Source organism: Balaenoptera musculus, chromosome 8, assembly GCF_009873245.2.
Source record: "Balaenoptera musculus isolate JJ_BM4_2016_0621 chromosome 8, mBalMus1.pri.v3, whole genome shotgun sequence".
In the NCBI taxonomy this organism is placed as follows: Eukaryota; Metazoa; Chordata; class Mammalia; order Artiodactyla; family Balaenopteridae; genus Balaenoptera; species Balaenoptera musculus.
In genome coordinates, this window is record NC_045792.1 from 17807300 (window position 1) to 17879388 (window position 72089).

General features: G+C 40.7%; 2 protein-coding genes and 1 pseudogene across 2 annotated transcripts in view; 1 reads left to right on the top strand and 2 right to left on the bottom strand.

Annotated features, from left to right (window-relative positions):
- Window positions 1–34948: 34948 nt before the first annotated feature.
- REXO2 (RNA exonuclease 2) lies at window positions 34949–45487 on the bottom strand. Its single transcript, XM_036862070.1, has 7 exons — window positions 45186–45487; window positions 44139–44222; window positions 40660–40737; window positions 40031–40142; window positions 38587–38695; window positions 37309–37362; window positions 34949–35388 (listed from the first exon to the last, which is right to left on the bottom strand). The coding sequence occupies exons 1-7, from the start codon at window positions 45330–45332 to the stop codon at window positions 35259–35261; spliced, it is 714 nt and encodes a 237-aa protein (XP_036717965.1). The 5' UTR covers window positions 45333–45487; the 3' UTR covers window positions 34949–35258.
- A 21826-nt stretch (window positions 45488–67313) lies between these two features.
- LOC118899047 lies at window positions 67314–68881 on the top strand (annotated as a pseudogene).
- Window positions 68882–71327: 2446 nt separating this feature from the next.
- The window catches only part of RBM7 (RNA binding motif protein 7), a 10034-nt gene continuing 9272 nt past the window's right edge, over window positions 71328–72089 (bottom strand). The window contains exon 5 of the mRNA XM_036861583.1: window positions 71328–72089. This exon is cut by the window's right edge and continues 2354 nt beyond it. The gene's annotated coding sequence lies outside the window, so the exon portion shown is untranslated.

A 72089-nucleotide genomic window follows, 5' to 3' on the forward strand; every position in this document is an offset into this window, starting at 1 on the left:
CACTTAAAGTGTTCCAGAGTACAGAAAAAGATGGCACACTGCCCAATTCATTTTCCCAAACCAGCAATACTCTAATCCCCAAGTCCAACAAATAGAGCACAAAAAAGTAAATCACAAACTAATCTCCCTATATAACATGTTAATCCAGTAGCATGTAAAATATAGCAGTCAGTTAATTAGTCACTTCAGTACCTCAGAAGATTAAAAAATAGTTCTTTTAATAAACGCAAAGATTAAAAAATTAATGAAATATTAAAATAAATACAAACGCTTCCTGACAATAGAAGAAAACCTCCTTAATCAATTAGAGAATAGTTATTGTATAGAGATAGCCAATATTAGAGTTAATGATGAAATACTAGAGCCCATTCCCATTAAATTTAGCAACAAGAGCAGTGTGCTGGTTATTATTTAGCACTTTCCTGGAAGTTCTAGCCAATGCAATAAAGGACAGAAGAATCTTTTAATTGGTAAATTTTAGAAACATGGGGACAAATTAATCTCTATTTTCAGATCATGCTTCTTTAAATGGTAAACCTAAGTAAATCAAATGAAAATTCACTAGTAGAAGTCATTAATGTAATTAGTTTTAAAATATAAAAAAGTCGAGAGACCTTCAAGATAGCGGAGGAGTAAGATGTGGAGATCACCTTCCTCCTCACAAATACATCAGAAATACATCTACATGTGGAACAACTCCTACAGAACACCTACTGAATGCTGGCAGAAAACCTCAGACTTCCCAAAAGGCAAGAAACTCTCCACGTACCTGGCCAAGTGGCTGACAGGGTCTTGGTGCTCCGGCCAGGTGTCAGGCCTGAGCCTCCAAGGTGGGAGAGCCGAGTACAGGACACTGGTCCACAAGAGACCTCCCAGCACCATGTAATATCAAACAGCAAAAGCTCTCCCAGAGATCTCCATCTCAACGCTAAGACCCAGCTCTACTCAACAACCGGCAAGCTACAGTGCTGGACACCCTATGCCAAACAACTAGCAAGACAGGAACACAACCCCACCCATTAGCATAGAGGCTACCAAAAATCATAATAAGGTCACAAACACCCCAAAACACATCACTGGACAGGGTCCTGCCCACCAGAAAGACAAGATCCAGCCTCATCCACCAGAACACAGGCACTACTCCTCTCCATCAGGGAGCCGACACACCCCACTGAATCAACCTTAGCCACTAGGGGCAGACACCAGAAACAATGGGAACTAAGAACCTGCAGCCTGCCAAAAGGAGACCCCAAACACAGTAAGTTAAGCAAAATGAGAAGACAGAGAAACACACAGCAGATGAAGGAGCAAGGTAAAAACCCATCAGACCAAACAAATGAAGAGGCAATAGGCAGTCTACCTGAAAAAGAATTCAGAGTAATGATAGTAAAGATGATCCAAAATCTTGGAAATAGAATGGAGAAAATAAAAGAAAGGTTTAACAAGGACCTAGAAGAACTAAAGAGCAAACAAACAATGATGAACAGCACAATAAATGAAATTAAAAATTCTCCAGAAGGAATCAATAGCAGAATAACTGAGGCAGAAGAACGGATAAGTGACCTGGAAGATAAAATAGTGGAAATAACTACCACAGAGCAGAATAAAGAAAAAAGAATGAAAAGAATTGAGGACAGTCTCAGAGACCTCTGGGACAACATTAAATGCAAAAACATTTGAATTATAGGGGTCCCAGAAGAAGAAGAGAAAAAGAAAGAGACTGAGAAAATATTTGATGAGATTATAGTTGAAAACATCCCTAATATGGGAAAGGAAGTATTCACTCAAGCCCAGGAAGCACAAAGAGTCCCATACAGGATAAATCCAAGGAGAAACACACCAAGACACATATTAATCAAACTACCAAAAATTAAATTCAAAGAAAAAATATTAAAAGCAGCAAGGGAAAAGCAAAAAATAACATACAAGGGAATCCCCATAAGGTTATCAGCTGATCTTTCAGCAGAAACTCTGCAAGCCAGAAGGGAGTGGCAGGACATATTTAAAGTGATGAAAGGGAAACACCTACAACCAAGATTACTCTACCCAGCAAGGATCTCATTCAGATTCGACGGAGAAATTAAAACGTTTACAGACAAGCAAAAGCTAAGAGAATTCAGCACCACCAAACCAGCTTTACAACAAATGCTAAAGGAACTTCTCTAGGCAGGAAACACAAGACAAGGAAAAGACCTGCAATAACAAAGCCAAAACAATTAAGAAAATAGTAATAGGAACATACATATCGATAATTACCTTAAATGTAAATGGATTAAATGCTCCCACCAAACGACACATAGACTGGCTGAATGGATACAAAAACAAGACCCGTATATATGCTGTCTACAAGAGACCCACTTCAGACCTAGAGACACACACAGACTGAAAGTGAGGGGATGGAAAAAGATATTCCATGCAAATGGAAATCAAAAGAAAGCTGGAGTAGCAATTCTCATATCAGACAAAATAGACTTTAAAATAAAGACTATTATAAGAGACAAAGAAGGACACTACATACTGATCAAGGGATCAATCCAAGAAGAAGATATAACAATTGTAAATACTTATGCACCAACATAGGAGAACCTCAATACATAAGGCAAATGCTAACAGCCATAAAAGGGGAAATCGACAGTAACCCAATCATACTAGGGGACTTTAACACCCCACTTTCACCAATGGACAGATCATCCAAAATGAAAATAAATAAGGAAACACAAGCTTTAAATGATACATTAAACAAGATGGACTTAATTGATACTTATAGGACATTCCATCCAAAAACAACAGAATACACTTTCTTCTCAAGTGCTCATGCAACATTCTCCAGGATAGATCATATCTTGGGTCACAAATCAAGCCTCGGTAAATTTAAGAAAATTGAAATCGTATCAAGTATCTTTTCCGACCACAACGCTATGAGACTAGATATCGATTACAGGAAAAAATCTGTAAAAAATACAAACACATGGAGGCTAAACAATACACTACTAAATAACCAAGAGATCACTGAAGAAATCAAAGAGGAAATCAAAAAATACCTAGAAACAAATAACAATGAAAACACAACAACCCAAAACCTTTAGGATGCAGCAAAAGCAGCTCTAAGAGGGAAGTTTATAGCAATACAATCCTACCTCAAGAAAAAAGAAACATCTCAAATAAACAACCTAACCTTACACCTAAAGCAGTCAGAGAAAGAAGAACAAAAAACCCCCAAATTTAGCAGAAGGAAAGAAATCATAAAGATCAGATCAGAAATAAATGAAAAAGAAATGAAGGGAACGATAGCAAAGATCAGTAAAACTAAAACCTGGTTTTTGAGAAGATAAACAAAATTGATAAACCATTAGCCAGACTCATCAAGAAAAAAAGGGAGAGGACTCAAATCAATAGAATTAGAAATGAAAAAAGAGACCTAAGAATTGACATGGCAGAAATACAAAGGATCATGAGAGGTTACTAAAAGCAACTATATGCCAATAAAATGAAAAACCTGGAAGAAATGGACAAATTCTTAGAAAAGCACAACCTCCCAAGACCTAACCAGGAAGAAATAGAAAATATAAACAGACCTATCACAAGCACTGGAATTGAAACCGTGATTAAAAATCTTCCAGCAAACAAAAGCCCAGGACCAGATGGATTCACAGGTGAATTCTACCAAACATTTAGAGAAGAGCTAACAACTATCCTTCTCAAACTCTTCCAAAATATTGCAGAGGGAGGAACACTCCCCAACTCATTCTACGAGGCACCATCACCCTGATACCAAAACCAGACAAAGATGTCACAGAAAAAGAAAGCTACAGGCCAATATCACTGATGAATATAGATGCAAAAATCCTCAACAAAATACTAGCAAACAGAATCCAACAGCACATTAAAGGGATCATACACCATGATCAAGTGGGGTTTATCCCAGGAATGCAAGGATTATTCAATACATGCAAATCCATCAATGTGATACACCATATTAACAAACTGAAGGATAAAAACCATATGATCATCTCAATAGATGCAGAAAAAGCTTTCGACAAAATTCAACACCCTCCAGAAAGTAGGCATAGAGGGAACTTACCTCAACATAATAAAGGCCATATATGACAAACCCACAGCCAACATCGTTCTCAATGGTGAAAAAATGAAACCATTTCCACTAAGATCAGGAACAAGACAAGGTTGCCCACTCTCACCACTATTACTCAACATAGTTTTGGAAGTTTTAGCCACAGCAATCAGAGAAGAAAAAGAAATAAAAGGAGTCCAAATCAGAAAAGAAGAAGTAAAACTGTCACTGTTTGCAGATGACATGATACTATACATAGAGAATCCAAAGATGCTACCAGAAAACTACTACAGCTAATCAATGAATTTGGTAAAGTAGCAGGATACAAAATTAATGCACAGAAATCTCTTGCATTCCTATACACTAATGATGAAAAATCTGAAAGAGAAATTAAGGAAACACTCCCATTTACCACTGCAACAAAAAGAATAAAATACCTAGGAATAAACCTACCTAAGGAGACAAAAGACCTGTATGCAGAAAAGTATAACACACTGATGAAAGAAATTAAAGATGATACAAATAGATGGAGAGGTATACCATGTTCTTGGATTGGAAGAATCAACATTCTGAAAACGACTATACTACCCAAAGCAATCTACAGATTCAATGCAATCCCTATCAAACTACCACTGGCATTTTTCACAGAACTAGAACAAAAAATTTCACAATTTGTATGGAAACACAAAAGACCCCGAATAGCCAAAGCAATCTTGAGAAAGAAAAACGGAGCTGGAGGAATCAGGCTCCCTGACTTCAGACTATAATACAAAGCTACAGTAATCAAGACAGTATGATACTGGCACACAAACAGAAATATAGATCAATGGAACAGGATAGAAAGCCCAGAGATAAACCCACACACATATGGTCACCTTATCTTTGATAAAGGAGGCAAGAGTATACAATGGAGAAAAGACAGACTCTTTAATAAGTGGTGCTGGGAGAACTGGACAGCTACATGTAAAAGAATGAAATTAGAACACTCCCTAACACCATACACAAAAATAAACTCAAAATGGATTAAAGACCTAAATGTAAGGCCAGACACTATAAAACTCTTAGAGAAAAACATAGGCAGAACACTCTATGACATAAATCACAGCAAGATCCTTTTTGACCCACCTCCTAGAGTAATGGAAATAAAATCAAGAGTAAACAAATGGGACCTAATGAAACTTAAAAGCTTTTGCACAGCAAAGGAAAGCATAAACAAGACAAGAAGACAACCCTCAGAATGGGAGAAAATATTTGCAAATGAAGCAACTGACAAAGGATTAATCTCCAAAATATACAAGCAGCTCATGCAGCTCAATATCAAAAAAACAACCCAATCCAAAAATGGGCAGAAGACCTAAATAGACATTTCTCCAAAGAAGATATACAGATTGCCAACAAACACATGAAAGGATGCTCAACATCACTAATCATTAGAGAAATGCAAATCAAAACTACAATGAGATATCACCTCACACCAGTCAGAATGGCCATCATCAAAAAATCTACAAACAATAAATGCTGGAGAAGGTGTGGAGAAAAGGGAACCCTCTTGCACTGTTGGTGGGAATGTAAATTGATACAGCCACTATGGAGAACAGTATGGAGGTTCCTTAAAAAAGTAAAAATAGAACTACCATATGACCCAGCAATCCCACTACTTGGCATGTACCCTGAGAAAATCATAATTCAAAGCGTCATGTACCACAATGTTCATTGCAGCACTATTTACAATAGCCAGGACACGGAAGCAACCAAAGTGTCCATCGACAGATGAATGGATAAAGAAGATGTGGCACATATATACATGGAATATTACTCAGCCAAAGAAAGAAACGAAATTGAGTTATTTGTAGTGAGGTGGATGGACCTAGAGACAGTCATACAGAGTGAAGTAAGTCAGAAAGAGAAAAACAAATACCGTATGCTAACACATATATATGGAATCTTAAAAAAAAAAATGGTTCTGGTGAACCTAGGTGCAGGACAAGAATAAAGACACAAATGTAGAGAATGGACTTGAGGACATGGGGAGGGGGAAGGGTAAGCTGAGACGACGTGAGAGAGTGGCATGGACATGTATACACTACCAGATGTAAAATAGATAGCTAGTGGGAAGCAGCCCCATAGCACAGGGAGTTCAGCTCGGTGCTTTGTGACCACCTAGAGGGGTGGGATAGGGAGGGTAGGAGGGAGACGCAAGAGTGAGGAGAAATGGGGATATATGTATACGTATAGCTGATTCACTTTCCTTATACAGCAGAAACTAACACACTATTGTAAAGCAATTATACTCCAATAAAGATGTTAAAAATATATACATATATACAAAAGTCAACAATATTTTTTTCTATATACCACCAGTAATCAGTTAAGACATTTAACAGGAAAAACGTCCCATTTTAAACAACAATCAGAAATATAAAAGGCCTAGGAAACTTCTTAATAAGAAATGTGAAACACCTTATATGAAGAAAACTACCAAACTTTACCAAGGTCCAGAAAAGAAAATCTGTTTATTTGAATGTTTAATATCATAAACATTAAGGTAATCTTAATGAAAATACCAATAAAGTGTTTAAGAAGTTAACACAATAATTCCAATGTTCATTTAAAAGAATAAACAAGTTATAATTGGCAGAAATTATTTTAAAAGATGTGTCATAATAATAAAAGATGTATAATATTTGTTTTGCCAAGTATTAAAATGTACTATAAAGATACATAAATTACAATAATAGAGTATTACAACAGGAACAGAAAGAAAGAATCAGAACCAATTGTATATAATAATTTCCCTCTGTGAGAAAAATGCCATCTTGAATCAAAACAACCCTCTGTGGGAGGAAGAGAAGGAGTTGTTCCCATTTAGCCAAGAAGGAAGTTGAGCATCAGATAGTAAAGTAACTTGCTCTAAGTCACTCAGTTAGCACCCAGCTAGAAAACAGTATTAACTGTGATTATTTCCTGTAGATGGGATTACAAATGAATTTTTTCTACTTTGTGATGATCCCTTTCTATAACAAACAGAAATAATAAGGATGATATTTTTGAAATATTAAACTGATGTAAGTTTCATTTCCCATATGTTGTGTTATCCTGCCTAATCAACAGCATTCATTCAACATTTTGGGGAGACAGAGAAGTATTGCTCAGGTTTGATCTTCAACCCAGAATTCTAGCACATAGGAACAAGAAAAGATCTGAAAGCTAGGTCTGGTTGTTTGTTTTTTGAGGGGACAATACCTCAAAAGTGTATTTAATATCTTTCATATATCAAGAGAGTCAAATCTGGCCAACTTGATCAGAGCTTTACAAAATCCATAGAACAGGCAAGAAAGAAGATATGTATGGCATTCCCATCACATAGAGAGGAAAAGTAGAAAGCCCTTTGGCCACTGGGAAAAGAAGCTGGGAGAGGAGAGAGAGAGAAGTTATCAAGGAGAGTCCTCAATTCTGTCCCCCTGCCTCCCATATCTCCCACTGTCAAACTTTGGGTAAGGTTTGCAATAAAAATACTCCAGATGGTTTGAGGTCATGTCAAAAGCAAAGGGGAGACTTGAATTTCCTTTTCCATTTGGAACTTTGATAAAAGAATGCCTTGCAGGTACCTTGTGCCAACATATGATAGAGTGAAACTGAAAGGGGAGGGGAGAGGGGAGCAATGTTGCTGGGTCACATAAGGGCATCAGCGTCAGTAGGAGTCAAGTGGGAGCTTAGGAATCAGTGCGTCATCTTGCATTTCCCTTGACTAGAAAACACAAGCTACATCGGCCACAAAGGCATCAACAACAGCTGCAGAAAAGACAGAAGCAGACTCTCAGAGAGGAAGTGGCACAAATTACACATGGATCAGAGTTCAGTGGGAACCAGCAGAGAAAGCCCTTTCTTAGGATAGAAATCTTTCCTTCTACCAGGAGGTCATGTAAGTGTCTCTGTGCCCAGATAGAGGTAAAGGATGAGGAAGACAGGGCAATCAAGAGGAATATGGCAGGGAGAGGAATCCTCCAAGATTGTCCATTTACCAACAAAATGGGGAAATAATCTGAAAGATACCAGTTATCTGAAAGATACTAGAAGAGACATTGACCTGTGATGGGAAATTTGACTTTTGTCCCCTCAACAGCAGAAACAATATTCAGCCAGTCACAGAAAAGTTAGAAAGCTATACTATTTTACATATCTTGAGTTTTAGTTTATCAGCTTTGGCCCTGCTGGGTGTTTTTCCTAAGAATATCTAACATGTTTTTCTGCACTTAAAGTGTGCCAGGCACTGTGCTAAATGCTTTACATGCGTATCATATTCCATACAATAATCCCAAGAGGCAGGTGCTATCATTATCCTTGAACTGCAGAAAAGCACATTGTGACTTAGAAAGGTTAAGTAAATTTGACCAACATTAGACAACAAATAAGTGACAGTGAAGATTTGAACCCAATGCCAGAACCCTCTCAATACAACCTGTGTACCACTATTACACTCACTCTTTGGATGTTTAAAGAAACAGAATAAATGACTAACCCAACCAGCAAGAGGCAGAACTGGGGTTTGAACCAAGGCAGTCTGCCTCAAGATACGCCAGTTTCTATTTCTTGAATAATTTTCAAACCATTTTAACAAATCTACTTATTGAAAATGTAAACCTTACTCTTGCTTGTATTACTATGGAAAACAGGGAATATACCAATTAGGGAATACATAGATTAGGGTAGTGGGAAATGAAATAAAAAGGTAACAGAATATATAGTAAGTTCAGCAAGGTTTTATGAATAGAAACTTGGTGAAAGAAAGACAAACTATAGGAAGGAGTAAAATTACTGGTAGCTGGACATTGGGAACAGTGAGAGGAACCTAACTATTATAATCTAGCAATGCAAGATTACCACTAACAACTAGCTCAGTGAATGGGTAGGAGCCCAAGAAAGAATGCTGAAAAATCCTTGTGGATTGTACATGCTCAGTTCTCATAAGACAACCACACTTCCTACTGGAAAGAAGCTTCTTATTTATTTTTTTTATTGAAATATAGTTGATTTACAATGTTGTGTTAACTTCTGCTGTACAGCAAAGTGATTTGGTTATACATATATATACATTTTTTATATTCTTTTCCATTATGGTTTATCACAGGATATTGAATATATTAATAGTTCCTTGGGCAATACAGTAGGACCTTGTTGTTTATCCATTCTATATATAATAGTTTGCATCTGCTAATCCCAAACTCCCACTCCATCCCTTCCCCAACCCCTCCCCTCGGCAACAACAAGTCTATTGTCTATGTCTGTGAGTCTGTTTCTATTTCATAAAAGTTCATTTGTGTCATATTTTAGATTCCACATATAAGTGATATCATATGGTATTTGTCTTCTCTTTCTGACTTACTTTACTTAGTATAATAATCTCTAGTTCCATCCATGTTGCCGCAAACGGCGTTATTTCATTCATTTTTATGGCTGAGTAGTATTCCATTGTATATATGTACCACGTCTGAAAGAAGCTTCTTAAAAAATGACACACATGCAGAGGAGTGCTGGACAGCCCATGTCTAAGTGTACAAGGATTCAACGTACAAGGGTGGAAGGTATGGGAATGACAGACTGGACAACGTGAGAATATTTGGTGTGCATTATGGGGGGAAGATAGTTGTGCAAGACCTTTGTAGTTGTAGACTATTAGCTAAGGCACCTTGCACCTGCTTTCAACAGGGATGAATAACTAAAGAAATGTAATTTGCTGTTATGTAGGGAGGACGGAAGGGAGAAAGAAGATTTGTAAATGTTCGAAGTACAGTTAAAACTAATGGAAAACGCTCCAACATCCCAAATAATCAGCATGTGTTGATTCCTCTGTTTGTAAGGAGGAGATTTCCTGGGAGTTACTGTCTGAAATCTTTTCATTAGAACTTAGGTAATGTCTATACTTCAGAGACAACTCTAGTTGCTTAACTCAGTTCATTAAATCACAATATTGACAAGGCAAGTGTCTTGAGTGTCCAGGTCAGTTAACTGCCTTGTTTCAGAGCTAAAGGCTGCTCTCCTAACCTCAGAGTCAATGGTGAAGAGTCTGTATAGCATTGCCTTTCATACTTGGATTCACACTAGGCTGTAGGCTGCTTAAGCGCAGGGGATATTTTTTTCATCTCTGTGTCTCCTGAGCCTTGCAGAGCTATGCTGCAGGCACTTGATAAATGGGTGAGTAAAGAGCAGGCATGCAACCACCACTTGCCAATGAGCACAAACTGAGAGATTTTTTAATGTCTGTCAGCTGAAACCTGCACATAGCCATCCTTAACATAGTAGCTGCGCTACGTTCCTCCACGTGCCGAGGTAGGAGAAATATACGGCTGACGTTTCTGATCCTTGCAAGTGTACAGGAAGGTCTGTAACAAAAGCAGCAGGGCTGAATACTGCTTATGAGGGGTATTTGTTTTACCAGAGAGTGAAAAGATGGGGGGAAACAAAAGACTGAGATAAGTTCTCACCTCCCAGTGGTTGCCCTTTGGAAGGAGGACGGATTTCAGAAATTTGCAAACAGAAAATTAAATGTCATCAACGACTCTTTGAAAGGAAAACTGACTTATACCTCTACACCACAGGATTGACTACTTTCCAACAGTTTCTGAAAGTACGTTTCTTCTATCTTAATTTTAAAATTCAAGCATCATTTTTTGAATCTCTTTAAATGTGATCTTCCTATGCTAATGGTCTTATTTGGGCTCATCCGCCTTTTCGACTTGTGAGTTACTTTGAAAATTTCACTTCTCCTGTCACAAGGAATATTAAAAATATTCTTCCTCTTCACAAAAATTCTGTCATTGCAGTTTTAATTCATCCGAGCTAGAGTTCTGCCCTTTTTAGGCAACATGCTCAAAATTTGATTATCTTATCATGTGTTTTAAAACCTTACCAAAATCTGGGATGAGTTCCTTTTCTGTGCTGGGCTAACTTTGAAATTTGTTAAGCAATGAGATGGAAATTTCAGGACACCAATCAAAGGTCTCTGTTCACTCATTTCCAAGGCAGGACTAAGCAACATTAAATATTACTTCGCAATTTTCAGCCATCTGCCACAGTGTGACACCATCATCCCACCCCCCCTGTAAGCTGGGAACTCACTTAGTACCAAGGGTTAGACATCCAAGTTCTGTGCACACAATAGGGCGAAGTTTCTGACTATTTTTGCTTAGGCCCTGGGGTAGAAATAAGTGGTCCTTGGTGAACCCAATCATAACTCCAGAACATCGCTTGAGGCAAGTTCAGTGGGCAGAGTCCCTCTCTGATCCTCTACTTAAACATTAAAACAGCAAGCAAGCATCATTTCTAGAGAGAGATTTCTCAAAAAAATTAGCAACTACTGTATATTCTCTTCTCTTGTTGTAATAAATATCATTTATTTCCCTGAAAGGGAGAATACTGTTCTTAACTGACTTAAAATTAACAAGTCACAATTTGATGACCCCTTTTTTGTTGTTGTTATGGTAAGGATAGAGGAAGAGGGTAGTGGGCTTCAGGCCCATAAAGGATGTTTAATAAATATCTCCGAAAACATTAGAGTGAATACTTTAACCACTGGGTCACTGGATTAATTACGACTCTCTCAGTTGTTAATGACAACAGTCTACCGCCAATCAGTTTAAGTAAGAAAGGGTATTATCACCTTAAGTGGGATACAAGGATGCAAAGTGAGAGCTGGATCCACCAATCACACTGTGTCACCGGAGCTCATCTCTCAACTTTGCTTCCGGTTATGGGCTGGTTTCCTTCTTCAGAGAAGCCCTTCACCATGCAGAAAGAAAGGCGGCTGCCCAAAGACGCAGAGGCACATCCTTCTAGCTCAGCAACCGCAACAGGAACAAAGGATTTTCCTACCCTAGCATCCAGGTACCTATTCTGGGCAGAAATCTGTATGGGCCATGTGCCCACCCCTAAACCAATCACTTGGCCCAGGGGACCCCTAGCCATGTGTCCACAACCCATGTGGTGGAAAGACAGGGCACCAGGCCTGACAGGTTGACAGAATGACAGCTCACCTGGTGGGATGAGGGGGGGGACTAGTTGCTTGAGAAAGTTAGACTTGGCAGATATATGGCTACTATAGTCAAACATTTTAAAGTGACAAATTCTATTCTTTTCTTTAAAATAAAAAAAAAAAACAACTATGGTTTATTTACCATCAGTAACAGGTGTGTGTGTGTGTTTCTACCGTCATGGAAGTGGATTACTTAAGAAACATGTAGGGACTTCCCTGGTGGTGCAGTGGTTAAGAATCTGCCTGCCAATGCAGCGGACACGGGTTCGCGCCCTGGTCCGGGAAGATCCCACATGCCACAGAGCAACTAAACCTGTGCGCCACAACTACTGAGCCTGCGCTCTGGAGCCCGCAAGCCACAACTACGGAGCCCACGTGCCACAACAACTGAAGCCCACGCGCCTAGAGCCCGTGCTCCACAACGAGAAGCCACCGCAATGAGAAGCCCATGCACCGCAACGAAGAGTGGCCCCCACTCACCGCAACTAGAGAAAGCCCGTGCACAGCAATGAAGACCCAACGCAGCCAAAAATAAATAAATAAATTTATTTAAAAAAATAAAAGAAGCGTGTACTTCTGATAAGGGGCTAATACCAAAATACATAAAGAACTCATACAACTCAACAGCAAAAAGAAAAAAAGAAAAAAGAAAAGAAAAAGAAAAAAAAGAAACAACCTGGTTAGAAAATGGGCAGAGAATCTGAATAGACATTTTCCCAAAGACAATTCAGAGATGGCCTACAGGTGCTGAACAGCACTAATGATCAGGAAAATGCAAATGAAAACCACCATAAGATACCACCTCACACCTATTAGAATAGCTATTATCAAGAAGACAAGAAATAACAAGCATTGGCAAGGATGTGGAGAAAAGGGAACACTTGTGCACTGTTGGTGGGAATGTAACTGGAGGTTCCTCAAAAAATTAAAAATGGGGAATTCCCTGGCAGTCCAGTGGTTAGGACTCTGCTCTTTCACTGTCGAGGCCACGGGTTCAATCCCTGGTAGGGGAACTAAGATCCCACAAGCCGTGCAACGTGGCCAAAAAAAAAAAAAATTAAAAATAGAACTACAGGGACTTCCCTGGTGGTCCAGCTGTTAAGACTCTGTACTTCCACTGCAGGGGGCCTGGGTTCGATCCCTGTTCAATCCCTGGTCAGGGAACTAAGATCCTACATGCCGCATGGTGCGGCCAAAAAAAAAAAAACCAGTAGAACTACCATATCATCCAGCAATTCCACTTCTGGGTATTTATCCAAAGAAAACAAAAACACTAATTCGAGGAGATGTATGGACCTCTATGTTCACTGCAGCATTATTTACAATAGCCAAGACATGGAAACAACCTAAGTGTCCACCAACAAATGAATGGATAAAGAAGATGTGGTATATATATATATATAGGAATATTTTTCAGCCATAAAAAAGAATGAAATCTTGCCATTTGTGACAATATAGATGGACCTTGAGGGTATTATGCTAAGTGAAATAAGTGAGACAGAGAAAGACAAATACTGTATGATCTCACTTACATGTATAATCCAAAAGCAAAACAAGAAAAAAAAAAAAAAACCTGAGCTCATTTATAGATACAGAGAGCAGATTGGTAGTTGCCAGAAGTGGGGGGAGGGGGGAGGGGTTGGGAAAAATGGGTGAAGGGGGTCAAAAGGTACAAACTTCCAGTTATACAGTAAATAAGTCATGGGGGTATAATGCATACCACAGTGACTATAGTTAATAGTAATATTATTGATATATTGCATATTTGAAAGTTGCTAAGAGAATAGATCTTAAAATTTCTCATCATAAGAAAAAAAATTTTGTAACTGTGTATCGGCACAGATGTTAACTAGACTTATTGCAGTGATCATTTTGCCATATATACAAATATCAAATCATTATATTGCACACCTAAAACTAATATAATGTTATATGTCAAATATAACACAATTAAAAAATCAATTTAAAAAAGAAAGAAAGAAATGCCATTTCTCTGGTCCCACTCCAGACACTGGGGATGGAGCCCAGCAATCTGTACTGGAACAAGCCTTCCAGGTGATTCTGACCTATGCTAAAGTTTAAGAACCACTGGCCTAGTTGCCTTTCCCATTTGAGTGAAAAGATTTTTTTTCAGTCTTTGGTAGTTAAGATCAGGGATTGCAAAATGTTTCCATAAAAGGCTAAATAGTTAACATTTTAGGTTTTGTGGGCCAAGAGGCAAAATCAAGGTTATGTAGGTATTTATGTAATCCCCTAAAACAAAACAATTCAAAAATATAAAAACCATTCCTGGCTGGTGGGCTGTACCAGAGCAAGTGGTGGGCCTGGTTGAGAGCTTTGGGTCAGGCAGACTTATAAAAAATATTTTTTTAAAAAAAGAAGAGAAACATGTACTTCTAGATGCAGAAAAAACATTCACATTCAGTGGAAAAGATAAGGACTTTATCACCCTGAATTTTTTCTCAGTGAAAGATAAACACATCACCCAGAAACTGACCTGAGGGCAGCAAACAATGCAGTCATCCTCACCCTCCTTGGCCGGAACTTCAGATCATTTCCTATCAGTGTTTTCATTCACAGGGTCAAAAAGCCATTGAGGGCTTCCCTGGTGGCACAGTGGTTAAGAATCCGCCTGCCAATGCAGGGGACACGGGTTCGAGCCCTGGTCTGGGAAGATCCCATGTGTCACGGAGCAACTAAGCCCGTGTGCCACAACTATTGAGCCTGCGTTCTAGAGCCCACGAGCCACAACTACTGAGCCCGTGTGCTGCAACTACTGAAGCCCGGGTGCCTAGAGCCTGTGCTCCGCAACAAGAGAGGCCACCGCAATGAGAAGCCCGTGCACCACAACGAAGAGTAGTCCCCACTTGCCGCAACTAGAGAAAGCCCGCACACAGCAACGAAGACTCAACACAGCCAAAAATAAATAAATTAAAAAAAAAAAAATGAACTTCTCATCCCTACCCCTCAGTCCCAATGCTCTTCCTCCAATGTTCATTATCTCAGGAAATGATATCACCATCCTGCCCATTTCTCGAATATGAAATCTGGAAGTCATCCTTGAAACCTCCCTCTCCTTCAGAATCTCCTTTCACATTTAAACAATCACAAAATCCTATTCTACCTCCTAAATGTCTCAAAACTGTCCACTTCTCTAAATGCCCACTAATCCAAGCCACCATCATTCTTTCCTTGATTACTGCAGTAGCCACCTAACTATCCTACCATTCTTGTCCCCTCCCTCCACCAATCCATTCAAATCCAATTATGTCAATCTCTGCCTTTTAAAATTTTCAAAGGCAATAAAGTCCAGAGACTCTCAAAGGGATATGTTGGGACTAACTGCCCCAGAGTCCTACAGAAGAGCTCCTTAAAACCATTGGCTCTTGAATTGCACCAAACCCAAAGAATCAAAATCTCTAGGGATAGGCCCAAGACACTGAATTCTTAATCCCAAATCCTCACTAAAGTTTACAGGACCTCCATAATCTGACTTCTTGAGATCCCGGGCTAAGGCAGGCACTTTATTCACTATCCACCCTGTAGTTCCCCTGGAGTTGTACTCACTCAGGGCATTGATTCCTACGTGTTAAACTGATTCCCTGCCAGAGAGTAAGATCCAGGAGGGAAAGCACCGCAGCCGCCGTGTTTACCGTTTATCCCTAGTGCGCAGGGCAGTGGGGCACAACACCTGCTGTTTAATATTCATTGCCACTCAAAATCAAAGAGAATTTAATGTAAAGGACTTTCTCTTTAGCATGGTTAGTTGAACATGCCTGAAAACCTCTTCATTTGTTGATATAGTTCACAGGCCAAGAAAAGAAAGGGCTCAGATAACAATGACTGGAGTAATTAATTAGTGGCCTAAAGGAGAGAGTATAATCTTCAAAATCAAAGTAATTATTTGGAGGCTGACAACAAGCTCTTCTCCTGTCTCCAATGAGATCAAACGAACAGAAATAAGCTTTGGACTATGTTCAAAGACTTTCTGATCCTAAGTACTGTAATGGCACATAGGGAAAGACACCTCCCCCCTCCATTTCCCTTTAGAAAACTTGTAATTATAAATTCTTTCTCTGTCCTTTTGAGAGGTATGTCAATCTTTTTAAAAGCTAAATAAGCTTCTTGCCAGTTTTACAACTCCAGAAGGTCTTTCTCAAGGACCCAGGAGCCACCTCTTTGAAATGTAAACATCAAGGGAAAGAACAGCCCAGTCTCCCAGTCTCCATGAGAGTTTAACTTAGTCCTCTGGCTCCAAATTCTAACTACCTACTGTCATAGAGAGAAGAGAAGCTTCATTATTCTTCCAGATGAAGACAGTTAACAAACACAGATGGTCACCCCAATTACCAAGTGAATCTATGAGGGACTATTTGTGACGAATGGTGCTGTCACGTCCTCTTACCTGAGGACTGGTTACCATTTATCTTGAGAACATGGTGTAGAGGTACGTTTTATCTGCCTGGCTGTATGAGAGGGTGAGATTTCCTTCTGCCTTTACATTCTCTTTAGCTGACTGCCTGTGACGTGCATCCCATTCTGCTCAAACCCTCATTCAATAATAAAACTGTTTCGTCTTCAACCTTTACGGAGCAGTTTCCTGCAGTGGCAAGAGATGCTGTTTTCAATTCTATTTCCCCAACAGCACCGATCACCAGCAAGACTGACCAAATGAAGGTGGGGAATGTGTGTCCAAGAAGTTGTTTACCAGCAGAGAAAGCAAGCTAAAGCTGCTTGAACATTTCATCAGATCCTATGCACCTGGAGGGCCCTGCACAGCTGAGTGTGGGTGAGATATCCTGCCCTTAAAACCAGTCTTCTCGGGCTTCCCTGGTGGCGCAGTGGGCGAGAATCCGCCTGCCAATGCAGGGGACACAGGTTCAAGCCCTGGGCCTGGAAGATCCCACATGCCATGGAGCAAATAAGCCCGTGCACCACAACTACTGAGCCTGCACTCTAGAGCCTATGAGCCACAGCGACTGAGCCCACATGCCACAACTACCGAAACCCGCGTGCCTAGAGTCCATGCTCCGCAACAAGAGAAGCCACCGCAATGAGAAGCCCACGCACTGCAACGAAGAGCAGCCCCCGCTCGCCGCAGCTAGAGAAAGCCTACACGCAGCAACGAAGACCCAACACAGCCAAAAATAAATAAATAAATAAATAAATAAAATTAGAAAAAAAAAACCAAAACAGTCTTTTCCACTTGTACGATACTTGCCCACTGTACTCCTGTCTCCACTGACTTCTCCCTCCTGGTCTCAGTATACTTTTTTTTTTTTTTTTTTAACTTTGGCATATTAGCAGTAGAAAGCTCGGGCAGGGCACACTCAGACCAAACCCACAGAGGGGCAGATATGCAGCCTGAGGGACTTAGCGAAGAAGGATTTATAAACATAAATGAGGAAGTGGTTATGATGAAAAGGATGAGACATCCCAGAGGAAGTAATACCCACAAAAACTTCACATTAAATTGACTCTCGGAAATATTTCACGACACTGAAAGAGGAAAAGCTAAAATGTTGGAGGCTGATTTACAAACACAGATGAGAAGGCAAGCACTGCTCAAACTAATCTCGGTATGTGACAGTGAAACAAACACTTTCGTCTTTAATGTTTTTAATGTTTCAAATTGCAATGTACTATAAATATTAGTTTTACTAATTTTTTTCATTTCCCAATACATTAATAAACAACAGTTAGAGCTAGTTAAAATACAGAATGTTTTGACGAAAATGTTAAAGGTCACATCTTAATCTTTCTCACTGATTTTCAAGATTGTTTTGCATGGTTTTAGTGCATGGGGTCTTACACTATCATGCAAACCAAGGACCAGCTGTATTTCTTATTCCTCATTAAACAAGTTAATACAAGTGCCTAAAACAGTGTCTGTCACACAGTAAGTGCTCAATAAACGTCACCTATTATTTCAAAGACGTTACATACTGTTTATCACTTTTAATGTAAAACTTAATTTTTTTAATGTCTATACTTCTTGCTATTTCTCTCCTTCCATTCTCTCTTGAAACCATTCCAATCAAGCTTTTGTCCACACTCCTCCACCAAAACTGCTCTCCTCAAAGTCACCAATCACTGCTGAAGGGCTAAATCCAACAGTAGCTGTAAATCTTACTTAATATACTAGACAGCAGAATTTAATTCAGTTAATCACAAACTAGTTTGGTTTCTAAAGACACTTTCCTGGTTTCCTCCTACCATGTAGGCTGACCCTTTTCAATTTCCTTTGCTAGTGTTTTCTCTCCCTCTCTCTCTCTCTCTCTCTCTCTCTCACACACACACACACACACACACACACACACTCCTTAACAAAGTCATCAGCATATTCTGTCAACCTGGTACCTTCTAGTCATTAGAATTATCCCTATTTTATAGATGAAGAAACTGAGCCACAGAAAATTATGCACTTGTCCAAAGTCATGCAATTAATTAGTTGCAGAAATGGGATTTGTACCCAGGTAGACCAGCTTTAAGAGTTTTTAAATGGGAAATTTCCTCAATTCTAGACATCAAGGTTTCCCAAAAAACTGAGGTCTAATTTCAAGAGTGCTTTCGATAAAGACGAAAATAATCATTTTCTAACAGTTTCATCCAACTAGACAATTCAGAAAGGAAATGTACACCTAACACAAAACAAAGCTTTGTAAACCAAAACATAGCTCTAACAGTCTGTAATGAAATTTCCTTCAGTTTTCTAACCTTTGTGTTTGTATATACAATTTTTTAAAATTGGAATATCTTTTTGTTTTTTTAATTTTTTTTTTAATTCAAATGTATCATAATGTCTTACCCACTGTAATAGAGTGCCCTCAATAAAATTAAACTTCAATTTTTTAGGGAACCTTAAGGACTAGGAATAAGAAAATCTGCCATTTTAAAACTGTAAGAACTTTTTCCATTTCTCCAGAAATAGAGGATTACTTCTCTTTTAACACACTGACTGTTTTGACAAAAACACTCTTTGGTTTTGCAAAGATGGGACAAAGACCCTACTCTGGAAAAGGAAATATTGAGAAAATGAAAAGCTAAAATTGCTCAGTAAGGAGGCAAGAAAACTAGAAACACCTGATCTAATCTAATCTGATTTAATCACTGTCCCATTATTTCTGGGTGTCCCTAGATGAGATTAGCATTGGAATTGGCAGCCTGAGTAAAGCAAGTTGCCCTCTCCAATGTGGGCAGGCGTCATCCAATCCATTGAGGACCTGAATAAAATGAAAAGTCATAGGAAGATACAATTGGCTCTCTGCCTGACTGTTGAGCTGGGACATTGGTCTTCTCTGCACTCAGAACTTACTGGGACTTACACCATCACTTCCCTGGTTCTTGGGCCTACAAACTGACTGGGACTTAACAACACTGGCTCCCTGGTTCTCAAGCCTGTGGGTCTGGACTGGATCTACACCATAGGCTTTCCTGGGTCTCCAGCTTTCACTCACAGGATTTCTCATTCTCCATAATTGCTTGAGCCAGTTCCTTATATCAATCTCAGTCTCTCATACATATCATCAACAAAAGATCTGAACAGACATTTCATAAAAGAAGATATATGGATGATAAATAAGCACGGGGAAAGATATTCAATATCATTAATTACTTACATTAGAGAATACAAGATACCACTACTGCTATGCTCTGAATGTTTGTGTCCCCTCAATATTCATATATTGAAATCCTAACCCCCAGGTGATGGTATTAGAAGGTAGGGCCTTTGGGAGATGCTCAGGTCATGAGGGTAAAGTTTTCATGAATGGAAATAGGGCTCTGAGACCCCAGAGAACTCCCTCGCCCCTTCCACCAGGTGAAATTACAGTGAAAATACTGTCATCTATGAACCAGGAAGCAAGTCCTCACTGGAGCCCAACCTTGCTGGAGACTTGATCTTAGACTTTCCAGCCTCCAGAACTGTGAGAAGTAAGTTTCTTTTGTTTATAAGCTACCCCGTCTATGGTATTTTGTATAGCAGCCCAAACACACGTATTAGAATGTCTAAAATTATAAAGACTCACCATAACAAATATTGGAGAGGATGTGGAGCAACTGGTACCCTCTTACACAGCTGGTAGGAATGTGATATGGAACGATAACTTAGAAAAACAGCTTGGCAGTTTCTTGAAATATTAAACATATCCTTACCATATGATCCAGCCATTTCACTCCCAGATATTTACCCAAGAGAAACAAAAGCATCTGTCCATACAAAGACTTGTTCATGAATGTTTATAGCAACTTTATTTGTAATAGCCAAAAACTGGAAACAACCAAATGTCCATCAAAAGGTGAATGGGATAAACAAATTGTATTATAGCCACACAATGGAATACCATCTATCAGTAAAAAGAATGAACTGTTGATACATGCAATGACATGGATAAGTCATGAAATAAACATCCTGAGTGAAAGAAAACCCCCAAAAAAGTATATATTGTATGAGTTCATTTACATAAAACTCCAGAATATGCAAACTATAGTGAGAGAAAGCAGATCAAAGGTAGACAAGGATTGGAGGAAGGACCAGAAAGTGAGTGGAAGGAAGGATTACACATTATAAAGGAAGGAGAAAACTTGGAGTGATAGACATGTTCATTATCTTGATTGTGATAAAGATTTCACAGGTAGAGACATATATCAAAATTTATGAAATTATATGCTTTAAATTTGTTTAGTTTACTGTATGTCAATTATACTTCAATAAGGCTGTTTACAAAAAAAAATAAACCTACTACTATATTTCAATTACTTCCTACATGTCCAGCAGTTTTTGCTTTATATATTTCAGTGTCATATTATTTAGTGTTCAAAGTTGCATGACTAAAATATTTTCATTGGGAATTATACCTTTCCTTTAAAAAAAAATTATCCTCTCTATAAATCATCTTAGCTTAAATTTTATTTAGGCTAGTACTAATATAGTTGCTCCTCTCTTTAATGCTTGCATTTATCTCCCTTTGGCCTGGTCTCTCCATTAGATAGATGACATTGGGCAAGTTACTTATCTGCCTTAACGGTTGCCATGAGGGTTAAATGAGTTAACATTTGTTAAATTATTTAAAATTTTCCAGGATTTTTCAATCTTGGCACTATCGACATTTTGGTCCTGATAATTTTCTGCTGTGAGGGCTTGTCCTGTGCATTTTAGCATGTTGGGCAGAATCCTTGGTGTCTACCACTAGATGCTAGTAGCAGCCTCTTCCCAGCTGTGACAACCAAAAATATCTCAGGAGATTTCCAAATGTCCCCTGGGGGACAAAATCACCCCCAGCTGAGAACCACTAATTTAAAACAATGCCTGGAATATAATAAAGGCTATGTAAGTATTTGTTACATAATTGTTCTGTGGCTTTGGCTGTGGCCTTCCTCCTTTCTAAGGCCACGGGCCACTACACTATGGAAAAGTCCAGCTGTATCAATAAGCAGCCCATTGCCCACATACTACTATGTTGATGTTGCCACGTTTATCCTGGGGCCCCTTGGTTTAACTGCTTTACATGCTGTTGATTCACATCACAGTGTTTACTTTTTGTCCCACAGCCCTCACCTCTAGCTCTCACCCCTCTAAATGAGGGCTCTCAGTAGTGTTCTCCCATAATCTCCCTTCATTTCACGTGATACTGATGATTTTTTAAAAAGCAATATTGCAGGCCAGTTCTAATGTTTTCTTTCAACATAGTTCCTCCTGTATTACAGTAGATGGTCTCTAGTATCGGGGCATGTGGCTTTCTTCCTTACTTCCAGGGCTCTCTCGGATTTCTCCTCTTTTGGGGTCATCTTAAGTCAGTTTTGGGAATGTGGGGAAGCCTGTGGCAGAGTTTACATATTTCCTAGACCTCTATCCTACATAGATCTCCCAAAAAAAAAAAAAAAAAAAAAAAAGCCTCTTTTTTATTTTCCAAAGAGAAAAGATTTAGCTTTTCTCAGTCAAAAATGTGGAACAGGGCTTCCCTGGTGGCGCAGTGGTTGAGAGTCTGCCTGCCAATGCAGGGGACACGGGTTCGAGGCCTGGTCTGGGAAGATCCCACATGCCATGGAGCAACTAAGGCCCGTGAGCCACAACTACTGAGCCTGCGCGTCTGGAGCCTGTGCTCCGCAACAAGAGAGGCCGCGATAGTGAGAGGCCCGCGCACCGCGATGAAGAGTGGCCCCCGCTTGCCACAACTGGAGAAAGCCCTCGCGCAGAAACGAAGACCCAACACAGCCAAAAATAAATAAATAAATAAATAAAATTTAAAAAAAAAAAAATGTGGAACAGATTGGATTTTAGTAGAAAAACAATGTGCTTAGAAACTCTTGGTAGGAATTAAACATGTTTAAAAAAAATCCTGCAGTTTTCTTTTACAACAATATAAAAATACTAGCAGTTCACAGATTTATTAATAAGTTAAATTTCTGAAGCTCTGACCTTTGCCAAATGTCAATGTTATTCTTTCACTATAGATAGCAGAGATGTTTTCCCTGGGATTGTTTGATAAAGTGTGCACAGTGTATTTATGAAGTCACCTGAGATAAAATTTTGTCAAGGAGTCAGAAGGTCATATTTTTCTTGACATGCTTAAATTTGAGGTCACTACTGTATCATAAGGAAGATTATATTTCAGTTATCTATTATCTGGAAGCTGTCTGAATAGATGTGATATTCATTGACTTACAGAATTGGAGAGGATCAGTGCTCACATTTTTTAACCTTCAACTCAATTCTGCAATCTGGGCTACATTATCTCTGCCAAATGATCATCTTCTCCCTGCAATAAAAGACTAAACTGCTCTACATGAAATAAGATGAAAAACGTGGGGATATTTTTTCCTGAAGAAGAGGAAGAAAAGAAAGGTAAAAAGAATAAGTTGAAATTAAAAAGCAAATAGCAAATGGGGTGGGGGGGATTGCAACAAGGGATGATATCATCCTAAATACATAAATAGGTTTTTAAAATTAATTAAAAGAAAAACATTGCTTCTACAATATAAAATTACATGAACAATTCACACAGAATGACAACTGGACAATGTAGGGATAAAAAAGTTAAACCTTAATTATAAAGAATAAAATATAAGTGAAAAATATATAAAGAATAAAATACAAGTGAAAGATATATATAATTCAAATTGCCAAAAATTATTTTTGAAAGATATTATTCAATACCACTCACCAATGGACAAGGAAATGGGCACTCCCATACATTGCTGAAGGTAGTCTAAATTGACACTAAACAATACGTTAAAACACAAAATATCATAGTCTATTCTGTAATATCATTATGGTTACGGTACTAAGAAACCTCAGCTTAACAAAAATAGAGATATTAAAATCAAGGCTATAATGGGGAAAGAGGGGAATGGACTAGAGAGTTTCAGAACTGCAATACCAAAATTATTTTCACTGCATGAAACTTCAAAAGATATTTTTATTCACCCAAGTACAATTTGTTATTTCAAGCTACAAATAAATTTATTCAATAAATGTCAAAAAATAAAATAAAAACTACCTTCATAGACTGTTTTCTATAATGCAGCACTGAGAGACTGAACAATCCAATGTACCCAAAAACTATAGTCTACTAAATAATATTTGTTTTAAAGAGAACATTATGAGCGAATTTTAAAAAGACTTTAAGCTAGATAAAAGCACTACATGAAAAATTTGTGAGATGCAGCTACAGCTATATTTAGAAGGAAACATTTTGATATTAATAACTAATAAAGCAATAATAAATTAAAAATGTAGAGTACTTTCTATATGTGATGCATTTGTTAAAGTTTTCCTATTTAACTTTCTAACTGTATTTTTATTGTAAAATATATACTGGTGAAAATAAAACATACATATTTTTCAAAGAATATTCATTTTTAGAAAGCAAACACCTAGGCAAAAAACACATCTTATAGAAAGAAAATATTGCCAAAACCTTAGAAGCTTCCTGTGTGCCCCTCTTCCAATCACATCCTCTCCCTCCCCTGTGAAAGTAGCCCACTGTCTTGATTCCGACTTCATAGTTGTTCCACGTATGTATATATTACACTGCTTAATTTTGGCTGTTCCTTTAACTTTACCTAAATGGAATCATATTGCATGTATTCTTTTGTAGCCTGATTATTTTGCTCATCACTGTCTTTCAGCCCATCCATATTGCTGCATGTAGCTATAGATCTTATATTCACTGCAGTATCATATAAACACACCGCAATTAATTATACAGTCTACTGATGATAAATATTTGGATCGTTTCCACTTTAGGGCTTTTATGAACACCACTTATACTTGTCTTCTGGTGCATACGTGCAAGATTTTCTCTAGGTTAAAAATCTAGAAGTAGAACCACTGGATTTTAGGATTTGCACATACTTAAATTTACGAAGTAATGCCAAATTAGTCTCCAAAGTAGTTGAACCAATTTACATTCTCACCAGTAGTGCTTGAGAGTTCCTGTTGCACCATATTCTTTTTTCCCCAGTTTTATTTATTTAAAATGCATTTTTGGGACTTCCCTGGTGGTCCAGTGGTTAAGACTCCATGCTTCCACTGCAGGTGGCACGGGTTCAATCCCGTCCAGGAAGTTCCGAATGCCATGCAGTGCAGCCAAAAAATAAAATTAAATTTTAAAAAATAATAAAATGCATTTTTATTGGGGTAACATTGGTTTATAACATTATATGTTTCATGTATACATCCTTACAGCTGTACCACATTCTTAATCCCAGGTATTATCAGACTTTATAATACTACCAATCTCATAGGAATGTTTTTTATTGTACTTTAAATTTGAATTTCCTAATTAATAAGGAAGTTGAACATATTATCATGTTTACTGACATTCAGATTTCCTCTTTTGTGAAGTACCTTTTCTCATGTTTTTCTCATTTTTCTATTAGATTCTTTCATTTTTGTTTATTTGGTAGGAATTCTCTGTATATACTTGATATCAGTTTTTGTCAATTACATGATTTGTAATTATCTTCACCCAGTTTGCGACTTGTGTCTTTACTGTCTTTATGGTAGCTTTCACGAAAAGAAATTCATTTTAACAATCTTTTCTTTTACGCTATGTGTATGTGTGTTTCTGCACACAAACACACATGACTGCACTTTATTTTATTTTGCTTTTGGCATGCATGCGTGAGGGTAGTCTTATTTAGGAAATTCTTCCTTATGTGGAAAATACAAAGATATTTTTTCTGGAATTCATTTGTGTATGGTATAAAGTAGGGGTCCTGTTCCATTTATTAGAATATAGGTACCCAACTGTCCCATTAATATTTATTGAAGGACAAAAACTATCCTTTCAAACTGATTTGAAAACCATCTTGTTATATACCAAAGGTCTTTTAAAGTGTGGTTCTGCTCCTGGATTCTCAATTCGGCTCTTTTGGTCTATTTGTCTATCCCTGCAACAATACCACACTCAACTAAATTCAGTAGCTTTATCAGTCATTATATCTAAGAGGGCTAACTCCCCCACCTTACCATTCTTCTTCAAGAGTGGGCCAGTACTTAGGCCTTTGAACCTCAGCATAAATTTGAGAATCATTTTATCAAAGGTCTACAAAATAATAAGGTTGGGAGGCTTCCCTGGTGGCGCAGTGGTTAAGAATCCGCCTGCCAATGCAGGGGACACGGGTTCGAGCCCTGGCCCGGGAAGATCCCACATGCCGCGGAGCAACTAAGCCCATGCACCACAACTACTGAGCCTGCACTCTAGAGCCTGCGAGCCACCACTACTGAGCCCACGTGCCACAACTACTGAAGCCCGCGCGCCGAGAGCCCGTGCTCCACAACAAGAGAAGCCACCGCAATGAGAAGCCCACGCACCACAACGAAGAGCAGCCCCCCCTCGCCATCAACTAGAGAAAGCCTGCGCACAGCAACGAAGACCCAACGCAGCCAAAAATAAATAAATAAATAAAAATTAAATTAAATTAAAATTTAAGAAAATAAATAAATAAAATAAAGTTCTATTACTATTGGCCTTGAACTAGCAATTTTGGTAGCAATTCACTGCCACTAAGAATAAGCAAAAGAAGAATAAAAAATTTAATTTAATTTAAAAAAACCTAAGTGGCCAGCCATTCAAATAAACAGTAGTGTGTTCCTATGAGTTACTCAACAGCTATTTTCCTATTAGGCTCTATGTTATATCCAAAACGTTACCACTTTGTAACAAAGAGAGGTCCATGTAATAAGACTTTCACACTGTAATCCCTAATCAATTCATCATGTTATATCCATTTTGCTTTATGAAAACATACATGTATCATGAGTAACCTTCTAGTCTTCTGGGGTCATATTTTCCTTAAGATCTAATGAAAGGAAATCAATCCCCTTCTTTTATGATAGGAAATTCAAGTCCCTCCTGTATGTTTGAGGATTCCCATGAGGGACTTCTATGTTTTGGTTACTGTCACGTGTCACCTTTCACTGGTGACTGCTGTTCTACAGCTGCTCTCTGAGAACCACCGACCAGCTTATTGCTACAGCTTTACCTGCTCACTTCTCTCAATTTTCCTTTGCTAACTAATGTTCATGCCAGACAGTAGGCATTTAACAAATTTCACGGAAAGTATAAATTACAACACACAAAAAGAAAACCTAAAATTATAGATTCATCATCAGAGCTCCTTCAGTTCATCAGCCAAGGGAGCTCCCTTTGGCCATTTTTTTTTCCCTTACATTCTCCTGGAATATCTATTCAGCTGAGTCCTTTCTTTTGTCTTCTACTCTTTACCAGACCCAAGGAGACTACCAGGAAAAAAAAAATTATTTGACTTCAAAATAATTCTCTGAATTCCACCCCCTTCTCCAGAAGGTACAGCTTCATCCTCTCCCTCCTGGAATGTGGGCTGCACTCAGCAACTATCTTCAAAGAATTTTGAGTATGGAAAGGGAAAGAGTAAAAAATCAAACCTAAGTCTCAGGCACCCACTAGATACAAATGCAAAATTAAATGGGAAATACAGATGGGGAAGCATACACTTGCTATATGATATTAAGAAATCACTGTTGAGATTTTTAGGTAATCATATCATGGTTATTGTTTTAATTTTTTTAATAGATACAAATGCAAATTAAATGGGAAATACAGATGGGGAAGCATACACTTGCTATATGATATTAAGAAATCACTGTTGAAATTTTTAGGTATAGTAATCATATCATGGTTATTTTAATTTTTTTAATAGATACAAATGCAAATTAAATGGGAAATACAGATGGGGAAGCATACACTTGCTATATGATATTAAGAAATCACTGTTGAAATTTTTAGATATAGTAATCATATCATAGTTATTGTTTTAATTTTTTTAAGAGTCCTTACAGAGCTACATACTGAAATATTTACAAAAGAAATGACATGCTGTTTGGGGACTACTACAGAATAATCTGTGAGGGAAGGGAACAGATGGGGGTACAGATGACATTAAGAGTAGAGCAAACTGTTCAAGCTGGATGAAAGTCTATGGGGGTTCATTATACTAGTCTTTTAACTTGTACTATGTCTTAAATTTTCTATAAAAAATTTAAGTAAATTTCTGCTGAGATGTACCCTCCCTCAATGAGAACCATTTACATGATTAAACAGATTACTTTGGATCTCCATTTGACTTATTTGCATTCTGATTGCTTTTCTCACATTATTAAAAAATACAAGAATATTATAATCGTAAAACCAAGAGGCATTTTGATGATCTTACTAAAGCCGAAGTCTGTTCAAAGATGATTTGCTGTCACCTTTGACACAATCTGCTACCAACTTTAAATATTTATGGCAGGAGAAGTACATTTCAAAGTCTGCCTCACTGAGCAGCCTGCTACATATATAAATAAAAAAGAAAAAAGGGCAGGCATCAATATACCAGTGGTGGTCTTCTCTTTACAGTGTGGTTATTTTCTACAATATTCACTTGTTATTTTATAATCAGAAAAAAAACTGACATACAAAACAAACAAACAAAAAATACATACAAAACGATAAAGCAAGATTGTGCAAAACAAGATAATGAGAAAGGAAGCCTAGAGGAAGCAAATCAGTGACCCAAAAATTACACAGAAATCCAGTGCAATTCTAGAAAGATCTAAAAAGTGTTCTTCGTTGTGAAGCAAAGATATTTCATGATCAAGCCTCAACTGAACCCCTACAGAATATTCCTCGAGACTTTCTTGAGCCTATTCTAAATTTACTGAGTAGGCTTCTGATTACAGACTCATTTTCCCAGTGCCCTGATGCTGGAGAAAGGGCTGCCCCATACAGCACCCGTTAACATGGTATTTTAGTCATTAGAAAAGGAAACCCCCATGAAAACTGATCAGCATTCAGAATTACACATCAGTTCCTAGTGCGTTTGTTGGGAATAAGTTCCTCCTTAAGGGACTGGTATAATGCTGATGTACTGATGAAATCGAATTTCTGGGCCCGGAACACGGAACCTAAAGCTTGGGCACCCAACTGAGATCCTGCTCCAGAGTCTCTGAGTTGATCAGTTGACCATCATCCCCAGTGATATCCACCTTTCACTCATGATCACTCCTTTAGTCTGCAATAAGGGTTTGCTGTAAAAATCTTACACTCATTCACTCATTCACTCAGCACTTACTAGGGCCCTATTAAGAAGAGCCTAGAATGTCCCTTCTCCCTTAGCTCACTAAGCTCCATCGAAGTTGACTTTCAAAGACAGTTCCAAGAATACAACAAGTTCTTTGCTACCTCAAAGCCATAGTCTTGTATGCCTCCTACGGCCTCCTTCTTGTCTTTCTGGACTAGACTAAAATGTTACCTGATAAAGGCGAACTGCACCAGCCATTCTAATTAAAGTAGCCCTTGCTCCTCCTCAGTCCCTACCACCATCTGTCTTTACCACAGCACCTTTTTAATAGCACAATTAATTTCTTTCTACTTATGTATTTTCTGTCTTGCTCACTAGAACATAAACTCTATGAGGGCAGGGATATGTCTAAGCCCTGGCTGGACCCTCAATTTTTAAAACAATACACAGCACAAATCAGAATCTCCAATAAATATGTATTGAAATGACAAGTGAAAAAGTGAATTCTTATTCATAAAATTGTTATTGTCTCATTAGCAACTAAATAATACCTGATTTCTCCAGATATCTGGACATGTGCCATTACATTTAAGTAGTTTGTTTTCAGAGAAGAAATTCCCAAAGCAATGACCATCCTCCCATATAATTTTAGAACTGTTTTTATCAAGGGGCTGTAACACTCCATTCCCAAAGATCTTTCAGTGTTTAAACTCAGTGTTTCAAAGTATTTGTCATGTTTTTCTCAAGAAACAGTGTTAACCAAAGGAAACACTTAACTATATTCTTCAAACCTAAACTAGATTTAGGATTTAATTCAAATGAAATTACTTGAAAATTTTTCAGGCTGTATCTGAAACTCTAAAATAATTTAAAAACTCATTATCCGTCCCCCTCCCACTCCCCACCCATCTCCAGGAAGCCAATGTTTGAATATTGAAGACTTTATAGCTAAAGGTCACATAAAAACAATTTCAAAATGTCAAATCTGGAAAAACAAAGTTTCAAATAACAAGGAATTTGCAGCATTCCTAGAATCACTTGGAAAAGCTGTACAAGGCCAAGAGTAGCGTAAAACACACGAACAAAGCGTTTTCCTTTGATGCGCCGATCATGAGCACATCACACAATTTCATCTCAACTAGACCACCATGGGCTTTTTGGAAATCTTCGAAGTCTTTTCGTTTAATAACTTGCAAAAAGAATAATTTGGGTAGTATAGAATGTAACTTCTCTCTCTTCTACTCCTCCAGGAGAGTGTTTTGGCCACAAGTCCCAGACATACATACACCAGTGATTCTCAAACTCCAGTATGAGGACTGATACGGGCCCAGGATGAAGTATGTTTTTTAATCAATCTAAAGCACAATAAATAATAAGAAGAAGAAGGACATGATTGGATTTTACACAAAGCTAAATGTATTCCATTTAAAGTAACTGTCCTCCACGTAGCACAGGGAGATCAGCTCGGTGCTTTGTGACCACCTAGAGGGGTGGGATAGGGAGGGTGGGAGGGAGACGCAAGAGGGAGGGGACATGGGGATGTATGTATATGTATAGCTGATTCACTTTGTTATACAGCAGAAACTAACACACCACTGTAAAGCAATTATACTCCAATAAAGATGTGAAAAAAATAAATAAATAAAAAAGAAAGTAACTGTCCTTTATTCTAAAATTATGTCTTTTTATAGGTTTGAAAATGTCTTTTATGAAATGATGGTGCTAAGAGATGGTATTTTCAACATCCTTAATCGGCAAAATAAAAGTTGACAATCTCTACAGAGTATCCAGACAACGTAAAATGTTTACTATTTATAAAACCCAAAGCTGTGTAGAACGAGCACTGACCGCCTGAGGAGGGAACAAGGTTTGGCCCTGGAGCGTGTGAAGTCAACCGCCACCATTTCTGGAAGCTTGTATTTATCGTAACTCGTTCCAGCAGGAGCAATGTTTGCTCCTCTTCCACTCGAGGAAGGGCTAGGAATTTTCCTCACAGCGTTCCTAACATCTGTCCTATTTCTTAATTCTTCTGAAATTACTTTCAGAAAAAAATAATAATAAAATAAAATAAAATGAAATGAAATAGTTTTCTGCTAGTTGTTAAATGTGAACAAAAAATGACCGGGCTATTGTGTCAACCTATTTCACAGAAGACTGTAAAAGAATAAGAAGGCAGAAGGATATAACAAGGTACTTTAGAACTCCTAGAATAGTAGAGATGAGTGTATACGAAAAATAAATGAATGATTTGAACACAGAGAACACAACCAAGATGAGTGAAAATAGAAAACTATACACAGTCTCTAGCAATGAATTTCCACTGCTCAGTATGAATTGTGAGCTGGTGAGATGGAATGCAAAGTGGAAAAAGTTCCTCCACAAAAACAAAATAGGACTGGGTTCCAGGACAGCCTAGGCTGGCCATTAACCTAGATTAACCAAGAAGTACACTTAGCTCAGAATTCAGAAACATCTCTGCCCCAATCCACATGGCTAAATTTGGAGAGAAGCAGCAGGCGGCTAGACGCTCCTCAGGGATATTAATTTGTTAAATTTCCTTTGTCTGTAAACAAAACCAGCAATTCCTCATACCACTCTGACACCGACATAACAGAAAACACCACCCTAAATTACCCGCTTCCTGCTATTCCAAATCAGGGAAACAAAGGGAACTCACTCTTCCCACGGGCACAAGCAAGGGTCCCAGATTCAGCTCCTCCAAGCTGGCTCCCGTTACTCCTTCGTCCTAAGACAGAATCATTCTGAAAATGAGTCATGGTCAATTACGCGTCCTTTTTTGTAGTAAAATATACATTACATAAAACGTACCATTTTTGCCATTTTTACGTGTACAGTTCTGTGGCATTAAGTACATTCACGTCATTGTGCAACCCAAATTCTGCAGCTTATCCGGGGTCCCCAAGGATTCTGCAGGCTGTATGTTTTCATTTGCAGAAGAATATATTTTTGCTCCACACTCCACAACCTTCCCATTTTCTAGGGCTCATTCCTAATGAGAGACTCTTATTTTCCAAACAATAGACTACCAGTGAATTCCATTATAACCCAGGTGCAAAACTTAACCGATTAAATTATCCTTGAAGACCAAGTTAAGTCTCAGGCCCTATGCATTCAACTTGGCAAGCTGAAAGCAACTATTGCATCTTGCCTGCCTTCTAGTGGAATGAAGACTTATATTCCCTTCTTTTCTGCAGACTTCTTAACGTATATATTAACAACTTTATTGAGATACTGCTGACATACAGAAATGATATATTTAAGGTGTACAACTTAATGATTATACATATATATATAGTGGAAAAATCACCATCAAACTAAGTAACCTATCATAGCTATATACCTCTACATAGTTACCCTTGTGTGTATGTATGTTGATTTAAGACCTATTCTCTTAGAAAATTTCAAGTATTCCTCTACTCAATAGAAAATACTCAACTAGGGAGGAACTCTTCATTTATATCACCACCATCGCTATCGTTCTATCAGGAGCCATATAAGGCGGGGGGAGGGGGGGGTCAAAAGGTAAAAAAAAAAAAGAAGCCACATAAAATTACAGACTTCGCTCAAATAACTAAAACTCAATTAATTTTCACAGTAGATATACAGCATCTATCAATAGATATATAGCATAATAGCTTTTGCTTCATCAATAGATACAGAACGTAACAGCTTTTGCATCAACCTGCTACATACGGCTTATCCTTGCAACCACCAACTTTCCACTATCCTTGCCACTTACTAATTTTTCAAGATAGGCATTCGAGTGTACCTAGGACTTTTCATAGACTATCACAAGGCAATCAATATGTCAAAATTTATTTAATGACAAAACTGCACTTGACCACTGTAACTAGCTATTCCTTATTTTTTCATTAAGGCCTACACATGTTAAGAACACCAGTTGTGCCAAAGGAAACTATCAATTTCCCCATGAACTTGTCAGCTGGTTTATTAATAAAGGGATATATTGTTTTGTAAATGAGGAAACACAGGTTTCTCTAGTTCCATTCTTAATCTCCTATGGCTAAGCTGCCAGAAGAAAAGAGGGTCTCTCTTGCCCACAGGCTCAGTACAATGGCTAGATTACCATGAACACTCAAGGAATACTGACTGGAGATTATCATCACAGTACTGGTTCATTCACCTCCTGAGTTTAATGCAGGGGAAGTATATCTGGATGATCCTAAGAATACAGCTTGCAGGATAATTACAGCACAGACAGAACCACAGAACCACAGAACCACAGAACCACCAAATGAAGAGCCCCAGCAGCACGGGAGTGGCAAGCTCTGCTAAACAAACATACTGATCATTTTTAAGGCTGTAGTTATATTTAAACCTATTTGCATTACAGTTCATTTCACAGAAATTACTTCCTAGACTCAGGACTCCCTTGTGAAATAGTTACCAGCACTATAAATTTATATTTCTTATTCTGGAGCAGACCAATAAATAATGAACTAATCACTGAACCATCACGTCTTCATACAGACCCACATCAAACCAGACTGGCTTATCTCACAGGTTGCCAATTATTTTACTAAAAATTAACACATGCCCCATTAGGGGATAACAGAGAATTCTGCTACATAATGAAGCTACAGAACAGAGGATGAAAACAGCAAGCTGGCCATTCCTGTGACACAAGATTTAAAATGAACACCAGGAGTTAAGATTCTCAAGAAGACTAAACGGTAGGGCTCAAACAGTGAACCTGGTGAATAAACAGGCCAGCTGGGTGGGAGAAATCCCATGACATTAATAGTAGTATCTGCTTCCTCTGAACCGCTTTTTCAAGCCTAGAGTTTTCATATCTCTTCTTGCATTAGAATTGATAACATTCCTCAGAGCCAAGTAAGGACAGAGACCATCTTGTCAAATTCTAGTTAGAAGCACTAAGCCAGGTCAAAGTCACCCTGTTAGTGAGGTTTGTAACAGTCCTCAGCATCACAGTCATGGGCATTAAGTGAACACTGATTGAAGATAAAGGCCCAGGCACCATAGCTATGGACCAGAGCAGCCCTTCCCAGAGATCCTGGCCTGAGTCAATCTATCACCATCACGCATCAGCCATCGTGACAAGGTACCCACTGTGTACCAAGCACTGAGCTCAGAACTATGTGTAGTATGTAATTTAATCCTGACAATTCTTTGAGTTAGGTAGTGCCATTCTCACTTTATAGATGAGGAAAGCGAGGCTTCGAAAAGTGAACTTGCCAAAGTCACTCAGTATGTCACGGAGCTCAGATATGGACCCAGAGTTTGACTCAAGAGCCCTGTTCTTAACTACTATAAAATCCAGCCTTCCAACCCGCTGCAGTTGGTACATGAGCTAAAACCCATGCCATTCTGAGAAGTGGAAAAAGCACTGGTCAGAAAAGTCAACAGACTTAACCTTTTCATCAACTCACGCTTCCTACACTTGTGAATTTGAGCCTTCACTTACTCATTTAGAGAAGTACCACTAAAGCCTCTCTCCACTCATAGGTTGTTGTATAAGGTTAAACAACTTAGTCAACGAAATTATGAGGTAATTCTAATCTATAGTCCAGTGACTTCTGTCTGTAACTCTCACATTAGGATCACACTGCTATGTTGATTTAACGGCCATATAATCGAGTTAGGATGGAATCTGAGATCAGCACAGAAGGCTTTTAGTCCAGTGGTTCTCTAGGAGACGTGGGTCACCTGCGGGCCCTTCCTCATTCTGATTCCTTGTTTTAGGGGGCATCTCTGAAGGAGATTTGTTGTAAAGACAGATGATCCTAATGCACCCTCTGGCTGAGGACGAAACCATCTACTGTGCTCTAAAGTACATGAACTTAGGAGTCAAGATATTCAAACCAAAATCCTTTCTCAAATACTTGCTGACCATTAGACCTAGGGCAGCCAACTATTTACATTCTACAAACCTAGCACCGTGGCTGCCTTGCGCATAATATCTATTCAATAAGCCTTAGTTATTACCTACAGAATCACTGTCTGGTGGCTTACTTGAATTTCTTGAATGTAGCAAAGAGTAGCTATTCCAGAGCTCTGACAGTTCAGTAACCATAACTAACTATGAGCCCAATTTGCTTCTCTGAGCCTATCTCCAGTTATTCTATTCTTGACTTGCAAAGCAAAACAGAATAAGTTCACTTCCTATTTAACATAAGAAACTTAACCCACTCCTAATGGCATTATGAGCATTTAAACATTAGGCATACCACCTAAAAAAGAAAAAAAACCCATCATTTTCCAGTCGTTAAACTACTAAAGAATAGATGGTACAAAAAGGGTTGCATTTCAATAGAACTAGCTTTATTATTTTTTTTTTAAACAAAAGAAATGGTCTAAAAGCAAATACAGATATGTGCCAAGGGATGGATGTGACCTGGTACTTACAAAGGAGCTGCTGTGTCATAAATGAAAACAGTATGTTAGGAGAAAAATAATTTCCAGGTGCTGTGTGCTTGAATAATCAGGAGACGCAAGTGCACTGAAGGAAGGTGCTCTGCCAAAGCAGTCAGCGTGAGCCCAGGGGGAGAAAAAGAAAAACCACCAGAGGTCCTTCCAGAGAACTACGTGGTGGCAGCATGAGAACTGGCATCAACTCACAGTCTTCTCATTTTCCCCATTTTCTATAATTTTCCTCTTCTTCTCATCTGTTTTTTTCTTGAAGATGTTATTTCGGTAAAACTGAAGTTCTTTGATGCTTTCACTAATGTCATCAAGTGCCCTACAAGCAAACATACCACGCTGAGTTGAAATGTCCAAAACCCAGAGGAGATGATCACCATTTTGCAAAGCGTAACTTTTTATAAATAACTTAAGAACAACAAGGACTACTGTAAATGCAACTATCTGACATCATCAAGAAGTGGAATATTTCAGCATAGCAAATTTAAGTGCTTTGTTTTTTAAAAAATGTTTGAATAAAAAAAAAAAAAAAAAGATTTCTAAACTATAACAGATTAAAGTTTACCAAACTGTTCCATAAGATAGTGAGGTGTTCCACAGGGGGAAAAAAAAAGGAATTCCGGGGTCAAATAAATTTAGGAAAACCTAGATTAAACATTTCTTCTTTTGAAGTTTTTTGCCAAGCATTTAATGTACTGATGTGTTGTGAATTCCCCAGAGGAGGTTGTACTATATACACAGTATTTCTAAAACTTAATCGACCACCTGTGTGGAATGCATATTAACAGCTCATAGCATGTCGTTTGGGAAACACTGCACAATACTTAATGACGTCCTGCACAAAATACAATCACGTACTCGAACGTAACTCGTGACTCCATCATCATAATGAACATCGATTATCAGACAGTACCTAACCACAAAAGAGGATCTACCTCCCCTCTCGTGGTGACTTGTGCTATAATCAGGGCAGCCTGCCTCCATCTAACAGCCTTTCTTCTCCTCCAACACGCTGCTTCTCATCTGTCGTAGTCTGAGAAATCAGGTAACCAAGATTACTAGAACAGTGTGCAAGTGAATCAATCTGCTCTGATTGTCAAGGGCCTCTTCTAGAGAACAAACTGCACAAACTTTAGTGCAAGAGCTTTCAGACAGTTATTTCTGTGGTTAAGGCAACAATTTTGCTTTCTTCCCAGGTCTCGGATAACCAGTGGAGAGCTGAAGCTGTCAAAAATGCAGCCTCTGGCTAAATCAAGGTACACCACAGCTTAGCCACAATACTGAAACCCGAAACAAGATCTGAAAACCCAGAGTTCTTCTACAGCCCACTATGTGGCAAAACCTGACCAATCTTGATGCGAGGCTATTTATAGTCATTAGTTATGCCATTTGGTGTGAACATCTATACATTTCACTGTAGAAACAGCAATGTGCTTGATTATGAGGTGCTTCCTCAGGCCTTGTTAGGGGTATTACTACCTTTCTAAAACCTGAAAACTCCTGAAATCCAAAACACATCAAGCCCCAACTGTTTCACATGAGGTATCCCAGACCTGTGTTATTGTGCTGTAGTCCATGAAAGCCCAATAAAAAAACATTAATGCCAGGCTCTTTAGAGCAGGAACTTGGTCTTCCTGTTTGGCTAGAAGTGTACACGGTACACAGTACACAGTAGGGGCTCGGTACATGGATGAAACAAATGCCAGCTGCTACATCTCCCACCAAGTTTTACGTCCTTCCTCAGAGACTACAACACCAAAAAGTAAAAGAGGACTCTAGATACACAAGTTCTTTAAATTCCTTGTGTACTTCAGCCTAAGGCTGAAGACATAAAAAGAAACAATCTGAAAAACTACAAAGTGTCTAAGTTAGGCTAACTGTGTTGCACAACTGTACACAAAGTGTTCCAATTTTAAACAACTACAAATCCATATGCTTGATGGGAAGAAAATTATACTGCTCATTACTAGAAAAAAAATTAGACCGCTTCACATACCTACAAACTAAGTTATCTGCAAGTTTCAAAACAGCAATAAAGACATTAAGACCATACATATCTCACAATGGAATGTTAGAACACTGATCAGAATTCCTGATAATCTTAGCAAAAGAAGGTTATTTTTATGTAGTTGTCCTTTACTTTTCCCCCAAGGGAATAGAGACATTATTTCAAGCAGTCAGGAATTCGGGAGTTATGTGCGTGTCAGACGGCCAAGCACTTGGAAGGACCCAAACTTACCTGTGAGAAGCAGCCTTCTTTGGTGCAAATTCATATTCTTCTGGATACCAGCGTCTACATACAGCAAAAATGGAACTCTCAAAGGAAACCGTCTCAAATACACTGAATAATTACGTCCTTCAAGTAGTTTAATAACTTTGTAAAAGGCATCTGGGTTGTGACTATCGAGCTGCCTCCCTGTCTGGGACTCCACCTTCGTCCCTTTCCTCTCTTCATACTATAGATTCTCTTTGGGCAAGGTCAACAATGTATAAGATTGCTAAATCTGCGCACTCCAGCCCAGCCCTCTCCTGCGCTTCTGTCATGGATATCCAACTGCCCAATGGACATCTCCACCTAAAATCCACCAGACACTTCCAACTCCACACACACATATGGTCATACTCATCATCCTCAACATCTCCCTTCCCCCATCGGCCAAATCTACTCTTCCTCTTATTTTCCCCTTTATCTTTGATCAGTTCCATCATCCACCTAACCACCCAAACTAGAAACGCGGGGAATCACTTTATACGTCCTCCTTTTCCTCACGCCCCCATTCAAGCACTCAGTGCCATGCTACGGACCTTCTCAAATGCTCTACCTCCTGCTCTCTACCGCCCACTGCCATTTCCCTAGCTCCTCCTTCTCTCTCCAAGATGGTGAGAGAGTCTTTCTCATCTCCCTACCTCTTTTCTTACCACCTTCTAATCAGAATGATCTAATCGCATCACCTTTATCTTCCTGCTCCCGCCTATCTTCATACCTCTGCCCATTCTCGGGAAAGCTCACTCCTCACCTTAAATACCTGGAACACGGCCACTCTTCCTTAAATCTCAACTTGAAAGCTATTTTCTCCGTGAAGTTTTTGCTACCTCCCCATTCCCCTCACTCCAGCTGCCGGGTGCACCTTCTCTCGTGCCCGCAATATTCTACCCGCACTTTCCCCTAACAGACGTCATCACACAGTACACTTCTCAGGTGTGTTTTTTACACATCTGTCAATTCACTAGACTCTAAGCCCTTAAGGGCTTTTCATCTGTATGTTCCCAGCACATAGGCCAACACGTGGCACAGAAAATGGGTGCTCAATAAATTTTCCAGATTAGTGAAATTTATACGGAAGGCTTTTGATGTTCTTTCTCCCAATTCTCACCAGTTCAAGCGAGAATGGGACGAGGAAGTTATACACCCACTTGGCCCCCTCAGTTCTACACCTTTATTCAATTACTCTGTGCAAATTCTCAAGGAAAACATGCTAAATGAGGCAGTTGAATGGATCCTAAATATAGCCCTTACCTGCACAGCTCTTTAACAGTGCTCACATCAATTATTCTATAATGAAGATGTTTCATGAACTGGGGCATGTATTTGTCAAGAAACTTCTTATCTGCATGAACTGAATTTCCTAGAAAGACACGAAGCATACCGCATCTGTGTATTTCTAGTAGTATACAAAAGGATATACAAATTCACAAACTGTATTTAATTGGAGGTGTTTTTTTAAAGAATTCAAACAATTCCTCAAAGCATCTCAAAACTTCGAAATTAGGTTTGAGTGTATCTGATTAGATTACAAGTGCAGATTTCGGAGTATTTAGACAGTTTAGCTCATAATAAATTTGTAAATGGCCTCTTTATGGACAAAAGGATGAATCTATCATTCCACATACTAAAAATAACGCTCAAATCTGTAACTTCTTTAGATAATACCACATGCACAAATTTTCTCCCAGTATCACAAAATCTACACCACTAACACTAAAAGTTTAACTGTAGATAAACTCATAAGTAGATAAGCATTTATTTACATTTCAATTTTAATCAATCATATCCACATTCATGTTTCCACACAGTAATTTATATTAAAAACACTAAATTTTAAATAAGAACTTTAAAACAGACACCAGCTTCATTGGCTAGGGGGAAAATTGATACAATACATGCTATATAGTACTTAAAGTCAAAACTTTTTTATGAGTATTTAAGGGAAGTGTTAGTTACTATACCAGCTTACATATACAAATACAAACACACCACCACAGGACATTACCCTCCCTTTGACAATGGCAGTCCCTTCAAACTCCTAGCAGAACTGGCCTAGTTTCTTTAAAAAGGCAATGTCACAATGGGAAAAAAAAAAGACAGGTGCACACTTTGGATTAAGAGACTAAAGCGACATAATAACCAAATGAAATGCGTGAGTCTTGACTGAATCCTGGTTAAAAAACAAACAGACATTTCGGATGTGGACTAGTGATCAGATGATGTAACTGAATTGTTTTTAATCGTCTTAAATGTGACAATGATATTGTGGTTACTTAAGAAAATGTCCTTATGCTTAGGAAATTCTGGGTGAACTATTTAGGGATGAAGTGTCATGATGCCTGCAATTTACTTTCAAATGTCCAAAAAAATAGACAGATAAACATGGCACAAGGTGAACAACTACTAGATCCAACTTTTCTGTATATTTGAAATTTTTCCATAATAAAAATAGGTGGAAAACTTTTATTGAGTTAATCTGGGTATCCCAGATCTCATGTCAGTTTTCGGGGCATTTTCCCTGATATTCATGTATAAATTACAAAAGGAAATTTGAGCAACAAAAAGTAAGATGGATAATCCAAATCAGGGTTAAGTGGAAGGCACGATGATCCTGGCTGATCGTTCTGGAACCGCAGTCTCTTGAACCGCTACGATGGAAGACTATCTACAAGGCAGACATAGGACTGGATTTTACCTGCAAGTGGACAGAGCCCCGGAGGAGTCAGCTGTCGTACAAAGGACAGAAATTCATACTCTGCCTGCTGCAGTGTCATTGTACTCTCCTTCACTGCTTTGGTTAGACCAGACTGCAAGAGAGAATCCCCAGCCCCACCAAGACACATGAAGTCAGCGTTCAAAGGCATCCAGATATGAAACTTCACTTCTAAAATGGGCAAATATAACCACAGATGGACCATTTACAGAGCTCAAGTTCACACTGAAACTGCCATCTTGGCACCGATTTTTTTCTTAAAGAATCCAAGTCAGATAAGCTATGTTCCTGATTGTTAATAGCATTTCCACACAGTCAGAAAAGATGGCGCTCAAAGTCCAAGGATATAACCTCTGGGAAGAACCAACTTAACAGGAGAGCGGCATTCTCCCTTCTCTGAAAGTTGATCGTCTAACCTTATCCAAAAGACTGACTTGAGCAATACTTGATAATCCGCAATGTGCTCGCGACAGACTGAATGCAGGAGAGGAAAAAAGAGGACATTCAGGAGAAGATGGTCTCGAGAGGTCCCAAAGATGAAAAGTGAACAAGCAAGCAGTTTCCCAGGCTCGCCAAGCAATCTTCCTCTACCCCTTTTATGGTAATGTTACCTTCCCATGATGCTCCTTACACCAATCTGACATGCTGTCCAGTAACTCATCTGGCTGTTTTATAATCAGGTTAGGACCCTGTGGATAGGAAAAACTGTTATTCATCCAGAATCAATGGGGATAAGCTTGGTTTCTGAGTTTAACTGCTTTAGGAATTACATATATATACTAGAGAAGGGAAGAAAGATGAGGGACTTTGTTAACTCTAAAAGTGGTCCTCGTTCATTCCAGCACTATTTATGACGACAAAAAATAATGAACGAACACACACATAACACAACCGAAAACTGAAATGCCTATCAACAGAGGACACAGGTATCCACCAAAGGTCAGCAAACTATAGCCCCAGCCTGTGGCTTTTTTTTCTTTTAATTGCCAGCAAGCTACGAATGACTTTTACATTTGTAAATGGTTGTAAAACAAACAAACATGGGACAGAGAGGTACGTGGCACTCTAAGCCTAAAATACTTAATATTTGGTGTTTTTTAGAAAAGGCTTGCCAGCCCCTGACTATGAAAAGTGTCTATACTGCCAAGTGAAAAAAGCAAATTGCAGAACAGTGTACGCATGCTTATGAGTTCACTTATACTTGATTTAAAAAAACACACATTTGTATATGCATGGAAAATACTAAGAAAATACATAAAAGTTGGGGAGTGGGATGAGACAGGAGAAGAACAGCACAAAAAAACAACTTACTATACATAATATTTTGCATAAAGCTATACTGTTTACTTTTAACAGTATTTTCACATTAAAAACTTCAAAAAGTAATTGGTGACATGTGAAAGATTGAAAAAAAAAAAAAAGTGATGCTGGAATTCTCAGCTCCACTTAATAGAACATTCAACTGTGAGTCAGATAGAATCCCAGCAGTAGCAGAAGCTCAACTTGTGGCAGTAAAGCAAGTCACCTTCGGCTTAGTTTTACCTTCTGTACCATGGAGATAACAGCCCCCCCCCAACTCCTTCCCTCACAGGGATGTTAACAGGATAAAAGAAATTATAGATATGAACGTTCTTTGAACTCTCTGGGAAAGAAAGATTCTCTAAATCCAAGGTATGATTACTACTAAAGCGGTAAAAGTACTTTGCAATTAGTGAGAGGAATGGCAAGAATTTGACTAAAATATGCCTGACAGCTACAACTAACAAGGAGTTTTAGCCAAACAAGAAAACTGGTGACGGCAATCTCCATGAAGAAGCAAAAAATTTGCTCTGATAACTTTTTTTTTTTTAACTGAAGTATAGTTGATTTCCAATGTTGTGTTAATTTCTGCTATACAGCAGAGTGATTCAGTTTTACATACATATACATTCTTTTTTATATTCTTTCCCATTCTGGTTGATCTCAGGATATTGAATATAGTTACCTGTGCAATACAGTAGGACCTTGCTGTTTTGATAACATATTTTTTAAGAAACCAAAAACCTCATATTGCAAAACACAATTCTAACAAACCATGATGGAAAAAGCCAACGACTATCAACTTAAGGCTATTTAACTTACTCTAGATCCCAGTGTGGCACACTAAGCTACTTACGGAAAAATTTCCAGGTGGGATGTCTGTTCTTCTAGCGTAAAACATTTTCCTCAGACTCATATACAAGAATAAAACATATATTCCACAGAACTGACACTTCAGTGTTAATAGCCCCTAAGCAATTTTTTTTTTTTTACATCCTTATCCTCACAGGAATAAAGATGCAGACGTAGAGAATGGACTTGAGGACATGGGGAAGGGGAAGGGGAAGCTGGGATGAAGTGAGAGAGGGGCATGGACATATATACACTACCAAATGTAAAATAGATAGCTAGTGGGAAGCAGCCGCATAGCACAGGGAGATCAGCTGGGTGCTTTGTGACCACCTAGAGGGGTGGGATAGGGAGGGTGGGAGGGAGACGCAAGAGGAAGGAGATATGGGGATATATGTATATGTATAGCTGATTCACTTTGTTATAAAGCAGAAACTAACACACCATTGTAAAGCAATTATACTCCAATAAAGTTGTTAAAAAAAAAATCCTTATCCTCATCAGACTGGGTCTATTTACAAATGCCACCCTCATGTGCAGCTGTGTGACTACAGACCCAAATTTCCTCCAGGGTACATATCAACTAACTGGTCCATTAAACTGTCAGTATTTCACATTATATCAACAGTCTAAGGGAAAAACTCTTCTTCAGACAAGGGTAAGTAGGGCTGGTAAATAAACACACTTCTCTTCACTATTCATATCTAGGAAATTCCAAGTGACAGGAAAAAACAACCAAACCTAAAACTCAAGGTTCATATAAAAGATTTTTTTGTTTCTTTTGTTTTGGAAAAAAAAGAGGTAGTTGCTACAGTGAGATACAAAGTCTCATGATTCCCCTCCAGCTGATGTATCAGGAGGTACTCCAAGATATATGCCTGGTACTCCATGAAAGTAGCAATTCACCTAAAATGGTTCCTCCCCTCTCTTACCTACCCAGGAAAATAAGTAGAACTCTTAACTGTAGACTTGTGAAATTTATCCAGTGCCAGTAGCACATCAATCCGACCCTCTGGAAACTTATTTTAACCAAACTGTCTTTCCCCAAAACATCCCTACTGTGTTCCTATTCTAGAGTTTCTCACCACCTCCGAATACTGCTGACAATATGACACAGAGTTATTCAGGGCCCAGGATTTCACCCTCTACCAATCACACGTTCTCATACGCTTATTAAATGCTTTGTGAGTGGCCAAAAGGCAACAGGTGTGTTTTATTTGTTTTGCTTAATGTTTCAGTTAAAAGCAGCATGTTAAAACCTTAATCATGCCCAATATGTCAACAGGAGGATATTTTATGATTCTGTATCAACAGGAATTCTAAAATCTTAATATAGATCTAGACGAATCACATGTCCTAGCTGAAAAGGTAGAAACTGGATATATGGAGTTATAAGCTAAGCTATATATAAGCTAAGATTATAATATAAAGAAGTCAACTTTGGCATGAGTCACCAATCCTGGTGGGACCACAGTCAAGTGTCTTATTGGTTGGGAGCACTTTACTCAGACTGCTTGGGTTAAACTCCTGGCACTCCCAATAACTAGCCAGGTGGCCTTAGGCAAATTACCCAACAACTGTCTGCCAAAGCGTCTCTCTCTATATAGTGAGTATAACAGTACCTACCTTATAGTTGCTGTGAGGATTAACAGTGAATACATGTAAAGCACTTAGAACTGTGCCTGGCACACAGTAAGCTCTTAGCAAATGATAGCATTTATAGTTCCTAATTTTTGGCAGTACTATAGAAAAATCCTAGGCTCTGAGATGGATTACTTTGGTTCTCGTACCAAGCCCACCATGACCTAGAACATTATTTTGTACCTTAATCTACAGGGACCTCAATTTTCTTATCTTTTAAATAAAGAGATGGGGGGGGCACCAATCTTTAGATTTCCAAAACACTCTAAACAGTATGGTTGTATTACAAGGCATAACCTACTTCAGCCAAAATGTTGAGATCAGAGTCAGTTATCAGACAGGCCATCTCAATAATCTGGTCCTTCTCAATGTCCAATCCTGTCATCTGCAATAAAAAATACATCACACACACGAAACCGTCTTTCTGGCCTACTGTATCCAAGTTTATTTAACAGGACATCCCTCAAGCATATTCAATTTATATCCCACAGCCAGGATAAAAGAGACAAGAATGCTCCTTGAGCAAGTCCTCAAGGCACTCATTATGAGTTATTTACTCAATAAACATTTACCAAGGGCCTGCTACATGCCAGGCATCACAGTCCTACTCTGGGGCCGATGCAAAGTAAGCAAAATTGAGTGCTGACAGCATTCAATTTTGAAAGAGTTAGATAACTAACATTACTACATCTCTACAGAGTGTACAAAGTTTTTATGTTAATTACACCACTTGATCTTCATCACAATCTAGTGTTATGATCCCCATTTCATATAAGAGAAAACTGAGGCTCAAGGGAGAGGGGAGTGCTTGGCTGAGTATGGAAAACCTAAAGGGATCAGAACCGGGTTGTAGTGCTAACCCCGACCTTCACTAAATGCGCGACCTTGAATGAGCTGAGTCCTCTCTCTGGGCCTCAGTTTTCTCCTTTAGGGAACGTGGGGTAAGGCTGAGTCATCCCCGGAGTCCCGTCTAGCTCTAACAACCTAAGGTCCTGGGAGACTGGGGAACTGGGGTCTAGCACAGCCGCTGTGCGCACCCCTACCCCCGTGACCCTGAGCCCATCAGAGGGTTAGGGAGGTCCACATCTGGGCGGAACTGGGGGCTAGGGCAAGCCATATGGATGACTCCACCCTCTGGAAAAGAAACCCCACAGTCCGGCACAGTCCCCAACACCCGCAGGACTCCTGCCCCCCCCCCCGACCTGCCCCGCGCCGTCCACAGCCGGGAGGCGCTCACCTGCCACACCTGAGACCCAGACACTGCCACTCTCCCCGGACAGGCTCGGCTACTCTGTCCCACGCGCGAAACCTCACTCGTCTCCCCTCACGCCCCACCGCCCTGACTCACCTCCAGGTCTACCCAGACCATCCGCTGAGCCATGCTCTCCCCAGCCGCCATGGCTGCGCCAGCTTCACGGACACCCCACGCCCCGAACGACCCTCGAGTCCCACCCACACCTCGCAACAGCCTGGAACCCAGGGAGCCGCCTAGCATCACCCGGCACAAGCCACCACGGCCCCAGCCTTTCAGCCGGCGCTGGCGCAGGCGCGATGGTCGCTAAACGTCGCAAACCCGCGGGGAGTTGCAGGAGCAAAAACCGCAAGTCCCAGCATCCAGTGCGCCGGCTGGCCCTGAACAGTCCGGCTTAGCTGCCGAATGGGATGATGGGCCTTAGAGTCTTGTCTGGTGTTGCGCCCGATATCCCCGCCCCCGCCACGTGTTTTCGGATGTTACTGGACGCGCATGTTTTTCAGAACTAAGTTTATTCGTTTCCATGAGTTATTTCCTGAATTTGGATTAGTTGTAAATCGCCTAGTTGAGGAGGAACTCTGTTACTTTGTTAAGTCGAAAAAGACCTGGTTACCGGTTTGTTTTTTTTTTAATGTATCTTTTTTTGCTTTTTTTCCCCCTTCTTTTTACTTACTTGCAACTCCACTTCACACACTGGGGATTTTTCTCATTTACATGAAACAGCAGGGCGGTGTGCTTTTTTTCAGGCCAGAAGACCATTTCCGCTATCAACAAGTCCTTTAGAAATCCTTAAATGAGATCTTATCCGAGAGATCACTTAGCACGCTTTAGGTGCTGACTAAAAGTCCCTTTCCTTCATAGGCAAAGGGTTACCTCTTATTCCTTACTGAGGGGCTTGCCGTGGTCTGTGTTTCAGTTCAGCTGTTAGGTGTCGGTGGTAATGACTTCCTAGTCCACCCTTACAAGTTCTCAAGGTTAAATCTCGTCCTTGTATAACGAATCTATGCAGTAAATTAAATGAACTAAAAACAGCTTTGCCCGCTCTGCAATCTGCTTTGGTTTTGATCAAAGTATTTTTAATCTCCTCCACTCACAGCTATAGTTTCCATTATTTCCAAGAATAGAGATGGCCACCAACAAGATCTTTCGACCCTGGAGTATCAAATTGCATTGAGTCTCTTAAACCTTTGGCTATTCAGTGGCAAGTCAGGGTGCTGAGTGCGACATTGTTACAAATATTTGGTCTCAGCCTGGAATTCTATCCTCTGTGTATTTTTCTGAAAGCCGTATTGCCACTAATTACAGAGCTGGTGGTCCATCGTGTAGTAATTCATACCTGGTGAGCTGGTTTTGTGAGAGGGAAACTTTGTTGCCTAGTAAGAGCTGTAAGAATAATGCAGTGTCCTGGATTTCACCTTCAACTTCTCTGGTATACCCAACCCACCACCTGCCAGGTCACAGAGAAAATCTCTTCTAAGTGTCATCGAATCGTGTGCAGTTTTATGTATACACACACACACACACACACACAAAATGGTATATATTCTAACTGCACTGCCTGATGAGTCACATTGTTTTGCTTTAGCTTTTTACTCACTTGTAGCCTACTTGATAAGAAATAGTCTACAAAAAGTAAAAAATTTTTTAAATAAAAAAAGAAGTAGTCTACATTTCTTCTGTAGTTTTTTCTTTGTTTTAAACTTGATTCATAGAAAGTAGAATCAGTTGAAGTATATAAACTTTTATCAATTGTGCTTTTTATCCTCCGGAAGCACTGATATTATTTCTTTAAATTTTCAAAGAACACCTCTTGTTTTCAAAGTTACTACTGGAACATTGATCAGTTTTATTACAAATTACAACTTAGGAAATGCTATTTACATTAAAGAACTTGTATCCTGAAAACTTATGATCGTAATTTTAAAATATTGGGTAGTTAAAATTATGTGTGGACTTCTTTGAAACCAGTTTTCATAGTAATGTACTTTCATTTTAACATAAAGACACATTTTAGATGAATGGTATTATAATGTAAGGAGATTTATAGTTTATTGGATTTTGTGTATAATAACATTCGATTGGTAATCTTAAAGGTTATCAGAACAATGTACGCATCAAATTCACAAAATCGAAACCATGTAAATAAGAGGGAGGGCAGGGAGTTCCCTGGTTAGGATCCTGGGTTCTCACTGCCGTGGCCCTGTTTCAATCTCTGGTCAGGGAACTGAGATCCTGCAAGCCGCGTGGCCAAAAGGAAAAGAGGGAGGGCAGACAGAAGAACATGGGGCTCTAGAATCTGAAAGCAGCATTGTCCCACGGTGGACTCATTTCGTTCCCTTTTCCTTTCACAACAGAGTTTATCTTAAAGCCACACCACTCTGCTCAGAGACTGCTTTTTCAATTCTGTCATGAACCTGTAAGAACTGCTTTTGTTAATTAACAAGGGTAAAATGCCGATAAATCTTGTTCTCTAAAATCATAGACTATGAGAAACTTTGCTGTTTGAAGTCATTTCAGGGAGAACAGCTTCTCTTAAAGAATCTGGGCCATGTGTGTCACTTTGACACAGAGAAGCTGCCTCAATTTCCAACCCAGGGGCAGAGATTCAGATAAGAGGTTTCCAGACACAGCATTCCACATTTATCTTAAATTTATAGTTTCTAAGGAAACAGGACCTGAGTCAGATTTTCAACACTGCTGGTAGTCAGGCTGTGATGTTTCTGGTCCCTCTGGGCTTAAGGTCACAAGGGTGGAGGTGAGCACAGCAGCTCCGCTAGACCCCCACTTGCCCAGCCTCAAGGGCCCCAGGTTGTTAGAGCTAGACAGGATTCTGGGGATGATTCAGCCTTACCCCACATTCTATAAAGGAGAAAACTGAGGCCCAGGGAGAGAGAGGATTCAGCTCATTCAAGGTCATGCTGTTAGTAAGGATCTGAGTTGGGGCTACAACTCAGTTCTGATCTGTTTCTAACAAGACATGGCCGAGGCTACACAAACCCTCCCCTTATTTAAAGATCACTACTTTTTTAAGCGTTTTTTTTTTTTACTTTTTGTGTGTGTGTGGTAAAATATACATACATAAAATTTCCCATTTTAACCATTTTTAAGTCTGCAGTTCAGTGGCATTAAATGCATTCATATTGTTGTGCAACCATCACCACCATCCTTCTGCAGAACTTTTTCATCTTCCCAAACTGAAAATTCCATACCATTAAATACTAACTCCCTGTTTCCACCCGTGCCCCTCTCAGCCACAGGCCACCACCATTTCACTTTCTGCCTCTGTTAATTTGACTATTCTAGGTACCTCATATAAGTGGAATCATACAATATTTGTCCTTTTGTGTCTGGCTTATTTCACTTATCATAATGTCCTGAAAATTCATCCAAGTTGTAGCACGTGTCAGAATGTCCTTCCTTTTTAAGGTCAAATAATATTCCACTGTATATATTTACCACATCTTGTTTATCCACTCATCACTCAATGGACACTTGGGTTGCTTCCACCCTTTGACTACTGTGAATATTTACATGGATTTTAATTTTATTTTTTTATTGCTGCTTTCTTACCAGGACTTCCCCAGCCCTGCTTTGATTCTCTCACCTCCTGAGCAGAGATTACTGTGATAATCAAACCAGAGGCAACCCCTACTTCCCCTGGTTCTTCTTTAGAATCATCCAAGCCCTATTTTCATTTATTTATTGATTGATTTATTAATGTTTTATTTATTTTATTTTATTTTATTTATTTTTGGCTGTGTTGGGTCTTCATTGCTGTGCGCGGGCTTTCTTCTAGTTGCGGCGAGCGGGGGCTACTCTTCGTTGCGGTGCGCGGGCTTCTCATTGCGGGGACTTCTCTTGTTGTGGAGCACGGGCTCTAGGCGCATGGGCTTCGGTAGTTGTGGCGGTGGGCTCAGTAGTTGTGGCACATGGGCTCTAGAGCACAGTCTCAGTAGTTGTGGCACACGGGCTTACTTGCTCCGCAGCATGTGGGATCTTCCCAGACCAGGGCTCGAACCTGTGTCCCCTGCATTGGCAGGCGGATTCTTAACCACTGCGCCACCAGGGAAGCCCCCAAGCCCTATTTTTAAAAGTCCTTCCCTACTCCCTCTTAGGAGAGACCCCTGGTTCCTCATGTTAATTGTTACAGCAAGTTCATAAACCTAACGTTGTCACAACTATGTCCCCAGTGAGCTTTATCTGATATGCTTTATCACCATCCTATTAAACTTGACTTTAATTTCCAGAATACAATAATTTTTATACTTGTATAGGACTAGCACAGAGCCATATAGTAATGGTAGCAATACTAGTTAGTAGTCATTCTGCCTGTTTCTCTTTGCATCCGAGCAAAGGTTAAACAAAACCCACCATCACCGCCATTATTTCTTTTTGCCTTTCTCCTTTCCTATTTCATGTTATCAGTTTCTCCGGGTTTGGGGTTGGTTTTCTCCATGAGCTTTGTAGGCAGTGGGTCCTGGAGGCTATTGGACAACAGAGACTCTTTGGTGAGGGAAGGTCTGGTATCCTTAGGGGCAGCCCTGGCTGGTTGCCCAGCAGCAGTGCAACTGGGGACCGAAGAGGGGGCTCTGTGGTCCCCCCACCAAGGCCAGTCTCCTTAGCCTGCTCCTGAGCCAGCCCTTCCTGATTAGCATGAGTAATCTGATCCTTGCTGGTTATCTAGGGTTTCCTCACACTCCCTGAAAAGTACCTTCTGAGGTGTTTTGGCCTCATCCTCCCAAGGGCCATAAAAGTTAATAGATTTTTCTTAGATATCTTGAACTCTAAAAAAAAAAAAGAACAAACCTGTAAACTGTCCTACAGTTTTTAAATGTCCTATAAAGCATTTTTAAATAGGCAGTAAATACCTCATGAATACCTGTTTGGTGATAGTATCTCTTCTTTTCCTGCTTTGTGATACTTTGTCTTGAGAAATGTTGACATCAGGTTTACTGCTGATAACTGATAACTGTTGTTTACTTCCTTCTAGTGATCTTGGGGAGGAATAAAGGATGATAAATCTTTTGCCTTTTACACTCTATCACTGTAAAAAATTCAAGCCAAATATAATCTTCAAAATATGCCTTGTAGGTCTTCCCTGGTGGCACAGTGGTTAAGAATCCGCCTGCCAGTGCAGGGGACACAGGTTCCAGCCCTGGTCCGGGAAGATCCCACATGCCGCGGAGCAACTAAGCCCGCGAGCCACAACTACTGAAGCCTGCGTGCCTAGAGCCCATGCTCCGCAACAAGAGAAGCCACCGCAATGAGAAGCCCAAGCACCGCAACGAAGAGTAGCCCCTGCTCGCCGCAACTAGAGAAAGCCGACGCACAGCAACAAAGACCCAACGCAGCCAAAAATAAATTAATTAGTAAAAAAAAATACGCCTTGTACAAAATGGACACTATATAGGTTTTCATGAAATTTAATGTTCATCTTATCTCAGTGTAGTCCAATAAACATTTTGTGTGATACTTGATATTTAATACTGAATACTTAGTATGTATCAAACACTGTGCTAGAATGCCAAAGGAAAAATACATTTATTAAGCTGATATTATACCAGACACTAGAAGTATTTAAAATATTAATGGTTCATTTTAGGTTTAGAGTTGTATTTTTGTTGTTGTTGTTGTTTTAATAAATTTATTTATTTATTTATTTTTGGCTGCATTGGGTCTTTGTTCCTGTGCACGGGCTTTCTCTAGTTGCAGCGACCGGGGGCTACTCTTCGTTGTGGTGTGCGGGCTTCTCATTGCAGTGGCTTCTCTTGTTGCGGAGCATGGGCTCTAGGTGAGCGGGCTTCAGTAGTTGTGGCACGCGGGCTCAGTAGTTGTGGCTTGTGGGCTCTAGAGCACAGGCTCAGTAGTTGTGGTTCACGGGCTTAGTTGCTCCGCGGCATGTGGGATCTTCCTGGACCAGGGATCGAACCCGTGTCCCCTGCATTGGCAGGTGGATTCTTAACCACTGCACCACCAGGGAAGTCCCTGTTTTTTAGTTTTTGTTGTTGCTGTTTTTGCAGATAAGGAAACAGCTTTAATTTTTCCATCCGTAAAATGGATGGTATGAAGACTGAATAAACACATAGAGAATATCTAATACATTATATAGTAGGTGCTCATTTAATGTATTTTTGTACAAAAATCAGGAGATACAAAATTTAATACAAGGGAGATCATGAAAATGCTTTAAAGAATTAGAGAGTCATACTGGAATATAGGGGAAAAGGATTCATTTTGACCAAAGAGGTGCAGGATGGAAATTGGATTAGATCCTGAATGAAGAGAACTTTGACAACACATATTATGGGTAAGAAAATCCCAGAGAGATAAAACATCTTGGATCTAAGCAACTAGAATGGTTAGCCTTTATAGTGAGAGAGAACCAGTTGAAGAGAACAAATTACAGAAAGAACAAGTAAGAGTTGATGAGTTCCGTTTTGGAAAGGTTGAAGTTTCACTTTGAACAGGTTCAAGTTACGATTCAAGGGGGACAACTAAGTAGAGATATCTGGCAGGCTGCTGGGACAAGGGCAGGGATAGAGACATGCACTTGGAGGTCATCTACATAGAGGGCGTAGCTGAAGGCTAGGGGAGAGGAGATTGCAAGTTGTCTGCAAAATACCTTAGGCCCATGCCAACCTTGAGGATTTTAAGTTTTTGCAAATTTAAAAATCTAATTAGCATGTAAAGAGGATCCTCAGCCTGATTTGTATATGTTGGCACCTATTGAATAAACTGGTGAAGAACCTACCAGAAGTTTGTTTCTTGGAAGGGTAAGGAGTATCCTGGGAGAGAAATCAGCTAACAGAAAAAGCAACCAGAAACAAAGAGCACAGTGCAGCACAAAAGCTGACAAAGTAAGAGGAAGAAAAAGGAGAATTCTGACAGAACAGCAACTATCAGTAGTAGATTTGTCTCCTGACTTATTCCCTACTTGACTCATGTGTAAAGAACAGAGAGGTATTCTAAAATAGCTTTTTCAATGAAAAGCACATTTAATAATGGTATCACACAACCCTACTTGAGTTCTCTGCTAGCACACACACACACAAAAAGCAAAACTGAAGCAAGACAGTTATAGAGATGGGGAGCAGAGAGGAATGTTTCTTCTCACTCCTGATATTTCCTTCCACGTGGAGGAAGTACCACTGGCATAACAGTCCTGGCCTCTTGTACCCGGCCTCTCTTATTTCTCCATAAAAAGTAGGGTAAAATTTCAAGATTTAGGACAGATGTTAGACATGCACAACCCAGCACAACAGAGGAAGTATTTTGGGAGTGGGTGGACCTGTTTAGGAAGCCTTGAAATACCTGGGTAGGAGATTTTGCAGAGAGCTGAGGTCCTGTGTTTTTCAGGCAGAGAGCAACAGAAAGTTGTTTCCTTCCGTCAGTGTGACCTCATTTGCACCCATACAACTGTTGAGATTTAACCACCTCCCTGTGGTACCAGTTTACCTGGTGATCTCTGTCTTGATAAAAAGCTTAAATCAAGTAGTAATTGTCATTGCAGCCAAACAAACAATTCTATAATTTTGAATAGTCCAATGTCAATGCCACATTATTGGACAAAAGACTATGAATATGAATATTCAGTGTGGGCCATGTATAATGAAAAAGACAATAGGCTTTGGAACCATACTAGCTGAATTCAAACCCAACCTCAGCTCATTTCTATCCATACATCCTTAAACAAGTTGACTCTAATCTCTCTGAGATTCATTTTCCTCCTTAAAATAGTAATAGCAGGACTTCATTTGAAGAATTACTACAAAAGTTTGAGGTAATATGCATAAAGGCAGCACAATGCCTTGCCCATCGTGGGTGCTTAATAAATAGTATAAATAAATCATTGTTATTATTACTTAATAAGCCCACTCCACTCACCATTTATAAACACGGATCATTTCTGATCATGTAGGCAGTGTTGGAGAAAACAGATTGTGGCAGAGGCTGATCGTTATCTAGCAAATATGCATCTATCTTTAGAAGCATCTTCATTAATAACATGTTTCTGGGTTTTAACAGGGCACTTTGCCATCCTTGTAGCTGGGTATAGACATGTGACTAAGTTCTGGCAAATGATATTATGGAATTTCCAAAAGATTTCTTAAGGGAATTGATATAAGTTGGAGGTGTTATTTTACCCTTCCTGGTTACCTGGAATTTTGAGGTGGTGGTGAAGCCCCAGGTTCTCTCTTGGAACATGATGTGATCTTGAGCATGGAACTAGTGGTGAGGATGGTGAAATAGAAAGATGGGAGCCACCTTGGTCTCTCCATGCATGGTGACTTAAGGGAACTTCCATACTAACTAGAAACTTGATATAGGTGAAAGAAAAACCCCTATTATGTTAAGCCACTATTTTTGAACCTTTGTTTTTTTATAACCTAATGTAATCCCCAACTCTTACAGAAGAAGTGGTGGGTAAAGAAAGGAATTTAGAAAGACAGATAACTGTTGGTCAAAATGATAGGAAGAGGTTCAAGAAAATGCAGCATTACAGATGATAAAATAAAATTATTTTAAGGCAGGACCAAAAAAAAAAATTAATGTAAAATTTTCTCTGCCATTTGAGCCATTACTCCTGCCCCTTTAGTGTGCATTATGCATCTGCATTTTACATTAACCAGATCTCCTTAGAAGACACAGGAATGCCTACTAGCCAAAAAAAAAAGAAAGAAAGAAGCAATTTTCTCCTAGTGAAACCATGCACCTCAGACTGGGACTTGAACCGATGCGGCCAGGACTTGAACCTGGCCAAAACCCCATGGTCTTCCAACTGAGATCATACACTTGGTTTCAGGACTTAATGAAGCTCAGGTTCTTGATGTCTCATCGCAGAAGGAATTCAGTGAGAGACAAAGTGGTAGGTAAGAAGTGGATTTATTTAGAGAGAAACACTCCACAGACAAAGTGTAGGCCATCTCAGAAGGCAAGAGTGGCACCAGGGTATGGGGTTGTCAGTTTTCATAGGGGTGGGTAATTTCATAGGCTAATGAGTGAGAGGTGTATTCCAGCTATTTCGGGAAGGGGCGGGGAATTCCAGGAATTGAGCCACCGCCCACTTTTTGATCCTTATGGTCAGCCTTAGAACTGTCATCGCACCTGTGGGTGTGTCATTTAGCTTGCTGATGTGTTACAATGAGCAAGTACTGAGGCTCAAGGTCTAGTGGAAGTTGACTTGTCTGCCATCTTGGACCCATTTGGTTCTAAGCAGTTTATGTCATGTCCTCAGACTATGTCATTCTTTCAAAGGTTGTGCCCTGCCCCCTTCCCTCCTGTTTCATTAGTGCCAGCAAGGTAATGTTACCGAATCAAAGCTTGGTCTGCTCACTGCATGACAGGCCAGAAATCAGGAGACGAGGTGTTGAGGCAAGGAATAGCGACTTTATTCAGAAAGTTGGGCATCCAAGAAGATGGTGGAGTAGTGTCCTAGAGTACCATCCTATCAGGGTCTGGATGTTAGCTTCTTTTATAGAACAGAGATGGGGAGGAGGTGAGGAAGTAAAGTAAAAAGGCCATAAGTCTTGCAAAATATCTCCTGGTTTTAGCCAGCCTCAGGGAGAGGATGTGTTATTTCTTCTTTTCTGCAGCAATTTAGAGGTGAGCAGGGTCAGGGTGTTTCTCTGTGAGCTGAACAAAGGCACTTTAGTTTAACATTCAGGCAGAGGGGCAGGGTTCCCTGAGGAAGGCCATTATGTATGCCTATAGATATAGACAGAATAAAAGCAATGGAAAGCAAAGATCAAAGTAAAAGAAACAGATCCAACATGGAGTCAGATTTTGTTCTTCCCTGTTACAGTAACTCCTTAGGTGATAACATTCCTTCCTTAATCCTGTAAGGGATCACAATGATCACTACTCATCTTTTTGGACTATGTAAACTGTCAATATATTACTTTGATGTATAGCCCTTTGATGTATATCCGTTTGTCTCAAAAACTTATATGACTTTGCTTTGACCTCTAACAGGTGGAACAGTCCTCAGAGCTTTCTGAAAGACTGTCTCCTGGGTTATAATCCTCAGGTTGGCTCAGATGAAACTATTTCTTTCTTAGAATGACTATTGATTAATTTTTTTTCATTGACACAGAAAATAAAGGAAGAAAAAGTTTGAATGAAGGTGTGAAGTCGTTGGTATCAATCTCGGGATGAGGTCTGCAAGATGTCATTGTATTTGGTCATTAGAGCACAAAATTCTGCTGCAAACTTGAGAAACAAATAAGAGAATCTGCAAGTTGAAAAAGTAGGTAATAAAGGCCCTTTCTTGATATCTTGTATAGAATGGAAGAGAAGTAGTAAATGGGTTTGTTTAAAGAGTACAAGCTGATAGGAAAAAGCTCAAGAAGTTAAAGGGAAAGAGGTGGAGAAAGGCGTGAAGCTGAGAAAAGGATACAGGCAAAAGATTCTGGGAGAACAAAACATAAAAGCACAGCTGCTGAGATGAGCCTTAGAATGATCATTTTAACAAATGAAATCCTCTCCTTTGAATGAACACTGTTTTTCAAAATAATTCAATTGTCCTGATGAGATTTTTCAAACATAAGTTCTGACAACAGTAATTTTATTTCTACATGGTAAATTAAGTACCATCTTCAAACCCTTGCATTGAATTTTAAATAGCCATAACAACACAGTATTTAATTTTGAAAGGGGAGAAATCTTGCAACAACAATAGCAACAACAACAAAACTTCATGTGGAAACATAATTGTTGGGAATACTGTATCATTAGCTTAAATCAAATGGCCCTTCCATTTTTAAAAATTGTCATTAACAACAAATAATATATCAGAAGTATGTTCATGAAATCAGACCCTCTTCAGAGCTTATCATTTACCTTTGAATTTTAGTCATCTTGTGCCACAACTAAAAATTTTAATGACCTATTTGTTTCATCTAATTGCACACATTTGATTTTCTTTTACAAAAATAATCAAAGTGATACTGCTAAATTTAAGCATTGCTTTTGTTAGGGGAACCACTGACCGCAACCGCCCGCCCTGGCCAGGCACCACAGTAACTACTTGCATGAGTTATCTTACAACAGGAGGTCCTGGTAAGGAATGAGGAACTAACAAGCTACCACCAACCAGAAGAATACAGGAAAGGTCAAAAGGAGAGAGGAGACTCCAGTCCGTATGTCCTACCAACCTCCCAGAATCCTTCTCACTGGAATCCATCTTGGTTGAGCCATGTGCACACCACCAGGAAGGACCCTGAGGCGGAATGATTGGCCAGAGACAACCTGGAAACTAATCCCATTACCATAAAACCCGAGACTGTAAGAAATGTGGCAGAGCAGTTCTCCTGGGTTCCCTTACCGTGCTGCTCTCCGCCTGGGCGCCCCTTTCCAATAAAGCCTCTTGCTTTGTCAGCACATGTGTCTCCTTGGACAATTCATTTCTGAGTGTTAGACAAAAGCCCACTCTTGGGCTGTGGAAGGGATCCCTCTTTCTGAAACACTTTAACTGCAAACTCTACAAATTCCTCAGTACTATCTTGTTCTTGGCATTTATTGTATCTATTTTGCTTCCTATAAAAACAATAAGACATATGTACTGTATGTACTTCACATTAGAGAACACTTTGATTACTAATCCCAAATATCCTAAACAGAAAGACATCTTCCATTTCCTAGCATCTAATTTTGCACTGACCTTAAACTAGCCTTTGCATTCCATTCTAAAGGGAAAAGAAATAGACTAAAAAATTAATATACTATTTTCACTTGTATTGGCCACATCTAACCTGTTGTTTCTGTAACAGGGAAGAGCTAAATCGGACTCCATGTTTGATCTGTTTCTTTGACTTTAAACTTTGCTTTTCATTGAGAATCTGCCTGCCAATGCAGGGGACACAGGTTCGAGCCCTGGTCTGGGAAGATCCCACATGCTGCGGAGCAACTAAGCCCGTGCGCCACAACTACTGAGCCCGTGTGCTGGAACTACTGAAGCCCACGCACCTAGAGCCCATGCTGCACAACAAGAGAAGCCACCACAATGAAGAATAGCCCCCTCTCACTGCAATTAGAGAAAGCCCATGTGCAGCAACGAAGACTCAACACAGCCAAAAATAAATAAAATAAATAAATTTATTTTAAAAAAAAAGAAGTAACTCCTTAGAAAGAGAAGGGATAATACTTTAAAATATTAATGGCAATCTGAAACTAAAATCCAAGTGATTGTGATAAAGCATTGGAGTTGGTCTGTATGCTGGTGGTGAGAGAGAAGCACCAAGGAAAGTGACAGTATATTAAAGGTGTTTTCTTGGTGGGGTGCAGGGGAGTCAGAGATAATATGTTGTGGTGGTGTTGCACTGTGTCATCTAAGCTGGAACGGTGGTCCCCAGAATTCCGGTCCAGGTCTAGTTTCCATTTAGCTTTCGAATTGTATAGTCAAGAATTTGACTGGCCTTTGGTCCTGGTTTCTGGGAGGGAATCTCTAGATTCTCGGAATTTCCCAAGTGATAGGGGTGTCTTTGTTATTCATGGCTGTCGAGCCCCTGGATAGTTCCCGATGGGGCTGGCCATACCGGAAAGATCAACCATGCGGTTAGAGGGTTAGGGCTCTGAGCCAAGTGATACCAATTCAACCTCCACGGGGTGGGGGGCGAAGTCGGGGGCTGGAGATTGACTTCAGTCACATGGCCAAGAATTCAAGCAATCATGCTCGGGTAATATAATCCCAATAAAACTCTGGACTCGAAGCTTGGATAAGCCTCCTGGCTGGTAATACACATTGATAATGCCAGGAGTGTGATTCTTCCTGACTGCCTGGGGAGAGGACACAGAAACTTCCCATTTGAGACCCTCCCAAGGCCCACACTATGTGTCTCTCCGTTTTTTGTCTGGTTTTGATTTGTATCCTTTCGCTATAATAAGACTGTGACCATAAGTATAGCTCTTTCTTGAGTTCTGTGAGTCATTCTAGTGAATTGTCAAACCTGAGGGGGTAGTGGGAACCCTCAAATTTGTAGCCAGTTGTTCAGAAGTGCGGGTGGCCTGGGAATCTGGGAGCTGCAGTTCGTGTCTGGAGTGAGGGCAGTCTCACAGAGGACTAAGCCCTTAACCTGTGAAGGTTAGCCTAACTCCAAGAAGTTAGTCTCAGAATTACAATGCAGTTCACAACAAGAGAAATTTGCTTGAGATCCAGAAGTCATAAGGGAAGCGGCAGCCACATATTGCACACGGTGGAAGCTTGGTGGAGGGTGCCAGGCACTGCGGTACCTCATGCATGTCGTTGCTGATCTCCTGGCTCACCTTGTTGGTGTGGGGCAGCACCCAGCCTGCAGGCTTCAGGTCATACAAGTCATCTAACGTAGAGAATGACAGACAGATACAGGCTCCATGATTTTTCCCCCCTGCAGTTTCCAGTTTGTCCCTGCTCCTGTTCTTGTTCAGCTTTCCTTCCCGACTGCTGGGCTGGCTAACTTATAATGACTTCAGGCCAATACCAGAGGCAGGCAACAAATTGTTCCACCAGCAATCCCAATTGCGTCAACTTGAATCCCTATAATAAGTTCCTTATTCATTAATGCTCTTACTTCTGCCTCTCTGATTTTACCTGGACTGCCACAGCTGTTTCAGTCTATCCACTGATAGAAAATTATAAATTTAAATGTGATTGTTGAGAACTTAAGAAGAAGCACTACAGGAATAGAAACACTAGGGCTGTCAATCCTGACTTCATGCTACAAGCTTTAAAAACAATGCTGATACCACTCTCCTCCCCGGAGATTCTGGGGTAAAGTTTAGATGTTAAATTGTTTTTTGAAAGGTTCCTAGGTGATCCTAGTATGCATCCAGGGTTATGAAATGCTGCACTAGAAGGAAGAAAAAAAGCAAAGAAAAGGTAATCAATCTTACACACACACAAGGAAGTATTACAGAAATAAATCAAAACATATCTTAATACGAGAGTCACTCCTAAAATCAAGAAGTATTAAAAATTAATAGACAGACATAGCAGGCAAATATTAATAAAAATAAAGATGTGATATAGTAATATAAAAAACAGAATTCATAGTTAATAGCATGAAAATGGATCAAGGATATTTACATTGATAAAAGTTATAGTACGTGTGAAGAAATGTCATGTTTCTCTTTCTATCTGGCATAGCTTCAGGATACATAAAACAAATACTGGGAGACATACTCAGAGAAAATAACAAATTAAAATCATCTCTTTTAGAATTTAAAGATCAAGAAGAAAAAACACATACAAGGTTTGAAAAACATAATTAACAGGACTTACCTACCATATTAGAAGCATGTTTAACTTTAAATCCACACAACTGATGTTCTCTATTCCTCCCGTAATAAACATCAAAGTCCCTGACATGCTGAAGGCTGGAGGCTAGTAAGCTACTCCTGTATGTCCACCCATGCTTGTTCTTTTATTTTATCAGATCGTGTTACCTCCCTGCTCTCTGGTACTTCATCACCGTCTGGTATTCTTTTTTTTTTTTTGAATTTTTGAATTTTACTTTATTTATTTTTTTATACAGCAGGTTCTTATCAGTCATCAATTTTATACACATCAGTGTATACATGTCAATCCCAATCGCCCAATTCATCACACCACCACCACCACCACCACCACCCCCGCTGCTTTCCCCCCTTGGTGTACATACTTTTGTTCTCTACATCTGTGTCTCAATTTCTGCCCTGCAAACAGGTTCATCTCTACCATTTTTCTAGATTCCATATATATGTGTTAATATACGGTATTTGTTTTTCTCTTTCTGACTTACTTCACTCTGTATGACAGTCTCTAGATCCATCCACGTCTCAACAAATGACCCAATTTCGTTCCTTTTTATGGCTGAGTAATATTCCATTGTATATATGTACCATATCTTCTTTATCCATTCGCCTGTCGATGGGCATTTAGGTTGCTTCCATGATCTGGCTATTGTAAATAGTGCTGCAATGAACATTGGGGTGCATGTGTCTTTTTTTTTTTTTTTTTTTTTTTTTTTTTTTTTTTTTAATTTTATTTATTTATTTATTTATGGCTGTGTTGGGTCTTCGTTTCTGTGCGAGGGCTTTCTCCAGTTGCGGCGAGCGGGGGCCACTCTTCATCGCGGTGCGCGGGCCTCTCACTATCGCGGCCTCTGTTGTTGTGGAGCACAGGCTCCAGACGCGCAGGCTCAGTAGTTGTGGCTCACGGGCCTAGTTGCTCCGCGGCATGTGGGATCCTCCCAGACCAGGGCTCGAACCCGTGTCCCCTGCATCGTCAGGCAGACTCTCAACCACTGCGCCACCAGGGAAGCCCGCATGTGTCTTTTTGAATTATGGTTTTCTCTGGGTATATGCCCAGTAGTGGGATTGCTGGATCATATGGTAATTCTATTTTTAGTTTTCTAAGGAACCTCCATACTGTTCTCCATAGTGGCTGTATCAATTTACATTCCCACCAACAGTGCAAGAGGCTTCCCTTTTCTCCACACCCTCTCCAGCATTGAGTTGTTCCAATCTGTTGAGTTGTTCCAATCCTGCTTATGCTAGTTTTGTTTTTTTTTTTTTTTTTTGGCTGCGTTGGGTCTTCATTGCTGTGCATGGGCTTTTCTCTGGTTGCGGCGAGCGCGGGCTATTCTTCATTGCAGTGGCGGGCTCCTCATTGCAGTAGCTTCTCTTGTTGCGGAGCACGGGCTCTAGACATGTAGGCTTCAGTAGTTGTGGCTCTCGGGCTCAGTAGTTGTGGCTCACAGGCTCTAGAGCTCAGGCTCAGTAGTTGTGGCACACGGGCTTAGTTGCTCTGTGGCATGTGGGATCTTCCCGGGCGAGGGCTCGAACCCACGTCGCCTGCATTGGCAGGCGGATTCTTAACCACTGTGCCACCAGGGAAGTCCTATGCTAGCTCTTATTAATATATGTTCTTAATTTAAATATTATATAAACCAATAAAATATGAACGTGAAAAATAGTAGTTGTTTCTAGAAAACTAAGTTGAATACTTTGAAAAGATCCAGTAAGGATATATCATTATAAAAATTTGCTGTCAGATTAAGTGTGTGCAAGACAACTGTAAAAAAAAAAAAAAAAGGATGTGAATTCTAGAAAACTTGAATACTTCACAAGTGTTTTTCAAACATCTATGGAACCATTATGAGAGTTGGGAAAAGAAACATCACGCAGGCATCACTTTGAGCAGGATGAAACTCGCAGGCAGGAGGGTCAGCCGAGAATGATGGATGTGGTTTCAGATTCCCTCAGCAGCCCCTGGAGAGCTGTGCTTGGGCTGTGGGTTCAGTCCTGCTAGCTCACTGCCAGGCAACCTAGAAAAATCCTGTGATCATCCAGCTAGTGAACTGGTTTGTCTCTCTACAAGTTTTTACCACACAGGCCACATTTTCTGTTCACAAGGCTATAAAATTAGAGGTCACAATAGAAGCATGGAGAAAAAGGTCATTTAGAAATAACTAAATAGAATCTAAGTAATTCAAGTTAGAGGGGGAAAAAAAATCAAACCTAAAAATACAGACCATTTAAAATGAAGAATGGTCAGTGCACTATATATCAAATCCCATGGATTAATTTACACTTCCAGTCAAGAGGGAGTAACAAAGATTAGAATTACCTTTCTGCCTGAAACAATCAATACACAAAGACAATGGACATCAGGTACAAAGGACAGTGATCCCTGAGAAACAGGAGACGAGTGGGGTGAGCTCTGTGATGGCTGCAGCTTGCTGCCTTGAGAAAATTTTCAGGCTGCAGTGTGGTACGGGGGCAGACAGGCAGAGCTCGGCAAACTCCAAGTTGAGGAGGTAAAGTTGAGTGTTCAGGGAAACTAAGGTCACTAGAATGTCCATTACACAGTACTGAAGAGGATTAAGTTGTACTGAGAGAACACTAGAGATCTGCAGAAAGTTTCCTCCAGTATTTATGAGAGTACTGATCAGCATACAGGTTTAAAGAAAGTACCCAAGCCTGGGGAAAGAATTGTCCCACAGAATTATAAGTAATACTACCCAACACTCACATAAGACCAGGAACGGTATCTGCTATCACTGGCCAGACCGAAAAACTTCATAATTCATGAGATACCTAGTAGAGAATTAAAAAGCGTCTTGCCTCAGTAATGGGGTGAATTAACCCTAGACATGATATTTCTCAAATCCTGCCTAACAAATCTTAAAAGCAAGTCCTGAAGTGATGCAACTGTTAACAAGTAACTGTGTCCCAGAATAAAACTCAAGAATATTTATAGAAATACGACATATCAAGCATGCAATATGGTAAATTTCACCAACGCCTAGCATTCAATCAAAATTACAAGGCAAGCAAAGATGCAGGAAAATACATCCAATAAGGAGAGAGTGAATCAAAAGATATTAGAATTAGCAGACAAGAATATTAAAAATTGCTATAACTTTATTCCATATGTTGAAAATTTTAAGTAAAGGCAGTGAAGATATTAAAAAAAAAGATCCAAATCATGTGTTAACTAACTCCATGGGGGGAATCCTTTCACAATGTGTGTGTGTGTGTGTGTGTGTGTGTGTGTGTGTATAATCATGTTGTACATTTTAAATATCTTATAGTTTTATCAATTGTACCTCAATAAAGCTTACAAAAAAAATGAGAAAAATAGAGATCCAAATCAAACTTCTAGAGAGAAAAACTACAATGTCTAAGATGAAGATTATATTGGAACTAATTGCTGATTAGACACTGCAGAAAAAAAAGATTAGTGGACTTGAAGACATAGCAATAGAAACTATCCAAAATGAAACACACAGAGAAAAAATAATCTAAAAAAGAAGCAGCGTATCAGTGAGCTATGGGACTATATCAAGCAGTCTAATTAGAGTTTCCAAAGAAGAAAAAAATGGGGACAAAAATTTTTTTAAATAATGGCCAAAATTTTTCCAAATTTAATGAAAACTGTAAGCCCACAGATCTATGCAGCTCAATGAACCCCAAAGCAAAAGAAACATGAAAAAAAACTACGTTAAGGCACATTATAATCAAATGGCTCAAAACCAGCTAGAGAAAATTTCTCACATTATATATCCATTATGTATATATAATGTGTGCATGTTCACAAATGACTCCAAAAGCACCACCAGCCTTTTGATTTTGGGGTTACAAATAAAATTCAGTGAGTAGGGGAATTCACAAATAAGAAAGCCGCAAGTAATGAAAATCTAGTGTATATCAATACAATGGAATATCATTTGCCCATAAAAAGGATTGAAATGCTGTCACATGCTACAACATGGATTAATCTTGAAAACATGATAAATGTGAGAAGCCAGACACAAAAGGACAAATATGAATCTGCTTAGATGTCCAGAATAGGCAAGTCCTTTTTTGAGTGTTTTATAGATGACGTTTATCAGTTTGAGAAAGTTCCTTTTCATTATTACCTTAACTGTTTTATCATGAAGTGTGCTGAATTTTGTTAAATGCTTTGTCTATTGAGATGATTCTGAGGTTTTTATTTATCTTTTATTCTGTTGATAGGGTGTGGTATATTAATTGATTTTAGGATGCTAATCAAATCTTACATTGCTAAGATAAGTCCTTCTAGGCCATGTTATATAATCCATTTATATACCTCTGGTTGTTTTGTTTGCTATTTTATTAAGGATTTTTGTGTCTATATTTATTAGATATATTGCTCTGTGGTTTGATTTTCTTATTATACATTTTTCTGGTTCTTGTGATGAGAGTAATACTGGCCTCATAGAATGAGTTGTGAAGTGTTTCCTACTCTTCTATTTTTTGGAAGAGTTTGAGAAAAATTGGTATTCTTTATTAAATATTTGGTAGAATTTATCAGTGAAGCCAGCTGGGTCTGGGTTTTCTTTTTTGGGTAGTTTCTGAGTACTAATTCAATTTCTTTGTTATGTCTATTCAGATTTTCTATTTCCTCTTGAGTCAGTTTCAGTAGTTTGCAACTTTCTAAAAACTTGTCCCATCATCTAAGTTATCTAATTTGTTGGCATGCAGTTGTTCATAATAGTCCCTTATGAAAGAGTCCCTCTTTCATATATGATAGCCAATTTCTTATAGGAAAAAATGCAAGAGGACATTTTAAAAATATAGGCATACTTCATTCTATTGCACTGCACTTTATTGCCCTTTACAGATATTGCTTTTTTTTTTTTTTTTTTTTTTTTTTTACAAACAGAAGGTTTCTGGCAACCCTGTGTCAAGCAAGTCTATTGGCACCATTTTTCCAACAGTTGCTCACTTCATATGACTCTGTGTCAATTTTTGGTAATTCTTGCAATATTTCAAACTTTTAAATTATTATTATATTTGTTATCATGATCTGTAATTAGTGATCTTTGATGTTACTATTGTCATTGTTTTGGGGTGCCACAATTGTGCCTATATAAAATGGCAAACTTAACCGATAAGTGTGTGTATCCCAAATGTCCCCTAACCTCTCTCTCTCCCCACTCAGGCTTCCCTATTTCCCAAGACATAACAATATTGAAATTAGGTCCATTTATAACCCTACGATGGCCTCTAAGTGTTCAAGTGAAAGGAAGAGTCAAACATCTCTCACTTTAAATCAAAAGCTAGAAATGATTAAGCTTAGTGAGGAAGGCATGTCTAAAGCTGAGATAGGCTGAAAGCAAGGCCTCTTGCGCCAAACAGTTAAACAAGTTGTGAATACAAAGGAAAAGTTCTTGAAGGAAATTAAAAGTGCTCCTCCACTGAAAACATGAATGACAAGAAAGCAAAACAGCCTTATTGCTGATATGGAGAAAGTTTTAGTGGTCTGGATAGAAGATTCAAACCAGCCACAACATTCCCTTAAGTCAAAGCCTAATCCAGAGCAAGGTCCTAACTCTCTTCAAGTCTATGAAGGCTGAGAGAGGTGAGGAAGCTACAGAAGAAAAGTCTGAAGCCAGTAGAGGTTGGTTCATGTGGTTTAAGGAAAGAAGCCGTCTCCATAATATAAATTTACAAGGTGAAGCAGCAAGTGCTGATGTGGAAGCTACAGCAAGTTATCCAGAGGATCTAGCTAAGTTAATTAATAAAGGTGTCTACATGAAACAACAGACTTTCAATGTAGATGAAACAGCCTTATATTGGAAGAAGATGCCATCTAGGACTTCCATAACTAGAGAGATGTCAATGCCTGGCTTTGAAACTTCAAAACACAGGCTGACTCTCTTGTTAGGGAATAATGCAGTTGGTGACCTGAAATTGAAGCCAATGCTTATTCACCATTCTGAAAATCCTAAGCGCCTTTAGAACTATGCTAAATCTACTCTGCCTGTGCTCTATAAGTGGAACAACAAAGCCTGGATGACAGCTCACCTATTTACAACACGGCTTACTGAATATTTTAAGCCCACTGTTGAGACCTACTGTTCAGGAAAAAAAGATTTCTTTCAAAATGTTACTGCTCATTGACAATGCAACTGGTCACCCAAGAGCTCTGATGGAGATGGACAAGATTAATGTTGTTTTCATGCCTGCTAACACAACATCCATTTAACACAATATCCATTCTGCAGCCCATGGATCAAGGAGTAATTATGACTTTCAAGGCTTATTATTTAAGAAATACATTTCAGGACTTCCCTGGCGGTCCAGTGGTTAAGACTCCACGCTTCCACTGCAGGGGGCACCACTTCGATCCCTGGTGGGGGAACTAAGATCCCGCATGCCGTGGGGCGCGGCCAAAAAAACAAAAACAAAAACAAACAAACAAAAAAGAAATACATTTCATAAGGTTATAGCTGCCATAGACACCGTGATTCCTCAGATGGATCTGGGCAAAGTAAACTGAAAACCTGGAAAAGCTTCATCATTCTAGATGCCATTAAGAACATTCATGATTCAGAGGAAGAGGTCAAAATATCAACATTAACAGGAGTTTGGAAGAAGCTGATTCCAACTTGAATGAATGAGGGGTTCAAGACTTCAGTGGAGGAAGTAACTGCAGATGTGGTGGAAATAGGAAGAGAACTAGAATTAGAAGTGGAGCCTGAAGATGTGACGAAATTGCTGTAATCTCATGATAAAACTTCCACAGATCAGGAGTTGCTTCTTATGGATGAGCAAAGAAAGTGGTTTCTTGAGATGGAATTTACTCCAGGTGAAGATGCTGTGAAGATTGCTGAAATGACAACAAAGGATTTAGAATATTACATAAAATTATTTGATAAAGCAGGAGCAGGGTTTCAAAGGATTGGCTCCAATTCTGAAAGAAATTCCACCGTGGGTAAAAATGCTATCAAACAGCATTGCATGCTGCAGAAAAATCATTCGTGAAAGGAAGAGTCAATCAGTGCAGCAAAACTTCATTGTTGTCTTATTTTTATAAACTGTCACCGCCATTCCAACCTTCAGCAACCACCACCCTGATCAGTCAGCAGCCATTAGCATCGAAGCAAGACCCTCCACCTGCAAAAAGATTATAAATCGCTGAAGGCTCAGATGATTAGCATTTTTTAGCAATAAAGGATTTTTAAATTAAGGTATGCACACTGGGGTTTTTTAGACATAATGTTATTGTACACAATGGAATACAGTATAATATAAACATAACTTTTGTATGCACTGGGAAACCAAAAAATTTGTCACTCACTTACTGTGATATTCAGTTTCTAGTGGTGGCCTGGAACTGAACCCACAATATCTCCAAGGTATGCCTGTATAGAAAGGAGAAAAGAAAAAACTGTCAACTTAGAACTCTATACCCAGACAAATTGTATTTCAGAAACAAATGTGAAAGAGGCTTTTTCAGACATAGACAAACTAAAAGAGTTCATCACCAGCAAGACTGCGCTATAAGAACTATCAAAACAGGTTCTTCAAGCAGGCGAATACCAAATGGATAAATGGAGCTACACAAAAGGATGAAGAGCTCCAGAAATGGTAACTTTGGAAAAATATGTTAAGATTTTTTTCTTATTTAAATCTTCTTAAAAGAAAATCTATGTTTTAATACCAACAGTAACAACAAAAAAAACCCCCAAAGAACAAACAAAAACAATTCTGTGTGCATACACACACACACACACATAAATGTAAAGTGTATAACAGCACAGTCTCTAGCAAGCTTGAACAGGGTGTGGGAGGGAAGATAAAATATATCAGGAACTAGAACTGGACTATATATAACTCGAGAGAGAGGTTTACAAAAATTATGAGAAATACTAGGTACAACTCTATATCCATTAATTTGGAAAGACAGAGGAAATGTTGATTTTTAATAAAGATATAAATTCAGCTGGCCCACAATGAATGGCCAACGCGGCTGCCGCTGCTGCTGAAGCGGAGGCCGCGGGGGCCGTAGCTTCGGCGCAGGGGGGCGCGCCCCGGGCCCAGACCCTGCAGATGCAGATCCCGAACTTCGGCCACAGCATTCTGGAGCGCCTCAAGGAGCAGCGGCTGCAGGGCCCGTACTGTGATGTCTCGGTGGTGGTCAAGGGCCCTGCCGGCCGCCAGCAGCTCCTACTTCCGGGGCCTGTCCAACAGCAGCCGGAGCGCGGCGGTGGAGCTGCCGGCGGCTACGCAGCCCCAGTCCTTCCGGCAGAGCCTCAGCTTCCGCTACACGGGCCGGCTGAGCATGAACATGGGCGACCAGTTCCTGCTCATGTACACAGCGGGCTTCCTGCAGATCCAGGAGATCATGGAGCAGGGCACAGAGTTCTTCCTCAAGGTGAGCTCCCCCCGCTGTGACTCCCAGGGCCTGCACGCCGAGGAGGCCCCCTCGTCCGAGCCCCCGAGCCCTGTGGTGCAGACGCCGAGCTGGCCGGCCTGCGGGACCCCACTGCACCCCACTGGCCCTGGCGTCTCGCGTCAAGACGGAGCAGCAGGAGTCGGACTCTGTGCAATGCACGGCCGTGGCCAAGCGGCTGTGCGACAGCAGCCAGAAGGAGGCCGGCCGTGGCAGCAGTGGCAACGGCAGCGGCAAGATGGCCAAGTTCTCCGCGCCAGACCTGACCGCCAACCGGCCGCCCCAGCGGGCCCAGGTGGTGGCGGCGGCACAGCGCGCCGGAGTGGCGGGGCCGGGGGGGCGGGGGCGGGGCAGCCGGCGGGCGGCGTGGCAGCAGCGGCAGGCGGAGCGGTAAGTGGGCCCAGCACGTCGGAGCGGACCAGCCCGGGCATCTCAAGCGCTTACACCAGCGACAGCCGCGGCTCTTACCACGAGGAGGAGAAGGAGGACGCAGGCGAGGAGGGCACAGACGAGCAGTACCGGCAGATGTGCAATATGTCCGCCATGTACCGCATGATGAATGTCGTCCAGACCGCCGAGAAGGTGGAGGCCTTCCCTGAGCAGGTGGCCCCCGAGTCCCGGAATCGCATCCGAGTGCGGCAAGCTGGACCCCCAAGGTCAAGCTGCTTATGGCCGAGGGTGACGCCTACACCACCTTCGTCAGCTACACGAGCAAGATAGAGCCGGACATGATGGGTGTGGAGCACGGCTTCGAGACGGCCAGCCATGGTGGCGAGGCCGGCCCCTCGGCCGAGGAGGCCCTCCAGTACCCCCCACCGGACCCTCCCGCGGGGCCGTCACACTCCCCCTCCTGTCACACCCGCCCGCCATCTTGGGCACGAGCTACTGTCTGCCCTTCCCCAGGACCCGCGAGGGGCACTGTATGCTCCCGGCCCCTCTGCCTCCCCGTCCCACCCCCTGACCCCAATCCGATCGGGGATCCGGGCTGGGAGAGGACGGCAGGTGGTGCGAGGTCTGCGTTGCCTTATCTAGCACACACTCGTGCACAGTTGGGGGGCTCTTGCTCCCCCTCTCCTAACCCCTAGCAACTGTCTCCCCACTCACCAGGCCAGGCACAGGGAGGGGCTGGCCTGGGGGGCTTGTAAGACCCCCCTTCCCAGGCCCTGGGCCACCTAGCCGGAGCATTCCTCAGCCTCCGCCCCCGACTGCAGCCTCTTGGGACTCACAGGGGCCCCGGGTTCTCAGGGCCCCTCCGGCCACCACCTCCCAGTGCTTCCACATTTCCAAAAGCGCCTTCCTGTCTCCCTCGTCTGTCCCTGCGCCTGGGGGCTGGGGTAGGCGAGGCCGTGAGGATTGCCCGTTTTACAGCTGAGGAAACTGAGGCTCAGGGAAACTCCATGACCGACCTAAGGTGGCGGGCGGTGGCAGGCCCAGCGCCCTTCTCTTCCCCAACCTGTGCTCAGCCTCTCTTGCCGCCACCAGCCCCCTGGGGCCTGAGAGGGGCAGGTCCTGAGAGGGGGGCCCTTGGGGGCAGACCGAGGGTCTCTGAGGATAGAAGGAGAGGTTTCCGGGGCTCGCAGAAGCATGTGGGTGTGCATGTGTGTGTGTGCGCGCTTGCGTGTGTAGTTTTGCTTTTAAACAGATGAAGACGTGAGAGGCAGTAGGACCAGGGCTGGAGCCCAGGGGAGCAGGCTGGGGGGTGCTGCTGCCTTTCCCTCCCTTCCCCACCCCCAAGGCAGGGCTCCCAGCCCCCAGCCCCTGTACATACTTTTAAAAACATGTTTTTAGCTAATGAAATATTGAAGTATAAGATTCCTTTTGTTTTTCAAACCAGTGGGACTGTGTCTGATGCCCCATTCGGTCCTCGGGGCTGTGGAAGGCAGGACGGAGTGGGGAGCGGGGGGCAGGCTGAATGTGCGCGTGTGTGTGGAGTGGGAGCGCGCGTTGCCGGGTGCGGGGGTGGGGGGCGCCCAGGCCCCGCTCTGCCTGGGCTCCCGTGGGTGTGGCCGGCTCCCACTCAACCCCAGGGCCTCCCCCCAAGGGCTACATTGCAAGCATGTCCCTGGTTTGTCCAGTTGGCTGAGTCCAGCTCCCGGCAGGGCCGGGTCCGCTTCATGGTTAAAGATTGTTTGCCGAATCGTCTTTTACCATTCGTCGCTTTCTATCCTTGCCTAGCTCCGCGAGTGGTTTTGTGGATTTTTTGAGTTCTACGTGTAAACTTGGAGGGTTCTTTTTGTTTTTTTAACTCCCCCCCCCGCACCCCTCCCCACACACGCTGGGTGTCCATTTCTTTGCAAGTTCACATTTTTGTCTCTAGCCCTGGTTCTCACGGCCTCTGTCTCCGCGCAGTCTGACTAGCCCATTGCTCCCAGCAGCCTCTCTCTCCAAAGGCAAGGGGATTACAGGAGGTGGGGTGGGCGCCAGCTGGACCACTGGGATCTGACCTGGAGGCCTGCCCCCGCCCCAGGAGCCCCTGCCAGCCTGCGGGGAGCGGGTCCTTCCTGGTTTCTGCTTGCTGCGAGGGGGTGGGTCAGTCCAGCGGGGCCCTGGCACTCTGCTTTCCTGGCCCAGCCCCAGTACCTTAGCCCTCAGCCGGCCCGAGTGCGTGGGGGGATCGACAGCCCCAGCTAAAGCATGAGCACCTTAGTCGCACCTCCCCTGCCCCCTCATCCTGGCCTTGACACCCCACCCCAGCGTAGATCCCAAAGCACAATACGCTGGTCACTTGGCAAGCTGCCGGGCCAACTAAGGCCAAGGGGTGGGCTGGGGCTCCAGCCAGACCCACAAAGGAAGCAGGAGTCCCCAGGCGCTCCCCTCCTTCCAGGCCTTAGCGGGGGCCAGCTCTCTGGGCCTGGGGTCTTCTCCCTCCCCACCCCCTTGTCCTGGGCAGGCCCCTGTCCAGCCCCTCCTCGCCTTGCCCTCGGGTGGGGCTTGCCCCATCCCTCCTCCGAGCCCCTGCAGCACGGGGTTGGGTGGCAGAGCCCTCTTGTTTCAGGGACTCCAGGAGGTGCCCCTGGCTCCCTGGACTGTTTGTAGAGGTCTGGGGAGGGGGCGGGGGAGAGGGGCTGGGCAGGGGCGCAGGGGAGGAAACTCCTCACCAGGAGAGCCAAAGACAGGGTTGTGCCTTACCCCAGGAGCCACCCCTGCACCCTCCCGGCCTGCCCTCCCCGCTCTTGGGCGGCCTGCGGCTTTTCCTGCTTTCCCTTCCCCCAGCCCTGCCCTGCCCTGAGCTGCATGGACCCCCCCCCCCGCCCCCCCACCCCCAACCGGGGCAGCCAGGAAGGAACATGAATGGAGAACCACCGACCAATGCAAAAAAGACTCTGGGGGCCCCCCTCCACCTCCCCCGGCCGCCCATTCACCCACACCTTTCACGCAGCACAGACCACCCGCCCTGTCTGCCTGGAGTGCCAACACCCTCCCTGCCCTGGGCCGAGCCCCTCCTCCCCGGGCCCATAAGTGAGACTGCACATTAACTACTACTGTAAGAGGAGCCGCACTGGGAAATGTGAACCATGAGAATATCAGTGATACTGATGAGGAGAATATACTAAACGCCATTGTAACAAAAACAAACAAACAAAAAAAGATATAAATTCATTCTACAAAACTAACAGAACCACAATTCCAAAACCCAACTGAGGTAAACAATTATTTTAAGAAAACCTCATGAATACAGATCCAATAACTTCTTAAAAATTTGAAAAACAAATAGAATTCTAGAGTGTATTAAAGGCACAGTATGTTGTGTTACAATTTTTACAATAGGATGCAATGATGGTTCAGGGTTCGGAAATCCACACCAAAGAAGTTTTCAGTGTTGAAGCCTCCTTTCTTCATTCAATTATTTGACAAATGTTCCTCCATTTATTCATCAAAAATTTAACATGTATTATATATATGCCAGGCACTGAATACTAGGAATTCAGTGGTGAAAAAGATGAGGTCCTGGACTTCATGGAGACATCTAGAGAGATACAAGTAAAAATAAAATTTTAATGCAATAAAAAGGCTGTAAGAGAAATACAGGGAATACTATAGGAATACATAAATTGGTACGTAAACATTAGGGTGCTGTTGGAATAACCCTGTTGCGATGATGATTGCCCATTCTAGGATGGTGGCAGTGGATACAGATAAGATGGGCCTACACAACGTAATCAGAAAGTGGTATAAAATTTTCTGATGACTGATTGGATGGAGTCAGAGATTCTTTGGGGAGATCTTAATGTATTATGTATAAAAGGGTAAAACAAGGGTCAAGTAAGTTCAAAAAGTACTGTTAGGTATAAACATTACTGCAGCACTTGTCAGCTTTATGGCACTTTCTCATTAAGAGA

What these genes read in the sequence shown, in the direction of transcription:
- REXO2 (XM_036862070.1), bottom strand. Translation starts at nt 45,332, where the DNA reads ATGCTAGGCGGCTCCCTGGGTTCCAGGCTGTTGCGAGGTGTGGGTGGG. An exon ending in TGGTCTGGGTAGACCTGGAG is followed by an intron (nt 44,223 to 45,185) that starts GTGAGTCAGGGC and finishes TTTTTATTGCAG; the next exon opens with ATGACAGGATTGGACATTGA. An exon ending in AAGAAGGCTGCTTCTCACAG is followed by an intron (nt 35,389 to 37,308) that starts GTAAGTTTGGGT and finishes GTTTGCTTGTAG; the next exon opens with GGCACTTGATGACATTAGTG.